Here is a 67,913-nt window from a genome sequence, read left to right as displayed (position 1 = left end):
TCGCTACTTCACGGGCGGCCTGCTGACCAACGCGCCCCTCCTCTTCGGCCCCGGGGTCCGCCTGCCGGACCTCATCATCTTCCTGCACACACTCAACAACGTGTTCGAGCCTCACGTAGCTGTGAGAGACGCGGCCAAGATGAACATCCCCACCGTGGGCATCGTGGACACCAACTGCAACCCCTGCCTCGTCACCTACCCTGTCCCCGGCAATGACGACTCGCCGCCGGCCGTCCACCTCTACTGCAGGCTCTTCCGGACGACCATCGCCCGGGCCAAGGAGAAGCGGCAGCAGGTCGAGGCCCTGTACCGCCTGCAGGGCCAGAAGGAGCCCGGAGCCCAGGGCCCAGCCCACCCTCCCGGGGCCGACGTGAGCCGCTCCCTGTGACGCCCACGCTCCTCCTCGCTAAGCAAACCGCGGCCCAGCCTGTCCGAGCTGAGTCCCCTTCCCCAGCCCTGGGTCAGCGGCATCCTTTGTCCTTCCTGTGACTTACTCAGCTGTCGTACGGTGCAGACCTCCACCGTTCCACCTCAGAACCGGTGGCTGAGCAGACCGACGTTGCCATCTGCCTTTGCTTTGTGGGGAACAGAGCCCAGAGGGTGAACGACGTGTGCCGGGCGGCCCCTTGGCTGCAGTTAGGACTGGAGCCTGACGCCTCGATGGCTGGTGCGGTCAGCCTGCTGGAAGACACGGCTGTCCCTGTGACCCGAGCAGCCCTCCCTCACCCTGACCCGTGACCTTTGTCGGGAAGGTGTGGTTTTTCTTCTTAGTGTAAACGCCTTTCAGGTGGGCTGCTTTCTTGGCCGCCTGGTTCCAGGGGGCTGTTTCAGAATGAGATGCTGCAGGCAAGCTCCCAGCTGGGTTGGTGGGACAGCCGGGCCAAACAGATGACCTATTTCCAGCAAAAATAAAACTCAGATTTGGGCAAAATGAGTCTTGGAGCTTGGGGTTCCGTCTGGAGTGGCACAGTTTCATCCGTGTGGTGTGGCTTCTCAGGCGCGCACTGGGGCCCCAGTGATGGGAGATGGGACGGGCGCTGTGTGTGAGGGGCATTAGTGAGGTCAGCGGAGGCGCCAGCTGCCACCGGAGGGTGCTGTCTTCCGCGGTGGAGCTGCCGACAAGCCCCCAGCCTGGCCAGCCTCATTCATCGGAGCAGGCTTGGTGTGGACCCAGCTTCAGGAAAGACAGACACTTGCTGACAGGGACGCTTAACACCCTCCCCCCCGCCCCGTAGGGACACAGCTGTGTTCCTGGGATTAGCCGCGGCCGCCTCTCTCAGCCCCATCCCCAGCTGCCTGGATGTAAGTTGTGCATGCACCTGACCACCCCAAGGAGCCATCTCTGGGCAGAGTTGGGCAGGGCCCTGTCAGGTCTGGCGCCCGGGGAGGGCGAGGCCTGCCCTGCAGGAGCAGCTCAGGGCAGTGGAGGCTGGGGTGCAGTGTCCTTCCCTGCTCCTTCAGGGTTAGGCTGGCGAGGGGTTCATGGTGGGGGTCCCCGGGGGTGTCACAGGTTTGTGATGTGGCAGGACAGGGAGCTGAGCTTCGGGTTGTTCTCTGGCCAGCATGGCTTTCATTTGCAAACCCAAAGTCTGGAGATGCAGGTGTGTAAAGGCAGGTGAAGTGACAGTCCCTCCAGGGCTCCCCAGAATCCCTCCAGGTGTGTAGGTGAAATTACCTGAGCTGGGCCTCCTGCCCCACAGAGCTGGCGAGTCAGCTTCGGGGAGCCACGCCCCTGGAGATGAGGCAGCAGTATGAAACACGGGCCACTGACGGGGTGGGGGGCTTCCAGGAGGTGCTCCCGGAGATGGGGCTGGGCCTCCCCAGGGGAGGCCTTTGTAGTGGGGATCCAGGTCAGCCCCTAGGAGCTGGCCTGGCAAGGCCCTTCCCCTGCAGAGCCATTAGGGAAGGGGTTGCAGGTAGCCCCAGGGGTTGGACCTCAGGAGACAGTGGGTACAAACGCAGGAGGGATGGGGGCAGTCTCTTTTCTGGTCTTTAATTTTGAGGCCGGATGGAGGGCAGCGGCCCAGGGAGTGCTGTGGCTAACCCTAAGAGCCTTGGAAGAGTGGTGGGGGTGGGCTGGCCCGGGCAGCCTCCCTGGGTCCCCATCAGTCCCACTTACCTTGCGCCTATGGCCTGTCTGGCTCCTGCTGGCCCCTGTAACAGGCACAGGCCGGCGAGGACCCACCAAGGAGCTGTGAGTGGGCGCTTGCTGAGTTCCAGGGTAGGAGGGGCCCTGGCCGAGGGGATGACCCAGTGGATAAGCGGGCACCAGTGACCATGAGGAGCAGGGAGGGACAGGCAGGGAGCAGGGCAGAGACCGTGGGGAACATGCTGGGACAGGCAGGGCGGGCCTGAAGGTGGCCTCCGAAATGGAGAGAGCCAGCTCCTGGGATTCAGAGGGGCTCTGGGTGAAACAAGGTTGAGGACTGAGGGGATGGGTCTCACCCCATTCTCGACTCTGCCAGGAGGGGCCCTCCCAGAAGAGGCCAAAGGTGATGGTGAGATTGCCTGAGGCTGAGGGGGTGGGCAGGGGAGCTGTCCCGGGTGTGGGGAGAGGGGCCCCCAGCCCTTTATTCCCATGGCCACGGTGCCTGCAGGCCCATTAGAGGTGGCCTTCTCAGGACCGAGGCAGGGCTGTGCCTGGACCAGCTGGTATCCCAGATGATGGGGAAGACCAGACGCAGCCACCAGAGGACAGGCCTGGTGGAGCCTGCTCAGGGCCAGGTGGGTGGGGAGAGCCAGGGAGCCCTTCCAGCCCTGCCGAGGCTGGGCCACTCCCACCACTGACATCTGGAGGATCCCCATTTGCCTGGAGGAGCTCAGGGCAGCCCCGCCATCAGCACAGGCCAGGCTTCCACTCTGATCCCTCACAATGCTCCCTGGGTGTGTTGGAGGGGACCATAGGGGAGGGTCTGCCCTGGGCAGGAGCAAGAGCCTGGGAGCCCATGAGGATCCAGGCCAGCTGGGTGGGACGGGAGATCTGGGTGATGTCCTCTGCTGACGTGGGCCCTAACCCTCGAAATGGATCTCATGTCATCCTGGCTGGAGGTCTGCGCAGACACGGCTCTTTGCCTGATCCGGGGAGCGGAAGGTCAGGTAGGCAGAAGCGACGAGGACCAGGCCCAGCTCTCATGTTCCTGGGTCTCTGTCTCTGCAGAGCTCCACGCAGGAGACTGGCCAGGAGTGGGCTGATGGGTGACCTCCACTCTCTCCCGAATGAGGGATGAGAGCTCCTTGCCACCACCAAGGGCCAGCGCTGGCTGTGGGTGCAAGGGTGCAGGGGAGGTCTCCACAGCCAGGGCCCCTGGGTGGCTGGGAAGGCCTCCTACCCAAACACCCCCAGGTGGCTCACAGCACCCTTCCAGGGCTCTGCCTCTCCAGAGGCCCCCAGTCCCAATCCCAGGACCCTAGGCCTCCTCCTGCCCTCATCCCACCACCATCCCCCCGCAGCTTGGCCAGGTGCAGAGTGACTTTTCACACTGGTACAGGAATAGCCAGGAAAATTCTTCTGGACTTCTCCGGTTCACATTATGGCAACGAGCGATTGGATTTTGTTCCTGTTCATGAGTTTGGGCCGTCCGTCCTCCCTTTGGCCCACCCCAGAGTGAAAGTGAGTCAGCCCTGTTCCTGGATGGGCCTGCAGAGTAGGAGCCCTCACACAGGCTCTGTGGAGAAGCCAGAGTGTCTCCTCGGGCAGGGCAGTGCCCCTTCTTCGTTCCCGCCTTCCTGTGCACCGTGGAAGGTTCACCCCCACCCCAGAGATGCTGGACCTGCTGTTCCACAGGCGGGCACATCCCTCTCCGCTGCGCGGGGCTCCTCCTCCCACACCTGCCGGCTGTGGCTCTTGGCAATGCCACCTCACCCCCTGAGTCTCGGCCGGTTTGTGTGGGAACTAGGAGCTAAGAGGACCCTGCGAGGTTGCTGTCAAGCCTGGGTGGGACGGGCCGTGGAAAGCGCTCTGCTCACGCCTGGCCCTGGGGAGTGGGCTGCCCTGGCTGTGGTGTTCTCATGTATGATTTTCTTCTTCCCTCTGTGGGGAAGATCTCTGCCCCAGGCCTCACTTGTATGTGTAAAGCAGTTTTCCCACTTGTAGAGAACGCTCCTGGTTCCATGTGGGAGGTTCCCATCCTGGGTATAGCAGAGCAGGGTCCTTTGGGGAGGGCTGAAGGGCCGAAGGGCCACTCAGGTGTCTGGAAAGGAGCTGATTGGGGCTCATTCGTTCAACACACATGAAGCCGCCCCCCTGGACTTCCCTGAACCCATGACTGTGTGTACGCAGCAATTAATACAGAAATAAGGAACAGAATGCGAAGAGGAGCAGAGGCGAATGCTCAGGGCAGCTTTTGTTCTATTTAAGGTGTTTAAAGCCATGATTTTCTTGAGAGAATTCCATGATTTAGCACAAGGACAATCTTACAGATGAGGACACTCATGTCCAGAAGGTAGACACCTGCTCTAGTCACAGCCAGCGTGGAACCTTGGCAGAGTTTGGATCTCTGAAAGCAGACAGGGATGCGGGGACAGTTGGCAACTGCAGATGATTGCAGAAGCCCTCGTGAGGACCCGGGAAGGTGAGCCTGGAGGTGGGAAGCCAGTGAGTGGCCTTGAGTGGACCCCACTCAGTCTCACAGGGGGCCCCTGTCCCGCCAGCTGGGCTCTGTCCCCATGGGTGGAGGGTTTCCCTGGGATACTACGCCCTTCCTCTGCTGGCCAGTGCAGTGTTTAGAGAGGAAGCCCCAGTGGTGCCCGGGAGAGTCCACAGGAAGGATGCATGCAGGTATTTCAGGGAATGCTGCAGCCTGATGGAGACCAGCTCCCCCCGCTTCAGGTGAACCCTGGTGGGCTGAGGAGATGTGTGAGGGTCAGCAGCAGCATGGCCACCCCAGCCAGGTGTGGTGGCGCACGCCTATGGTCCCAGCTACTCGGGAAGCTGAGACAGGAGAATGGCTTGAACCTGGGAGGTGGAGGTTGCAGTGAGCCGAGATCACGCCATTCCACTGCAGCCTGGGCAACAGAGTGAGACTCTGTCTCAAAAAAAAAAAAAAAAGAACAGTATACTCAGGAAAAGAAAACAGACACAAAAGTCCACATATGTATGATCCCACTTACATGAAGTGTTCAGAATACAGCAGTCTCTAGACATGGCAAGTGGGTTCGTGCGTCCAGGCTCGGGGCGGGCGATTGGAAATCGACTGCTCATGGGCATTAGGGGCCTTTCTGGGGTAATGGGAATGTTCTAAAGCCAGACTGTGCTGGTGGCTGCGCAGAGCTGCAGATGTCCTGAGAGACGTTGAATTGTACGAGGGATAAACATTATGACAGGTCAACAAAGCTGTTCAAAGGAAGTGATCAGAGGTGAGGCAGAAGCAATGCTGCCCCCAGCGGAGGCAGAGGAAGAAAACTTACAACTGTTCCCAGAGCAGGCCAGGGCGGTGGCTCATGCTTGTAGCACGTTGGGAGGCCGAGGCAGGTGGATCGCCTGAGCTCAGGAGTTCGAGACCAGCCTGGCCAAATGGTGAAACCCCATCTCTACTAAAAATACAAAATTAGCCAGGCGTGGTGGCGCATGCCTGTAATCCCAGCTACTCGGGAGGCTGAGGCAGGAGAACAGGCTTGAACCTGGGAGGTGAAGGTTGCAGTGGGCTGAGATCCCGCCATTGTACTCCAGCCTGAGCGACAGAGTGAGACTCCATCTCAAAAAAAAAAAAAGAGAGAGAGAGAAATGTTTCCAGAGCAAAAATAGCCGTTTTCTGAAGAATGGCCCAGTGATCGGTTCAAATCAAAGAGCCTCCCTGAGGAATAACAGCTTCGTCACCACCTAGTTCGGGAATAGTTTCTATAGTAACCTATGACATGACCCCCTTCCCAAAAACCAAAACAAAAAACAGACAATGAATCCCTGAGAACAGTGAGGAAGAGAAGGAACCATTGCTTCCTTTGGCCTATGGAAGGTGTGGCTGTTGAGCTGAGCCTTGGAAGTTTCTGAGTTTGCCGGGTTCCCTGTCTGGCAGTGCCAGGGGCTTCGAGCCAGCGACCTCACAGGACAGCCGAGCCAGGGAGGCCAGCGTGCACGCAGGTATTGAGGCTGGCTTTCCGCGGGTGCAGTGAGCCGCATGACTGATGCTCACTTCCTCACAGGACGGCCGAGCCGGGGAGGCCAGCGTGCACGCAGGTATTGAGGCTGGCTGTCTGCAGGTGCAGTGAGCCGCATAATGGTTTGGGGTGAGGACTTAAACATTTTGAGACAGGCACGGCTTGGCTCTGTGTTAAAGGTCAGCTGTTTCAAAGACACGTCCTGTTGCTTTGCCAAGGGGCCTCGTTCCCTGTGGCTGGAATCGGCAGCAGTGCTGCTCCGACCTGGGCAGTGGCCAGGATGGCAGTGGCCGTCCGAAGCCCCCACACCTCCCTGACCTCTCGCTGCCCAGCACCCCCCTCTCCAGGGATGCTCACACCAGCCGTCACTCCCCTACCCGGCGCCCACATCCCCCACCTTTCTGCTGTGCCCTGTCCACAGTGCCCTGTCCACAGCACAGCTGGCTCACACACATGGCGTCCACGCTGGCACCAGGCTTCACCTTGTGCTGCTGAGCCCACCTGGCCCTTCATGCCCAAGTGGAGTCCAGGCGTGGGGCAGGCTTCCATGACAGTGTCAAGGACTGAGCGCTTCCTGCCTCTCTCCTCAAGTCCCCAGGACTGGCTCATCCCAGCTGGGGCCCCTGCAGCGGGTCTCAGATGCCCTCTGTGTGTTTCTTCTCTGGGCTCCCCAGCCCATTCCAGAGCAATCACAGACCAGAGGGACGGGGCCCTGTTAGATCAGCCAGACGCACCCTGGAGCGGGGAGGGCGGTCACCGTCCATGATGGCAGTGTGTGGGGGGATGCTGGGTGTGGGGGGATGCTTGTGTATAGGGAGATGCTGGCGTGTGGGGGGATGCTGGCGTGTGGGGGGATCCTTGTGTGTGGGGGGATCCTTGTGTGTGGGGGGATGCCAGCATGTGGGGGGATGCCGGCGTGTGGGGGGATGCTGCTGTGTGGGGGGATGCTGGTGTGTGGGGGGATGCTGGGTGTGGGGGGATGCTGGTGTGTGGGGGGATGCTTGTGTGTGGGGGGATGCTGGGTGTGGGGGGATGCTTGTGTATGGGGGGATGCTGGTGTCTGGGGGGATGCTGATGTCTGGGGGGATTCTGCTGTGTGGGGGGATGCTGGCGTGTGGGGGGATGCTGGCGTGTGGGGGGATGCTGCTGTGTGGGGGGATGCTGATGTCTGGGGGGATTCTGCTGTGTGGGGGGATGCTGGCGTGTGGGGGGATGCTGGCGTGTGGGGGGATGCTGCTGTGTGGGGGGATGCTGCTGTGTGGGGGGATGCTGGCGTGTGGGGGGATGCTGCTGTGTGGGGGGATGCTGCTGTGTGGGGGGATGCTTGTGTGTGGGGGGATGCTGGGTGTGGGGGGATGCTTGTGTGTGGGGGGATGCTGGGTGTGGGGGGATGCTTGTGTATGGGGGGATGCTGATGTCTGGGGGGATTCTGCTGTGTGGGGGGATGCTGGCGTGTGGGGGGATGCTGGCGTGTGGGGGGATGCTGGTGTCTGGGGGGATGCTGATGTCTGGGGGGATTCTGCTGTGTGGGGGTATGCTGGCGTGTGGGGGGATGCTGGCGTGTGGGGGGATGCTGCTGTGTGGGGGGATGCTGCTGTGTGGGGGGATGCTGGCGTGTGGGGGGATGCTGCTGTGTGGGGGGATGCTGCTGTGTGGGGGGATGCTTGTGTGTGGGGGGATGCTGGGTGTGGGGGGATGCTTGTGTATGGGGGGATGCTGATGTCTGGGGGGATTCTGCTGTGTGGGGGGATGCTGGCGTGTGGGGGGATGCTGCTGTGTGGGGGGATGCTGGTGTGTGGGGGGATGCTTGTGTGTGGGGGGATGCTGGGTGTGGGGGGATGCTTGTGTATGGGGGGATGCTGATGTCTGGGGGGATTCTGCTGTGTGGGGGGATGCTGGCGTGTGGGGGGATGCTGGCGTGTGGGGGGATGCTGGTGTCTGGGGGGATGCTGATGTCTGGGGGGATTCTGCTGTGTGGGGGGATGCTGGCGTGTGGGGGGATGCTGGCGTGTGGGGGGATGCTGCTGTGTGGGGGGATGCTGCTGTGTGGGGGGATGCTGCTGTGTGGGGGGATGCTGGCGTGTGGGGGGATGCTGCTGTGTGGGGGGATGCTGGCGTGTGGGGGGATGCTGGGTGTGGGGGGATGCTTGTGTATGGGGGGATGCTGGCGTGTGGGGGGATGCTGCTGTCTGGGGGGATGCTGGCGTGTGGGGGGATGCTGGTGTGTGGGGGGATGCTGCTGTGTGGGGGGATGCTGGCGTGTGGGGGGATGCTGCTGTGTGGGGGGATGCTGCTGTGTGGGGGGATGCTGGTGTGTGGGGGGATGCTTGTGTGTGGGGGGATGCTGGGTGTGGGGGGATGCTTGTGTATGGGGGGATGCTGATGTCTGGGGGGATTCTGCTGTGTGGGGGGATGCTGCTGTGTGGGGGGATGCTGGCATGTGGGGGGATGCTGCTGTGTGGGGGGATGCTGGCGTGTGGGGGTATGCTGGCGTGTGGGGGGATGCTGGCGTGTGGGGGGATGCTGGCGTGTGGGGGGATGCTGCTGTGTGGGGGGATGCTGCTGTGTGGGGGTATGCTGGCGTGTGGGGGGATGCTGGCGTGTGGGGGGATGCTGGCGTGTGGGGGGATGCTGCTGTGTGGGGGGATGCTGCTGTGTGGGGGGATGCTGGTGTGTTAGGGATGCTGGTAGATTGGGGGAATGCCTTCCTCTCCCATGAAAGGGTCACAAGGGTAACAGCTCCCTTGTGGGAGTGTAAGACTGATACAGTCTTTAGCTACATCTCTGAGCCCTTTCACCAGAAAGGACTCACCGAACCAAACAGCTGCACAGAACATTAGCATCCACCCCCACCCCAGAGAGGGGCTTCCTGGTGCTCACCTGGGGGAGGGCGGGTGTGCAGGTGGGAGGACGGGGAACGTGGCCTCCCTCCATGTGGCTCCTAGTTTGAAAGCCCCCACCTTGGACATCTCCAGCCTCCAGCTGCCTAAGTGGTAGGTGGTGTCTGGGGCCAGGAGACCTGGTTCTGCCTGGCTGGGCCTATTTCCCAGGAGGTCACCTGGACAGGGTCATGCCACCCCCTCTCAGTGGCACCTGGCTTGGGACTCCCTCCCTCCCCCCTCCCCACTGCTCTTCCTTCTCCTTACTCCTGGAGTCTTCCAGGAAAGTGCCGATCCCAGAGTAGGATTTGGGGGGCAGTTCTCACATTGGCCTCAAGCCCCCTGCACACCCCTTCCCCAGCTGCAGAGTGAGGACATCGGGTCCTCCAGGAAGAAAAGCTGGGCTGGGAGCTTAGGGTGTTCCCTGAATCACAGGGCTCTTCCACCGGCTGGCTCATGGACCCCACGCTGGCTGCGCTGCGGAGGCCTGCTGGGCTTCCAGACATTGGCGACTCCACTCTCGGGACTAGCCCTCTAGAATTGGGGGTTTAGAGCCCATGAGGGGCTCCACAAATGGGGAAGCATGTGGGGACGACCATATCCACAGCATCACCTTGGCAGCTGATGGGCAAGATGACAGGTCCAGGCAGCCTCCAGGCACGTTCCTGTTTGTGTGACATTCACCGTGACGGGGGGCAGGCCGTGGCACAAAGGGTCCTGTGTTCAGATAAGCCAGGACATTGGAGGAACTCAGGCAGAAGAAAGAGCCGGAACACAAACTCAGTGCGACCTTTCCCAGGAAGCAGCCCCTCCACTAATGTGCCCTGGGCTCTCCTGCCATGCCCTGGGCCCCGCTGCCACTCCCTGAGCCCCTCTGCCATGCTCTAGCCCTCCTGTCACACCCTGGACCCCCTGCCATGCCCTAGCACCCCCTGCCACACCCTGGACCCCCTCCCACGCCCTGGGCCCCATGGCCAAAAGTGCAGATCCCCTCATTTCCACTACTCGCCACTCTGCTCAGGCTGGCTGAGCCCCAAGAGCCTCTGCTGAGCCCAGCCCAGAAGGGTGAGGGAGGCTGGGTGGCCAGAGGAGCTGAGACGCGTTGGGATGACTAGGCTTCTTCAGGACAGGCACCCACCTGTGACAGGCACCCTCTGCAGCTGCCCTGGCCCAAGACTCCCGGGAGGCCAGATGGTCAGGGCCCCTTCCTCCCCCAGGAGGTGGGACTGGGCTGGGCTTTGAAGGATGGCAGCGACCAGGTGGACACAGGCACGGACAGGGAAGGCCACACAGGCCTAAAACACACAGACTCAGGCAGGCACCATTCAAGGTCAAATTCCAGAGTCCTCAGAGCGGGGACTCAGGAAATCAGATGCTCAGTAGGGGGCAGAGTTTGGAGCCTCGGCCTTGGGGCAGGAGGTGCCATGTCCAGCAGAGGGGCTGCTGCCCACCACGGCTGCCTGCCCTTGGCGTTGGTGCTGGGGACGTGCGGGGTGCAAGCCAGACGCCTCAAAACCCCTGGGCGTCCTTCCCAAGGCTTCCTTCAGTTGCAGGCGGTGACGCGTCTGTGTCACTGGATCCACGTGAGATGCTCTGTTAGAAAAAAGAGGAAGGAAACGGTTCCAACTCAAGAGTGAGTCACGGGGGAGGTGGGATTGGAAGTGACCTTCTCCCTCTTCCAGCTTTCTAGGATTTAAAACTTGTGCATCCTTTAAACGCGTGTCAGGAAGCGACCTTACTAGGGCATGTGTCTGAGCAGGAAGAATCCCAGGATTCCCTGGTTTTCCTCATTTGCGCGCCAGCCTCCAGGTGACGGGGCGGGGGGCTGTTCATCTTCCATGACTGGGCAGCAGCTCTGCCTTTGTTTCATGGGTGGTCAGCGGGGTGGCTGAAAGGCTCACGTGTTCCTCTAGCCCAGGGGACCCGAGGAGCCTGACCGTCACCATCTCTCCGTAGCCCGGCCAGCGGCCCAGCAGTGGACAGAAGCCCTGCAAGCCACCGAGGAGGATGGAACCCCAGGCACGGAGGCGGAGCCGCGGTGAGGGGTCCAGGCGCTGCCCACAGCCCCACCCTCGGGGCACTCCCACCCCTGCACTCTCTGTGCTTGCCTTGGGCATCTGCTTTTCAAACTCCACGGAAAATATTGTGACAGTAACGTGGGAGCAGCAAGAACCCAAGTAAAAGAACGTGCCATTCCCGTGGCCTCCCTTTCTCGTGATCTGCAGGTCCCAGCACATCCGGGCACTTTCTCCATGGTACGCTGTCCTAATCCTGACTATTTCAGCGCCAGAGAACAAGCCGAGAATGAAAGCACCCATCGCCCATGCCCGGTGTCAGAAAATCTCAACGTGTGTATGTATTCAGATTACTTTCAAAGGAAATTAAACTCACACATATAGCCAGGGGTAGATGGATTTTGTGGGGCTAAAAATATAAGCAAAATTTAGGGGCTATTTTAAATAAATAATAATAGAAATTATGAATCCAAATTAGATATAAAAATATTTATTTGAAGTGATAAAAAAATCACAAAGCTCACACATGAAAAAGCTGATAGGTGCAATAAACATCATCAAATGGAAGAAAGAACATCAGCTCTGATTGGTTACTTCCTGGCATACCTCTAGAAAACTGATTATTCCTGTGTCTCTTGGCTGCTACCCCTTGATTATTGGTTCCTATGAAAATGATCTCCTATAAATAGAATAGAAAGGTAATACAGCCTTCCCTCCGACGTGGGGTTCAGATTCGTTTCTCATCATCGGTCGGGGGCTGCAGGACACACATAGTCGCCGTCGCGGATGTGCGTGTGATGACGCTTCCACGGGCGTCTGCCCCCTGAGCAGCAGCTCTGGTCAATTCTCCTTCGTGAGGTGACCGCCACGGTAGCGCAGAGCTGGCCGGGGCATTCGTGTGTGACCGAGTACTTTTCACACAGAGAGGACTTCGGTCCTGACGGATGTCAGTGAGAACTGATCCCAGGTTACAGGCGTGCACGTCAGGGGATGACAGACGTTGGTGAGGACTGATCCCAGGTTACAGGCAGGCACACTGTGGGTGAGGGACGTTGGTGAGGACTGATCCAGTTCACAGGCGTTCACGTCAGGGGCTGACCGTCACGGGTGAGGACTGAATCCCGGCTTACAGGCGTGTACATTGGGAGCTCAGAACAGCTGACCATGACTCGTTTCTGGCTTACCCCAGGATGAAACCCGCCTCTCCTTCCCAACCGGCCGACTCTCATTCATGTCCTGCTGTGACATGCAGTCCAGCATCCTTGGGTCATGACACCAGGTGCACTGGCACAGGGAACGGCGGGCATATTCCTGAAAATGAAGAGGACCCCGGGAGGCAGGAGCTTCTAAGCTAGAGTGACCATCAGCTTCAACAGGCCCTGCTGCATCTGAACCAGCCCGGGGCCTCCCAACACCATGGAAAGAGACAGCTGTGGCGAATTTTACAAAATCATGCCCAGGGGAGCTCCCCACTTGCACATCACCAGGACCAGGCAGGAGCATCTCAGTGTCTGCGGGAGGCAGCGGCACTGCGGAGGCCCGGGGCACGCTGTCTCCGGCCTCGCTAGCTGGGCCATTGCTCTACAGCGGGTGCTTCCTGTCACACCTGATCCTACCCACGTTACTGCCAGAGTGAGGAATGCACTCAGCCTCGGCCCTCGGATGCCCGTCTCCTTACTCAGCCCCTCTTCCCGTCCTTGCGGCGTCCGGGTCGCCTCTTCCCCCGACTGCCTTTTCCCATCCTCTGCCTGCTGTTCCCTGCAGCTGTCCGTCCTCCTCTCCATCACTGGCAGGAGTTCCTCGTGCGCCCTGCATGCTGAGACCGTGCAGCTGGACGCACACAGGTCTTCCCCTGTCTGGCTCGCCTCCTGCCTCTGTGAAAGACGTGACTCTTCCGCAGCTTTAGGACGTACCTCCTGGTCGCAGAGGGATTGTCCCGTTTCTTCCACAGGTTTTTAAAGTTTTGCTTTTCATATTAAGCCTTTTAATCTGCCTGGAATCAACTGTGTGCCGTGTGAGGTAGGGAGCTAAATATGTCCTTTTCGTACGGATAAAAGCTTCATTGATTCAATATTTTCCCCTCAAATGTGTTTGCTACGCCCCTAATTTTCTGATTCCATTTCCGGTCTGTGTCTGGGCTCCCATCCGTGCAGCCTCGTGTCAACACCACAGGCTTAATGACAGTGGCAAAGGACACCCAGCCCCGCCGGCCATGTGCCCCGCTCAGCTTCCCTCAGTCACGTGAGCTTCTCTTTGGCCTCCGTCGCAGTGTCTGTCACCTCGCCTTTCCTAACGGTGTTGAACTGCTGCTTTTCTCATTGCTTTCTTCAGCAGGCTTGCCGGAGGGCTACCCACTTTACTGCATTTTCCTCGACGAGCCAGTTTTGCGTTTCTGGGTGATCTCACTTTTTCTGTATTCTCCGGTCCACGGATTTCTCTTCTTTATTATTTCTGCCTTCTGATTTCTTTAGGTTATGTGTTATTGTTTTTTATTTCAATGCCTAACTTACTTTTTCATCGTATAACAGATGCACCTAAGGCTGTAGACTTGAACTTTTCTCTTTAGGTAACACTCTGCTCGTCGCCGATTCTAGTTTTATTGCCTCGTAGCTGCAAAGGGCAGGCTCTGCTGTGTTGGTTCTGTGAAATTCCCCATATTGCCTGGTATGTGGCCTAATTTTTCAATGATTCCATGTGTCCTTAATAAGAATTAACAATTAAGAATTGTTCACTGTAACAATCATAACAATGTAACTGTTTAGCTGTTGGGGCACTGTTTCTGTATGCTCTACAATTTTTGTTTCCAAATTTTCACGTTGGTATCAACTCTTAAAACTCTAGCTCTCTGTGTCGATGGGGAAGTTCTGGCGTCTCCTGTTCCGACTGTGGATTTGACCCCTTTGTTCTTCAGTCTGTTTGGCTTCTTGCATTTTTATGCAGTATGCCTTCAAATTCATGAGTATTCATCTCCTTGTGATTATACTTTTAATTGTTTGCATTTGGTCCCCTTTTCACCCACACTGATGAAAAATAAATCACGCTTTTGTCTGACAGCCTTCATTTGTTTTGAAAACTTCTCATGCCTGCCTGCCCCTTTCTACTTCCCTCTCACCGTAGCTCACTATTCTCCTGTGCTTCATGTGCGTCTTTTCGTTTGTGTGAACCCATGATATGGGCACAAGTGTGTTTTGTGTACACTTAGCACTCTAAATATCCAACACAACAGAACCTTCCCCCCCCCCCCCACCAAAGTCCACACCGCTCGTGTTGGCACAGCAGCAGGCAGTTTGCTTTGCTGACATCATTTATCCCCCGACCTCGGTCTGCTACGGACTTGCTAAAATTCTCCCTTTGAAACTTCCTGAGGCCAGTGAGTGGGAGACTCTCTCAGTTGTGGTTCTTTTTAAAAAATTTTTTTTAACTATTTTTTTTTTCTAGATGGAGTTTGCCCTGTTGCCCAGGCTAGAGTGCAGTGGCGTGATCTCGGCTCACTGCAACCTCCACCTCCTGGGCTCAAGCAGTTCTCCTGCCTCAGCCTCCTGAGTAGCTGGGAATACAGGCGCGCACCACCATGTCCAGCTAATTTTTGTAGTAGAGATGAAGTTTTACCATGTTGGCCAGGCTGGTCTTGAATTCCTGACCTCGTGATCCACCCACCTCAGCTTCCCAAAGTGCTGGGATTACAGGTGTGAGCCACCATCCTGGCCTCAGGTGTTTTTTAATGTCTGAGATGTCTTTATTTTGCCTTCAGCATTTTATGAAAGTTGCACTGAGGATAACACTCAAAGGCAAATGTTATTTTCCCTGGGTTTGTTAAAGACGCCACTCCATTGTCTTTCGGGAGGCAGCCTTGCTGTTGAGAAGTCTGCCGTCAGCTCACGTCTGTGTTTTTGGTAGGTTGTATGGCTCTTCTTTCTGGCCGTTTTGACTCTTTTCTCCTCTCCTGGATGATCTGCATTTCACTTTAATATTCTAGGAGTGGATTTCTCAATTTTGATCCTTCCTTGGTTTGTAAGTGAGATCTGGGATCTCATGTCTTTTCAATTCTGGAGAATCCTGAGCCATTATGGTTGCTTTGTTACCATTTTAAAAATGTTTTTCTTTGAGAACTCCTATTCCATTTATATTGGTGCTTCTTGATCTATTCTCCATGTGTGTTAACTTTGTGCATGTGTGTGTGCATATGTGTGTATGTGTGCATGTGTGTGTGCATGTGTGTATATATGTGTGTGCATGTGGGTGTGTGTATGTGTGCATGTGCATGTGGTTGTGAGTGTGTGTATATGTGTGTGTGTGCATGAGTGCATGTGTGAATGTATATGTGCATGTGTGTGCTTGTGTTTATGTGTGTGCATGCATGCATGTATGTGTGCACTTGTGTGTTATGTGCATGTATGTCTGCATGTGTATGTGGGTGTATGTGTATGTGCATGTGTGCTGTATGCATGTGCATGTGGTTGTGAGTGTGTGTATATGTGTGTATGTGCATGAGTGCATGCATATGTGCATGAATGTGTGCATGTGCATATGTGCACGTGTGTGCGTGTGTGTGTGTGTGAGTTGTGTTTTCGGAGCTGCTGCACTCCGGTTGGTTCCCTCCACTCATTTTGTTACTAGCTGCGGCTGGAGACTGACTCTGTCTGTAACACCTCAGTTCTCTTTCAGATTGTTCCGTCTTCGTTGATTTTGTTAGTATATGTTCCGCGACACTAAGTCTCTTCCACTATGTCAAGTCTGGAATCGATCCTGTCGAGTTTTTTATTCACTTTATTATTCATCTTCAAGATTTGTCATTCTTTCTATTTCATCTCTCGCGTTTCTTTGATTCTGGCCAGTTCTAATTTTATACTTTATATGTGTTTAAATCGCTAGGCATTTCAATCATACTCCTGCAGGTTTAAAGTGAGTGTCAGACTTTCCTTAGCTGGTGTAAGTTCCTGCACCAAGTGCTCATTTTTAGCCTGCCTTTCTCAGAGTGCTGTTTCCTTGAGTAATTTGCAACCTTGCCCTGCTAGCTCATCTCAAGGTGAGGATGTCGGGCCTCTGCATGCCTGCCTTTCTCTGCCATCTTGTCGGGCAGTGTTTCGTGGCCTCTGCCCCATCCCGGGTCCCAGGCTTCTGCTCTGCGGTGATGTGGAAGGTGTCGCAGATGAAGTCGCCCTTTCTGAGGACGGCTCGTCTCAGCTTCTGCTCTTGCGGCTGCGTCGCTGTCCTCTTGCCTTCCTGTGCCACAGAGTCCACTCAGTTATAAGAAGTTACAGCCCCGAATGTGTCAGGAAGGGTTTCCAGCCTCCTGCCTGGACTCAGGAAGGCCGCACCCATCACTCCCAGGAGCTGGACCCTGGCCTTCTCTGCCTGCCTTGGGGCTTGGAGCCAACAGGCCCACCTCAGCCCCATCACCAGCCTGAGCTTCTCCTCCATTCCTGGTTTTATGTGAGTGTGTGTGTGCGCGTGTGTGTGCATGTCTGTATGTACGCACGTGCATGTACACACTCACCTGCCTTGGTCTTCTGCCTGACTATTGCTGCCTGTGTATGGAGCAGAGGTATTGCACACCTTGCTGAGGAGTGTGGACACCCCCTTAAATGCACACGGTACCATGTTCACACAGGAGGGTCCCTCTTTTTCCAGGATGAATCTGAGGCCAAGTAACCTTTCCAGAGATGCAGGAAGTTCAGCTGAGCCCCAAGCCCATGGCCCTCGGACTCCAACCCAAAACCCCTTTGGCGGTGTGCACACCAGCGCATGTGGGATGGCTGGAGGGCGCCTGTTACTGCCACACACGTCCCCAGGAGGCCTGCACACCCTTCACTCCCTTCAGTTTCCTCCCAGGCAAAATCTGCAGACCCGCTCCTCTGCACGTGGCCCTGTCCAGATGATCCTGTGGGATTAACAAGCTGTTATTCACCAGCCTCCAACAATGGCACATTATCTGATCCATTGCAGAACTGGCCGTGTTTACATCCAGGAAGGGATTGGTCAGTCACCTGTGCCAGGTCCCCAGGGGACCCTGAATACCCAGCGGTATAAAGGGCAGGCATGGGAGAAGCAGCACAGCCTCTCCCAGTGCCAGCAAGCCACCTGTCAGGCTGCCGTGAACTCAGACCCCGGAGGATGAAGGCCCTGCTCCTGGCTGTCAGCCTCAGCCTCATTGCTGCCCTGCAGGCCCACCACCTCCTGGCCTCGGACGAGGAGATTCAGGATGTGAGGCTCGGATGGGAAGGGTGGGCTGGAGCGGGTGTGGGGCAAAGCTGAGACTGCTGGATGGAGACCCCATCCCTCCCCCATCCAAGGAGACCCTCATTTTCGGGTTGGACGTTAAAGCCCTGTCCTGAGGGAATGGTGAGATGGGGCAGCAGGAGTCTGGGCTGGGGAGGTGGGGGTACAGAGGGGCAAGGCTGGGAGGGTGGGGGTCTGGCTGACTTCACTTCTCCCCTGGGGGTGAGGGCTCCTGTGGTCCTGGCTGAATTGCAGGGACTGGAGCCACTTTCGGGTGGGCCTGGCAAGGCGCTGGGTGTTTTCTGAGTTGGTCAGATTGGGGAATGCACCTCGTCTCCAGCCCTTGGGGTGGGGTAGAGTCTGAGGGCTGCAGGCCAGGGAAGCGGGGAGAGGCTCTGGAGCAGTCAGCCTGAGCCAGATATAGAGGAATCTTCTCCAGGCATCAGGGATGTGGTATCTAAAGGCCATGACGGTGGACAGGGAGCTTCCTGAGATGAATCTGGAATCAGTGACACCCATGACCCTCACGACCCTGGAAGGGGGCAACCTGGAAGCCAAGGTCACCATGCTGTGAGTGTTGCCAGCTGGCCAGGCAGCCTGCAACCTGGTCTATGGCCTTCGTTTCCCCACCCAGGAGAGCTCTGCATGCTGGGGAGGTGGGCAGACCTGCTGGGAGGACCCTCTCAGCCCCTCCTGTAGTGCTTGAGGGCAAACTGTGCCACTGAGGTGCCTCGGCTGGAGGGGGCCTGGGGACAGAGGCCCCGGATCAGACCCTGTGGGCTACCAGGGGCGGTGCTGGGTACTGCTCACTTCATTCGCCCACTGGGGAATGTCTGGTGCTGTGCAGGACCCTTTGGGAAAAGGTATTTACCTTAGACCAGAGTCAGGCCCGCAGGCAGGGCCCATGGACTGTGGACTCGTAGTCCTGGCAGTAAATTTCCGCTTTGGAGAAGCGCGGGGATGAGGCTTGCAGAATGACCAAGAGGGGACGTAGGACATCATGGAGAAGACCCCTTTGAAGTCCCTGTGTAGTGCTCACCTGTGCCACTTCCACTCACGTGGCTTACATCTGTGACTTCCCACCTGTGTGGCCCCCATCTGTGCCACTTCCCACCTGTGTGATTTTACCCACATGGCTCCCACCTGCACATCTTCCCACCCGTGTGATTTCACCCACATAGCTCCCACCTGTGCACCTTCCCCCTGTGTGATTTCACCTGTGTGGCTCCCACCTGTGCCACTTCCCACCTGTGTGATTTCACCTGTGTGGCTCCCACCTGTGCCACTTCCCACCTGTGTGATTTCACCCATGTGGCTCCCACCTGCACATCGTCCCACCTGTGTGATTTCACCCACGTGGCATCCCCCTGAGTGGCATACAGGGCCTGTGCTCTGGTCCTCGGGACCAGCCCTTAGGAAGTCACTGACCCTGGCAATGACCCTGATGTTTGTCTGTTTGTTTTCCCGAAAGCCCCTAACTCAACCTTTCCCTCTCTGGGCCAGATGATGGTGGACATGGGGCTTGTCCCTGAATATCTCCAAAAGGAAGCAAGCAGCTGGTGGGATGAGGGCTCAGCCCCACGCCACAGACACTGCCTGCAAATCAGGCAGCCCAGGTCCCTCTAGCAGCAAACATGGCGGGGGGCGTTAGGAAGGCAGCCACCAGGAGTGGTGCAGAGCTCCTGGCCACCTCGGGAGACCGCAGGAACTCCAGTGTGGCCTGGAGGGGCCGCTGGCGTCTGGTCTGAGATGCAGAGAAGCACCCTCCTCCATGGGTGTGTGGCAGACCTGGGGCCGCCTTTGCAGGGCATTGCGGCGTGGCTGCTCCCGGGCCGGGGGAGGCACAGGCCAGGGCCGCTTTGCCAGGGAGCTTCTGTTTTCCAGGATAAGTGGCCAGTGCCAGGAGATGAAGGTCATCCTGGAGAAAACTGACGAGCCGGGAAAATACACGGCTGGTGAGTCCTGGAGCCCGAACCGGAGCCTGAGCTCGAACACACGTTGAAAGGAGGGGGGAAGCCAGTGCCTTTTTGAGGTGGCCTTTTGGCCTAGGAAGACTTCTGCTGCCTTCTGACCCTACTAAAGACCCACTCCCCGCTTCACTGGCCAATTTGCATTAGAGACATGAACCCCTGACCACAAACACCAGGAGTGGCTGGTTTGTCCCGGGATGGACCCTCTGGGCTTTCCCTGTAGCTCTGGCGGAGGCCCAGGCGGGGCCAGGAGCAGAGTTGTACCTGGCTGCCGGGGCTGCACCTCAACTCCCACCTCCGCACTCAGACCCTCCCGTGCCTCACTGGTCTGGGATGTGGCCGCCTCTCGGGTGCATCAAGTTCCTGGGAAGTGGGGGTCCTGTGGCCTGGGGCTCAGGCCTGGTGGGTAACCTGGGTCGGGAGCTCTAGAGGCTGGGTCTTGTTGGGCCCAGGGCCGCACGCTGTCCCGGGATCTGCTCTGAAGGCTCCAGTGGCTAATTCAGAACTGTGCTGCTGTCCTTCCGCAGATGGAGGCAAGCACGTGGCGTACATCATCAGGTCACACGTGAAGGACCACTACATCCTTTACTGTGAGGGCGAGCTGCACGGGAAGCCGATCCGAGGGGCAAAGCTCATGGGTGGGTCCCGCACCCCCGCCCCGCGGCCCGAGCCGCTCTCCTGCCCTCCCTCCTCCCTCAGTCTCCTGCACCCTCTTTCCATCGGAGAAGCCACTGGGACCCAGGAACCTACTGCAGTTTCCTTAGGATGGGTTTTCCTAACAAAAGCCCCAATTCCAACCCCTGGAGTTCAGGATTTAGGATGCCCCAGCCTAGGTCTCTGCGGTGGAGGCAGGAAGGAGCCGCGGCTGTCGGCACAGGAGCTGAAAGGTCACACGTGTCACCAGGTGGACCAGGCCCTCCCCCGGGGCGGCTCCCTGCAGCGTCATCCTTGGGCGCGTTCCTGCGGGGCGTCCAGCAGGGGAGAGGAGCGGGGATGTGAACAGGAGTCTGCATGGAAAGGACGTTCCAACTCCTGGGGCTTAATTCTGGACGAGGCGGCGCCTGCAGACAGTGGCGCGTCAGTGCCGTCCCTGCCTGAGGACGAGGCTGGTGAAGGCTCCTGAGTTCTCCCTGGAGCCGGCGGTGTGCAAATCACAGAGGAGAGGGACAGGCGGTGCCCTCCTGCCCCAGAGGGGAGAGGCGCTTCCTTCAGGGCGGGCCCATCCTGCCATCCACCATCCTCACTCTGGGAGATGCTCCGGCACAGACGGAGAGCCCTTCCCACTTCTCCCAGTTCTGCTGCCGCGGGAGCCTCCCGAGCCGTCCACGGTGCCCTGGTCCCACTTTGCCAGGCTGAGGGCCTCTGGGTTCAAGTCCCCCCTTGGTGGGTGAGGTCCCCTCCCCAGCCCAGCTCAGGCCTCCAGGCTGGGACAGGGGTGCCGGCGACTGCCCAGTGCTGCCGGGAGCACCCACATCTCATCCTGGCACCCACAGGGAGAGATCCCGAGAACAACCCGGAAGCCTTGGAGGACTTTATGAAGGCTGCAGGAGCCCGTGGGCTCGGCACAGAGAGCATCCTCATCCCCAGGCAGAGGGGTAGGAAGCATGGCCCTGTGGAGTCCCCATGTCCCTGCATGGGGACGTCAGCAGAGCCGCATTGCTCGGGCGCATAGTTGCGCTGCGTGTAATTCTGGCTTTGTCCTTCCTGGGGTGGTGGAGCTGGTGGCCGATGAGGGCCCCAGTCCTGGCTGCATTCCTGGGGTCTCCTGACTCACCTGTGCTTCCTTTTCCTGCAGAAACCTGCTCTCCAGGGAGCGATTAGGGTGAGTGAACAGCTTTAGAGGAAGCTTGAGAAAATCCAGCCCTGGGGCTCAGTGGCGCTTCAAGAGGCCGAGGGGTCTCTCCCACCCACCCCACTCCTACCTGGGTGGGAGACGCCCCGCGTGGGCCAGGCAGGTGTGAGCTCTGCTCCTGAGCTGCCTGCACTCGGGCACTGGCCTCTGCTCTTGCCCTGGGCGTGACTCCTGGGCAGCTGGGAACCCCGCAGTGCCAAGCCCACCTTTGCTGGTTGCTGGCGGAGACAGTGTCTACCCCGCAGCCCCGTGCATGGGAGTAGGCGGGAGATTCAGGTTCCTCCTTGGCACCCCTCACCCTCAGCCCTCCTTGTGACCCCGCTTCCCTGATGAATTGCTGAAAGATTCAGCAAAGTGGCAGGCGTGCCTGTGCTCACTGCATCAGATGGGCCCCTCGCTGGCTGCACGAGGGAACCAGAGGTTCAGAGACTCACCTGAGGTCACCTGCCCAGGTGTGGGCGGAGCCAGAATCCGGACCGCATCGCTGTCCTTCCCGAGCCCTCCCCTTGGTCTGCAGCCACCCAATGCCTCTTCACTCGGCAGGGAGCTCTGTGGGCAGCCTGAGGGGGGTCCCTGCCCCATCTGCTCCAATCCGGAGGCTGAAGCCTCCACCTGCAGCCCATGAAAGCCCAGTGTGTGCCCCCCACACCATAGCTCCTGAGGGCTCAGCTTGTGACCCCCACCATAGCCCCCGAGAGCCCTGTATGAGCCCCCATACCCTGGTCCGTGAGAACGTGCATGTGCCCCCCACACAGCAGCCCCTGAGAGCCCACATGTGCCTCCACCCTGTAGTCCGCTAGAGCCCACATGTGCACCCCACACCATAGCTCCTGAGGGCTCGGCTTGTGACCCCCACCATAGCCCCCGAGAGCCCTGTATGAGCCCCCACACCCTAGTCCGTGAGAACGTGCATGTGCCCCCCACACAACAGCCCCTGAGAGCCCACATGTGCCTCCACCCTGTAGTCCGCTAGAGCCCACATGTGCCCCCCACACCATAGCCCCTGAGAGCTCACACGCACCCACACTGCAGCACCCAAGAGCCCGCATGCGCCCCCACGAAGCATCCCTCTCCCACCCTCCCTGTCGTGGTCTCACTCACCCTCCCCCCCTTTCTAGGGCAGAGGGCACCTTGGCTCCTCAGCAGCCCAAGGACGGCACCACCCAGCACCTCCGTCGTTCACAGGGACATGGAGAAAGCCCCCTCGCCCCTGCAGAACCCAGGCGGCTGCACCCCTTCCTACCAGCCCCCACCTTCCTCCCGCTCTGTGTCCCCCTCCTGGTTCTCGATAAAGAGCTTCAGCAGTTACTGGTGACTCCGCCTATCTGTGGGGTCCTTTGGGGTGGGGGCTGGCTGGGTGCACCCTTGGGTGCAGGGAGAGGGTGGGGAGTGGGAGGAAGGACAGGGGGCCAGCCTCGGCCCAGTTCTCCGTGGTGGGTGCTGCAGGTCAACGGTGTGAGGGGCCTGGTGGGTGGGCGGGTGCTGGGGGCTGGGCCTGAGGGTCCCAAGGTGCTTCCTGTAGGTCTGCCGCCCACAGAGCTCAGGCTCTGGTGGTGGGCAGGGTGGGGCAGGGCTCTGCTCCTCGGTCCCGCACAAGTAAGACCCGAAGGCCTGGGACCCAGCGCAGCTGCTGCCCCAGAGGGGGACTGGGCAGGGCCACCTGGGCGCTCGGCACGGACCCTGAGTTTGGATGTGCGGGGAGGGGACAGCAGCTCCAGGCTGGATCTCACCAGCCCTGTCCTCAGGTGAACCTCACCAGCTCTGTCCCCCAGGGCCTGGCCCAACGCTGTCCCCCTCTGTGCATGGGCAGGTTTGGGACAGCAAGTTCCCGGCTTGGGGACAGCCACCACAGCTGCCACCTCACGCAGGCGCCTTTCCCGAGCCTGGCGGTCTGTAGGATTTAAAGTTTCCTTAGACGGCGCAGCACCACAGACGTGCTGGGAGTGAGGAGAGGCAGACGCTTAGTGACTCGCTGCTCCGCGGAAGAGGGCGGCTGCCGGGCAGGGCCGCAGGGCTTGGCTTGTGCCCCGGACAGGACAGTAGCCGCTGGAGCTCAGGGGCAGCCTATGTAGAGGGAGCGGCCGCCCATGGCCGGCTAACAGGAGTCATTTCTCTGCTCCAGGGCATAGGGGCCGTCCCTGATTGTCTGGTACCTGGCCTTAGGGCAATGAGGGCTGGTGGGGAGTGGCTCCTGAGTGGGGCCGTCTGATTAGGGCAGAGCTGCCCTGTGGAACAATCAGCTGCTCAGGAAGTGGGGGGGTGGCCTTAGCCGGGCCCTGAACACTGCTTCAAGACTGCATTTTCAAAAAAGTCGATTCTGGTCAGGCATGGTGGCTCGTGCCTGTGTTCCCAGCACTTTGGGAGGATGAGGTGAGAGAGAATCACTTGAAGGCGGGAGTTGGAGACCAGCCTGGGCAACAGAGTGAGCCCCCATCTCTACCCCCACCCAAAAATTAGCTGGGCTTAATGGCACACACCTGTCGTCCCAGCTACTTGGGAGGCTGAGGTGGGAGGATTGTTTGAGCCCAGGAGATGAAGGCTGCAGTGAGCTATGAACATGTCACAGCATTCCAGCCTGGGTGACAGAGTGACACACACTGTCTCAAAAAATAAGATAAAAAATAAAAGTAACCTGATTCCGCTTGGGCTCCACTTTCTGTATCTCAAGATGAAGCCCGATTCTTACAAGGGGTCTGAGGTTCTCACTCGTAGCTGATGCCACCCAAGCCCAGCTCCATGTCCCATCTGCCAGGCTCCAGGGGTGACATGGCTGCAGCGGGTGTCACCTGCAGAGGGTGGACGTGACCACGCGGGCCGGCACGCCCATCTCAGGCGCACAAGTCTTCAGACATCGCGCCGATGAGTGCCAAGAGCCGGTGCACGCACGTGTAGCTCAGAAAGTGCTGCGTGCCCCATATGACCTCCACGGGGAAGCCAGCACCCGCCTCTCCCATAGGGCCAGTGCCAGAGCCAAGGCCGGGCGGCAGTCTGGGTGACTGTGCAGAGAGGAGAGGGTGAAGGGGCAGCAATGACGGAAGAAGACAGACGCCCCACCTGGGGGGCACCCCAGAAGGGAGCAGCCCTCGCTACGTGCGGAGATTCGGAGAACTCTCACATGGACCAGAGCGTGACTGCGCCGGAGCTGGAGAGGGAGCTCGGGGCCGAATCGACGCCTCAATCAGTCCCTTCCAAAGGGAGTCTGGGAGGCGCTGGACCGGAATGGATGCCTCAGGGAGGCGCAGGGTCTGGTGCGGAGGGGCCGTCTGGAGAGGAGGTGTCCCTGGAGGACTGGTGGGGAGGAAAGTGGCCGTGACAAAAGTGGTGAAGAAGGAGGACCGGGCGGGGTGGGGCGGCGCCTTGGAAGATGTGGCGGTAGGTCTGGGGGCCACCCATCAGCCCCAATGGCTCCGTTCATCCCAATTTTATCTCAAGCATGTGTTGAGTTTTTCCTCATCCCTCTCAGAATTATTTTAAAAGTGGCTGCTCTAGGGGTGATGGTGACATCCTTAATTCACAGTGGACTTGGAAGGGGCACTGTGACTTAAAACGTGACGACCTTGTGGCCGCACAGGTGTGTCCTCCCCACTCTGCCTGGTGCCATTGCGACGTGTCACATCTATCTGCACACGCTGTGACTTAAAACGTGACGACCTTGTGGCCGCACAGGTGCGTCCTCCCCGCTCTGCCTGGTGCCATTGCGACGTGTCACGTCTATCTGCACACGCTGTGACTTAAAACGTGACGACCTTGTGACCGCACAGGTGCGTCCTCCCCGTCTGCCTGGTGCCATTGCGACGTGTCACATCTATCTGCACACGCTGGAGACGCTGTGACACCGCACTGCAGCGCTTGCTTGAAGCAGTCCCTCGTGTGACAAAGGAGCGGAGAGGTGTTTCCTCTTTACCCGCAGACCCTCCACGCCGGGTGCTCCTTCATCCTGCGTGTCCTGTCTCCCTGCTGGTCACATCCCTCCAGCCTGAAGAACGGCTTTTATTAGGTTGGTGCAAAAATAATGGCGGTTTTTGCCATTAAAAGTAATGACATAAACCGCAATTACTTTTGCACCAACACAACCTAATAGCATTGTTTATACTGCTGGCTGCTGCCACAAATTGACTCCATTTTCTTTTATCTGCATGTGTTTCACTTTGCTTTCACTTTTGAAGGATATTTTCAGCAGATACAGAATTCTCTTTGGGGCGTGATGGCTCACGCCTGTAATCCCAGCAGTTTGGGAGGCCAAGGCGGGAGATCACCTGAGGTCAGGAATTCGAGACCAGCCCGGCCAACATGGTGAAACCCCATCTCTACTAAAAATACTAAAATTAGCCAGGCGCGGTGGTGCATACTTGTAATCTCAGCTACTTGGGAGGTGGAAGCAGGAGAATCACTTGAACCCGGGAGGCGGAGGTTGCAGTGAGCTGAGACCGCACCGCTGCACTCCAGCCTGATCAGATCCGGAAATGATCAAATTATGTCTAAAGAAAGTAGAAAAAAGGAAATAAAGAAACTGACAATGGGGGAGGCAGATGGGGTGGGCGAGTGTGCACCCCACATTCGGAATCCCTGGCCGTTTGGGTTCTATGCCAGCTGTGGGTTGATTGCCCTCGGTTTCTAATTGTGCTTGATTCTCCTGTGTGCGCCTGGAGTGGGCCCTGCAGACGCTTCTCCTTCGTAGCTGGTGCTCTGTGGGGTCTTGGTAGCCGAGGGCACTGGGGGGCGCTGGAAGAAGGGGCTTCCCTTTACATTCAGGGGTCTTCTTCTTCCTTCTCTGTCCTGAGGGGCTTGGCTGGCAAGCGGGATGCCAGGTGAAGCTCAGCCCCAGTGAAGTCAGCAGCAGCCCCATGGGTGGCATTTGGTGAGTTCTTGGGTTCCCAAAGTCAGCGAACTTCTCTGCGATCCCAGGGGCCACAGACACACCCTCTCCAGGGAGGCCTGAGCGCCTTCCAGGTTGTCCCTACCCCGGGTGCTCGGCCTCAGCCCTGGGGTAGAGCTGGCTCCGCTTCTGTTATTTCTGTGGTTTTAGAGTCCTCTTTACCGGTGGCAGCCCCTTTTCTTTCACCAGCTGGGAGTTCTTTACAGTAAGCTTTGCCTTTCAAATGACGGCACCACCTGTCTCTGACACCCTCCCCCTGTGTGAACCATGGGCTTTACTTTCTGAATTTGGACGCACCGGCATCTGGGGCCTTCCCCGCCCTGGAGGAAGTGCTTCTCCTGGAGCTGGCTAATTTCTAGAAATAGTAGATGGCTTGTCTGTAAGGGTGCAAACCAGCCAGTCCAGAGCCCACACCCTCGCCAGGGCAGGTACCAGACACTAGGGACAGCCAGTCCCCACACCCCAGGACCGGGGACATCACGGAAACCAGCCCGCCCTGAGCCTGTTCACCCTGCTTCCTCCATCCCTTCCCGTGGAAACGTGGGAACCGCAGTGCAGGCTCTGCCCACGCTGTCCTCCTGCCCACCCCCTCCCCGTGCCTCCACACAGGCCCTGGTGCTTCCTCGAGCCCCGGCCCTCCTGTTTCTAGGGGCCTGAGTATCATCCCCATTGGCTGTGTCTTCCCCTCCCGGCCTAAAGCAAATCCTGGGAACCCTTCAAATGCCTGCAGCCCAGTCCTTTCTCCGTGTTATGTGGAGCCATCCCAGCGTCCCAGCCCCTGTGAAGGAGGCCGCGACCCCAGCTCAGCCAGTCCTGGAGCCATGGTTAGAGCTGCTCTCCCGCTAAGCCAATGCGTGAATACGGCATTTTGGATTCATCGTCAACCGTGAGCCACACTGGACGCTAGTTACAGTGCTGAGGGCAGCTTTTATTCAGCAGCTTCTGAGAGCCAGGGACAGGGTTCCATGCCACTTTGTGCAGGGGTGAAGGGGCGCTGTGAAGGGAGAGTGGGGGGTGCAGAAGAGAGTGGGGGCTCCAGTGAAAAGTCACAGAGGGCTGGTCAGGGTGAGTGCAGTGGGGTCAGCTGTGTGGCAGTTATGGAAGGCAGGACTCTTCGCCAACAGAGTCTGGGAGATGGAAGCCGATTCTTCTCGAAGATCACATTTCTAAGGAATGGCTCGCAGGTCCTTGAGAATAACATTTTTTTTTTTTTTTGGAGGAAGAGTCTTGCTCTGTCATCTGGGCTGGGTGCAGTGGTGCTATCTTGGCTCACTGCAACCTCCTCCACCTCCCAGGTTCAAGCAATTCTCCTGTCCCAGCCTCCTGAGTAGCTGGGATTATAGGCACCTGCCACCACACCTGGCTAATTTTTGTATTTTTAGTAGAGACAGGGTTTCACCTTGTTGGCCAGGATGATCTCAAACTCCTGACCTCAAGTGATCTACTCACCTTAGCCTCCCAAAGTGCTGGGATTACAGACGTGAGCCACCGCGCCCAGCCTGAGAGACACTTCTGCATTGTAGGAGAAACATGGGCTTCTCAAGGGGCAGAGGAAGGAGGCGCAGGTGTAAGCCCTTTTTAGCAAACGCTCTAAGAAGGGGCGGCTGAGTGCTGGCCAGGACACACAGCAAATTCTCCTGCAGTGCTGAGCTCTTAGGCAGGCATTCAGGGGGCTGGAGCCTCCCCAGGGATGTGTCTCATGCTGCTGCGAGCCGAGAGAGCTTGGTCATCTCCTGTCTTCTGGTGCAGGGGCTTGAGTGGAGCCGTCCCGTGCCGAGAGATCTGCCGTGCTCAGTACACACACACTGACACTCTGAGCTTGGGTCCACATTCGAGGGCGGTTCTTTTTGCATAAAGCCCATAGAATCCGTCCCCACACAACTGCCTCGGGGGAAGATGTCTGAGAATGGGGAGTCTGGTCTCCTCACGCAATGGAGGAGGGGGTGATTCTGCCCAGGCAGGTTCAGGGGGATTGGGGAGGGGATCGAGATTCTTGCTTTCATCTGAGCTCATGTAAATGTCCCAGTTCTGTGTCGTGGTCCCACTCCTTAATTGGTGACCCAACTTTCATATAAAGAACTTGGCGACTTTTGAACCCAACTCACCGTGCAACCCACACTATTAAATGTGGATCTGATTTTCAGCCATTTCTGCTCCGTGGCCGCAAGAATGAAATATGATTCTAAGGCCAGGACAGAACGTCTCCAGTGTTTTGACCGTGACTCAAGCTCAGATCTTGACGTTTCCTTTCTGAAAGCCCAGAACAGTCAGGGCAGCCCCGCCCCATGCTCCTTGCAGTCGTCATCACCACGGTTGTGACCGAGCACAGCAGCTCCCAGAGCTCTGCTTCCAGCCGGTGCCATGTCCCAGCGAGCAACCTCAGCAAACAGTTTAGGGGATTGTGGTGTCACTTCATGCCGTGGCTGTGACTATCCCATTTTCCATTGACGAGATGCCCTCCCTGCATCTGTGCGCACCCCGCAAACCGCACACGTGCCCGCAGACGGGAAAGCCCTGTGGTTGGCAAGGGCGGGAAGCATGACTTCAAAGTTCCATTGAGTGAGGGGAGAAGTAACATAATTCCAAATGCGCTCCCTCCTCGAGCTGGAGGAGAAAGCCGTGAGGAAACGCATTCTCTGGTCGTGGGGCTGGGGCTGGGAACAGATATTCGCACCCGGCTCGGCCGATGGTGCATGGGGTCTTAGGATGCTTTCATTTGTTGGTCAAAAACCCACAACCACAGCTGAGAGCGCCGATTTTGCAGAGACAGCTTCAGACACTTCATTCCAGCTCTGCATTCCAGTGTGTTTCGTGGGGCTAAAACCAAGGCTGGTTCCTTCTGGAGGCTCATGGTGGGGAATCTGTCCCTGCCTTTTCCAGCTTCCAGAGGCCTCCACATTCCTTGGCTCGCGGCCCCTCCTCCACCTTCAAGGCCAGCAGGCAGCCTCTCCTGCTTCTGTCGTAAATATTCTCTCCCCCTGCCTCCCTCCCTCGCACCCCAGTCTCTCTCCTATAAGGACCCCTGTGATAACAGTGAGCACACCCAGATAATCCAGGGTAATTGCTCGTCTCAGATCCTAACTGAATTATATCTGCAAAGTCCCTTTTACCATACACACGTCCGCAGGTGCAGGGATGAGGATGTGGACATCTTTAGGGGACCATTGTTCAGTCTACGCATGGGGGAAACTGACCATCGATGGGGTTGCGAGTGAGTGAACAGGGCGTCTCTGGGAAGCGATGTGTCCAAATGGAGCACAGCTCAGGGAAGGGACAGAGAGAGGAGGGCCGCACCTTTCCATCCTGTAGCCCAGAGAGGCTTCTCTGGAGAGGTGGTTTTTAAAATTTTAATTGATATATTTTTCACATGCCATCATACTCACCCTTTAAAAATGCCCAATTCATGAATTAATAGCTTTAATTTTCCGGGGCTTAAAATAAATAAATAAATAATAAAAATACCCAGTTCAACGGGTTTTAATAAATTCACAAGACGGTGAAACCATCACCACTACCTAATTCCAGGAGATGGCCATCATCTTACAAAGGTCCCCATGCCTGTCAGCTCTCACCCCTGTCCTTCCCTCCCCGCCCCGGAACCTCCGTCCACTTCCCGACTCCATGGACTTGCCTGTCCGGGCGTTCCGTGGAAATGGAATCATACACATGGGTTTCTTGTGACTGCGTCTCTCCCTTAGCATACTGTTTCCTGGTTTGCCCATGTGGTAGCATGTGTTGGCATTTTATTTCTTTTTATGACACAATAATATTTCATTGTGTGGACAAGTCCACCTTTTATTATCTGTTAATCCAAAGGGAGACACTTGAGTTGTTCCTACTTCTTGGGTTTTATGATGCAGCTAGGGACATTTGCGTATAAATGTTTTCATTTCTCCTGGGAGTAGAATTGCTGGGTCATATGGTATTAAAGAATTCTTTTTTTTTTTTTTTTGAGACGGAGTTTCGCTCTTGTTACCCAGACTGGAGTGCAATAGCGCGATCTCGGCTCACCGCAACCTCCGCCTCCTGGGTTCAAGCAATTCTCCTACCTCAGCCTCCCGAGTAGCTGGGACTACAGGCGCGCGCCACCATGCCCAGCTAATTTTTGTATTTTTAGTAGAGACGGGTTTCACCTTGTTGACCAGGATGGTCTCGATCTCTTGACCTCGTGATCCACCCGCCTCGGCCTCCCAAAGTGCTGGGATTACAGGCGTGAGCCACCGTGCCCGGCCGGTATTAAATAATTCCAAGCGTAACTGTTGGATAAACTGCCAAGCTGTGCCGTTTTACGTTCCCACCGGCAGTGCGTGAGGGTTCTAGTTGCTCCGCATCCTGGCCAACCCTTGTTGTTCTCTGGCTTTGCGATTCTAGCCATCCTAATGAGTATGAAGCGCTATTTCACTGTAGTTTTGATTTGCACTTCCCTAATGACGAGGGACATTGAGCATATTTTCATGTGCTTATTGGCCATTTTTATATCTTCCCTGAAGAAAGTCATTCAAGCCATCTCCCTTTTTAAAATTGGGCTATTTGCGTTTTTGTGTTGAGTTATTAGTGTATTTTATATATTGTTGATACCAGACTCTTATCAGATACGTGATTTGCGAGTCTTTTCTCACGTTCTGTATTTTGTCTTTTCATTTCCTTGATAGTGTCCACTGAGGTACCAAAGTTTCTAATTTTGATGAAGTCCAATTTGTCTGTTCCTTTGGTTGCAGGCTCTTTGGGTGTATAGAGAAGAATTCATTGTCAAAGCCAAGGTCACAGATTTGCACATTTTCTAAGAGTCACACAGTTTTAGCTCGTGCATTTAGCTCTTTGATCCATGTTGGGTAACACCTTGTGTGTGGCGTGAGGACCCACTTTATTCTTTGCACGTGGACATCCGATGTCCCAGAGCCGTTTGTTGAAGACCCTTCTTTCCCCATTGTGTTGTCTTGGCGTCTCAATCATTCTTGCACCTGTGTTTGTGGGGTGTTGATCTTCTCCAGTTTCTTGGAATCCTTCTCTGGCCCTGCGGAGTTCCACCCTCTTCCTGCGTGGACCAGTATTTAGCTGTGCTCTTGAGGACCCCCCTGCACGTTTCTGGAGCTCTTCCTCTGTGGAGTGCCCTCCTGTCTGCTTCCTTGTCTCCCACATTCTAGTCGTCTGCGATGCCCAGAGTCCAATCTGTGTCCCGTCCACACCACGTGACCCCTGGCTCTGTCAGGTTCCCCTCTCCGCAGTGGGTTGAAATTCCCTCCAGGCTTAAAGCTGCCATGATCCAGCTGAGCTCGTTAGCTCCCCCCTCAGGGATCACAGCGTGCGTTGCCTGCGTCCCGTGTCTAAACACAAGCGTTTCACACCTGGGGGCCAGTTTCCCTGTTTGTGGCGGGACAGCGAAGTCCATACCCTGTTCTCTTGGAGTCCCAGGTAGAAACGAGTGCACCATCCTGAGTGATTGCCGCGTCTTCCTAACCGGTTTCTCTGCTTCTGTATTTGCTCCCGAAATCTGTTCTCAGTGCAGCAACTGGAGCGACCCTTTAAATACGTAAGTCACAGCTTGCCTTTGTCACAGCAGAAGCTGCAGTCCTCGTGGTGGTCCTCAAGCCCTACGTGGAGGTTCCGCCCTCTCCCCAGCCTCACGTGTGGCCAGCGTCCCTGGATCGTTTGCTGCGGCTGCTCTGTGGTGTGTTCCGGGAAAGTGCCAGCGTTCTCCCACCGCCAGGCCGGCACTGGATGCTCCTGCCACCTGGACGCCTCTTCCAGCTGACAAGCTCATGGCTCGCTTCCTTCGTGTCTTAAATTTGGTGTTTGAATGCCACCTTGGTGAGGCTGTTCCTCATCTTTTCATTTAAAGGACAAATAACCCCTTGTCCCGACACTCCCTGCCAACTTGTCCACTTTGCTTTTTCCATAGCATGATCACCGTTTAAAATAATATATAATTATATGAACCAGTGACCCATCAGGATCCAGAGATGACAGATGGAACAGGGATTGCTTACACTGTGAACAAGAGGTTTAAAGACAACCACAAAGAATGGCTCAGGATTGCAGGAGAGCAGCTAAGGAAGAAATAAACAGGGCGGGGGCCTTTCCACAGGCTGGGTTCAGACCTCGCGGATCAGAAGCTGCGTTCAGCTCCCCATGCGGCCGAGGGATGCTGGAGAAGCTTGCTGGGTTGCCCCGGCCAGAGCTGGTCCGTGGTCAGGGCAGAGGCCAGCAGGTAGGGAAATGCAGGCTGGGCCTGGCAGGCAGGAAGCCTCTCTTCCCTTCCAGAGGCAGGAGAGCTTGGCTGGGAAGCCTACAAGAGTCACTGGGAACCCACACATTCAGGTGCCACTGAATCTCAGTAGGAAGCCATCCGGGGAAGGGTCCCCTGAATTCAATGTGGTGAGTGCCCCCAGATGTCCCTGACTTGTGCCATGCCATTTGTACAGTAAGGGAAAGAAAAAGAAAGAAATGGAAGCATCCTGGACCCAGGCATCCTGGACCCAGGCTGGGAGGCATTTCCCCCTACGCCTCTACCACCAAAGCTTAGCATCACGCCAGGCGCACAGGAGAAGCGCCTGCTGGTTCCAGCTCCATTGCCTCGGAACTGGCCATGGAGGGTACACGTGGAGCTGGAGGCGAGACATTGACAGCTGGCACCGCAATTCACTTAATTTATTTTGTTCATTTTATGTCCCCTGCACCTAGAATGTCAGCCTCATGAGAGCAGGACATTTGTCTGTTTTATCCATTGCTGTAATCCTTGTGCCCCAAAGAATGAGCGACGTATCAAAAGTGTGCAAAGATCAAACATAAAAATGAACCTTCCTTCAGTCATTGTTATTCTGATGGACACCTGAGGCGTTTCCAAGGTCTGTAAGTAACGACTGAACCTGTCTACTGGGTCATATGGGGGAATGTAGCTGTTCAAATGCTGCTTCTGAGTGGAGTTGCTGAGTCTTTGGCTCTAGGTATTTAAAAAAAAATTTGTGACCAGGCGTGGTGGCTCACGCCTGTACTCCCAGCACTTTGGGAGGCTGAGGTGGGCAGATCACCTGAGCTCAGGAGTTTGAGACCAGCCTGGCCAACATGGCAAAATCCCGTCTCTACTAAAAATATATTTTAAAATTAGCTGAGTATGGTGGCCTGCACCTGTAATCCCGGCTACTTGGAAGGCTGAGGCATGAGAATCCCTTTAACCCAGGAGGCGGAGGTTGTGATGAGCAGAAATTGCACCACCGCATTGCAGCCTGAGTGACAGATTGAGACTCTTTCTCAAATAGTAATAATAATAATAAAGCATTTATGTTCATTTTGGTTTTTAAATTAAACTTTTAATCTTGAGACATTGTAGATTCCCACGGAGTTGTAAGAAGCCGCACAGAGTGGTCATGTGTATCTTTACCTGGCTTGCCCCAGCCTCAACCCCAGCAATGACAGACCTGTTCTCCACTACCATGATCTGCTCATTTCAAGAATGCAATCTACTGCAATCATAAAATCGTGGGATTGGCTTTTTTCCCATGCGGCATCATTCTCTGGAGATTCATCCCATTGTTGCATTTATCAATAGCTTATTCCGTTATACTTCTGAGTAGTGTTCCGTGCTATGGGCGTACCACAGTCTGTTTAACTGTTCAGCTGTTGGAGGACATCTGTGTTTGTGGATCTGGGTTATGACACGCTATGGATGTACCACAGTCTGTTGAACTGTTCACCTGTTGGAGGACGTCTGTGTTTGTGGATCTGGGTTATGACACGCTGTGGGTGTACCACAGTCTGTTTAACCTTCACCTGTTGGAGGACGTCTGTGTTTGTGGATCTGGGTTATGACACGCTATGGCTGTACCACAGTCTGTTGAACTGTTCACCTGTCGGAGGACGTCTGTGTTTGCAGATCTGGGTTATGACACGCTGTGGGTGTACCACAGTCTGTTGAACTGTTCACCTGTTGGAGGACGTCTGTGTTTGTGGATCTGGGTTATGATACGCTGTGGGTGTACCACAGTCTGTTTAACCTTCACCTGTTGGAGGACGTCTGTGTTTGTGGATCTGGGTTATGACACGCTATGGATGTACCACAGTCTGTTTAACCGTTCACCTGTTGGAGGACGTCTGTGTTTGTGGATCTGGGTTATGACACGCTGTGGGTGTACCACAGTCTGCTTAACCGTTCACATGTTGGAGGACGTCTGTGTTTGTGGATCTGGGTTATGACACGCTGTGGATGTACCATAGTCTGCTTAACCGTTCACCTGTTGGAGGACGTCTGTGTTTGTGGATCTGGGTTATGACACGCTGTGGGTGTACCATAGTCTGTTTAACCGTTCACCTGTCGGAGGACGTCTGTGTTTGTGGATCTGGGTTATGACACGCTGTGGGTGTACCACAGTCTGTTTAACCGTTCACCTGTCGGAGGACGTCTGTGCTTGTGGATCTGGGTTATGACACGCTGTGGGTGTACCACAGTCTGTTTAACCGTTCACCTGTCGGAGGACGTCTGTGTTTGTGGATCTGGGTTATGACACGCTATGGCTGTACCACAGTCTGTTTAACCGTTCACCTGTTGGAGGACGTCTGTGTTTGTGGATCTGGGTTATGACACGCTGTGGGTGTACCATAGTCTGTTTAACCGTTCACCTGTCGGAGGACGTCTGTGTTTGTGGATCTGGGTTATGACACGCTGTGGGTGTACCATAGTCTGTTTAACCGTTCACCTGTCGGAGGACGTCTGTGTTTGTGGATCTGGGTTATGACACGCTGTGGGTGTACCACAGTCTGTTTAACCGTTCACCTGTTGGAGGACGTCTGTGCTTGTGGATCTGGGTTATGACACGCTGTGGGTGTACCACAGTCTGTTTAACCGTTCACCTGTTGGAGGACGTCTGTGTTTGTGGATCTGGGTTATGACACGCTGTGGGTGTACCACAGTCTGTTTAACCGTTCACCTGTTGGAGGACGTCTGTGCTTGTGGATCTGGGTTATGACACGCTGTGGGTGTACCACAGTCTGTTTAACCGTTCACCTGTTGGAGGACGTCTGTGTTTGTGGATCTGGGTTATGACACGCTATGGCTGTACCACAGTCTGTTTAACCGTTCACCTGTTGGAGGACGTCTGTGTTTGTGGATCTGGGTTATGACACGCTGTGGGTGTACCACAGTCTGTTTAACCTTCACCTGTTGGAGGACGTCTGTGTTTGTGGATCTGGGTTATGACACGCTGTGGCTGTACCACAGTCTGTTGAACTGTTCACCTGTTGGAGGACGTCTGTGTTTGTGGATCTGGGTTATGACACACTGTGGCTGTACCACAGTCTGTTGAACTGTTCACCTGTTGGAGGACGTCTGTGTTTGCAGATCTGGGTTATGACACGCTGTGGGTGTACCACAGTCTGCTTAACCGTTCACCTGTCGGAGGACGTCTGTGTTTGCAGATCTGGGTTATGACACGCTGTGGGTGTACCATAGTCTGTTTAACCGTTCACCTGTTGGAGGACGTCTGTGTTTGTGGATCTGGGTTATGACACGCGTACAGGTTTTTGCAGGGACATCACTTTTCATTTCTCTGGGACAAAGGCCCAGGGGTTCTATGGCAGGGTTCTATGCTTGTTGCAGGTTCAGTTGTTTTTTTAAACCTGTCAAGCCATTTTCCAGAAGCCGTCCCGTTTCCATGCATCCTCACCAGGCTTCAGTGTGATCGCTGTGATCTTATCTCAGCCACCTTGATAGGTGTGTACTGATACGCCACGGCTTTTATCTGCATTTCGCTGACGACTAACGACGTTGAAAACCTTTTCATGTGTTTCTTTGCCGTCTGTATATTCTCTCTGGTCAAGTGCACCCTCAGGTCTTTTGTTTACATTCTATTTTTGAAACTGTTAGGTTTTGAAAAATTCTTTATAAAGTATAGAAACGAATCTTTGTTGAATATGTACTTTGTAATGTTTTCTTTCAGTCTTTAGCTTGTCTTTCTATTCTCTTAACAGCGTCTCTTATGCAGCAAAAGTTTTTATTTTGATGAAGTCTATTTTAACAATTTTTCCTTTTAAGGATCATATTTTTGGTGACAAATCTAAACTTCCTGACCCAGCTCCATATCCCAAAGATTTTCTTTTTTTGTTTTCTAAGAGTTTTATAGTTTTAAGTTTAAGTCTATGATCCATTTTGAGTTAATTTTCATAAAGGGTGTGAGACCCAGCTTGTGGTTCTTTTTGCTTGGCGGTTTTGTCTGTGGACGTCCAGTTGCTCCAGCCCATTTGCTACAAAATCTGTCTTTCCTCCACTGAATTGCTTTTGCATCTTTGTAAAAGCATAATTGGTTGTATTTGTGCAGGTCTGTTTCAGGATTCTTTATTGTTTGTCTCATTAATCTAGGCATTTGTCTATATGCTAGCAATATAATAAGTCTTGAAAGAATAGCCTGTAGCTGGGTGTGGTGGTGAGCACCTACAATCCCAGCTACTCAGGAGGCAGAGGCAGGAGAATCACTTGAACCTGGGAGGCGGAGGTTGCAGTGAGTAAAGATCATGCCACTGCACTCCAGCCTGGGCAACAGAGTGAGACTCCATCTCAAAAAAAAAAAAAAAAAAAAAATGGTAGCCTGATTCCTCCCACTTTATTAAAAAAAAAATTTAGTTATTCTAGTTCCTTTCTCTTTCCATATAAATTTTAAAATAATCTTGTCTATATCTACCAGAATTCCTTCTGGAATTTTGATAGAAATTGTGTTTAAATCTTTATATTATTTGAGAGAAATGACATTTTTACTCTGTTGAGTCTCCTAATCCATGGATAGAGCTTGTTTAGGTCTTCTTTATTTTATAATCGTTGCAGTGTTTTCAGCATACAGATCCAGCATATGGGTCGTTAGACTTATGCCTAGGTATCTCATTTTTTTAGCCATTACAGATAATATTGTGGTTTTATGGTTAGGGTCCATTAGTTGTATGCAGACACACAATCATCTTTGTATATTTATCTTGTGTCCTGCAACCTTGCTGCACTTGCTTATTAGTTCTAGGACATACACTGTTTTGTTTTGTTTTTCAATTTCTTGTGATTTTCCAAAGAGAAAGTCATGTCATCTGCAGAGGCAGACAGTTTTTCTTCCTTCCTTTCCAATTTGTATATCTTTTATTTCCTTTTTAAGAAACCGTTACTGCTCTGACTAGAACTTTCTGTACTATGTTGAACACAAGTGGTGAGAGTGGACGTCCTTGCCTTGTCCCTGGTAGTAAGGAGAAAGCGTTTGTAACCGAGTATCCCAGCCTCAAAATGTCCTTTAAAACCTTTTTTCCTTTCTTGCTTTCAGCCTTGAAACATACTCTGTTTCTCTCTTTCCCACCAGGCACTTCTGTAAGCAGTGGTCACTTATCTAATTACGTGCTGACTTAGAAATTCCCGGGGCCAATTTTGAAACAAACCAGGCAGAGAGACCCAGCTGTAGAATCCTCCCACTTAGGGGGAGTTACAGGTAGCCCACCACTTCCAGGCTGAAGTCAGGATGACGCAAAGCAGACCTCGGGACAGGCAAGGGATGACTCAGGAGAACCGTCAGAACAGGACGCAGATCGACACCCCCCGACCCCGCTCCCGCCTACTCCCCAAACCTCTTCCTCCTTGAACCCTTCACTCAGCCCAAAAAGTTGGAATGGGCTTTTAAAGGCATGGGCCTGGCCATTCCTCAACTGCTAGCATTTGAATAAAGCTGCTTTCCTTCCACCACACCTCGCTGCTCATGCTCTGACCTCTGAGCAGCGAGCAGCTGGACTTGAGCCAGTTACACATCAGTCTTTCACCGTTAGGAATAATGTGGCCAGGCGCGGTGGCTCACGCCTGTAATCCCAGCACTTTGGGAGGCCAAGGCGGGCAGATCACGAGGTCAGGAGTTCGAGACCAGCCTGGCCAACGTAGTGAAACTCCATCTCTACTAAAAAATACAAAACTTACCCGGGTGTGGTAGTGCACGCCTATAATCCCAGCTACTCGGGAGGCTGAGGCAGGAGAATCACTTGAACACAAGAAGCAGAGGTTGCAGTGAGCCGAGATCGTACCACTGCACTCCAGCTGGGGCAACAGACCGAGACTCCATCTCAAAAAATAAATAAATAATAAAAATACAAAAATTAGCCGGGCGTGGTGGGACACACCTATAATCCCAGCTACTAAGGAGGCTGAGGCAGGAGAATCACTTGAACACAAGAAGCAGAGGTTGCAGCGAGCCGAGATTGTACCACTGCACTCCAGCCTGGGCGACAGAGCAAGACTCCATCTCAATAAAGAAGGGAGGGAGGGAGTCATAGGTTTTTTTGTAGATGTTCTTTGTCAAGTTAAGGAAGTTCTCTTCTGTTCCTGTTTTTTGAGCGTTGTTTTCCTGAATGGGTGTTGAATTTTGTTAAATAACAGCCCAACAGGCATCACCATCAGAAGGAACACAGCCATCCAGAGAAACACACCAGGTCACAAAGTACTGGGGACCAGGGATCGTGCCCCTCCCATCTGCCATGGGCTGACCCCCAGCCTCCAGCCCTACCATCTGCTGACGGCGTCTGCACCACTGGAACCCAACCAGTATCTAAAAGAACACAGTTGGCAGATAAGACTGGGACACAGGGCGAGATGGGTGGACGATGGGAGGCTCCTCGGGAGCAGCCGTCGCACTGAGCGTGAAACCCGCGGGGGAGCCCCGTTCTCTGAAGCATCTGTGATGTTGTTCCAGCATTTTCTTCAAGGATTGAGCCAGCAGCGCCAGTGTGTAAGGTGCTTAGTGTAAGGCTGGCTGCGTCGCGGAGAGCTCAGGCACACCCCTTCCCCTCGCGGGGAGTTCGGACACGGCTCCTCCCCCCCTCCCCCGGGAACCCAGGAAAAAAGCCCCATCAGGACCTACCTGATACCATTTTGTCCCATCCAGGCCCCACTCCCTACCTACCATTTTGTCCTATCTGGGCCCCACTCCCCTCCATTTTGTCCCACTTACCTTGGGCACAGCCAATCAAACGCCTCTACTCCCTATAAAACCCCGTGCCTGAGAGGAGTCCGCGTGACTTCTCTGGCCCGTCCTGTTGGACCGCAGAACCTCACCCGGGAGCCTGAATAAATTCCCTTGCATTGGATTATTTTCGTGCTGGCCTCAGTTTCTTCGTTTTATCCTCGGCAAGAACAGACCTTACACTTAGATGATTCATAACCAACCATTGAAATACGAGGTGCCTGGGGTACCGTCAACAAAAACAGGAAACAGAGACATCTTCCTGCTGATGTGGAGACTCCAGCCTGTCTGCTCCTCTCTGGTCCTGAAGAGCCCAGCCCCACCCTTTCCTGCCCGGGGGCATGACGGGGGGAGTTTCTGCTCGGCAGCACTTGCCAGGGGAGGGGTGAGGGACTGGGTGACGCCAGCCCCTCGTTACAGCCCCCCGGGGTTATTAGAGTGTGCATTAGTATTATTTAGCAAGTACTCGAGAGTGTCTGATCTTGGACCACTGAGGCACACAGATGCCAGCATGCGGGCCCAGCACTTGCCTGCAGAGCGTGGCTCAGCCGTGGGTCCCAGGGCAGATGACGCAGGCCCAGGAACTACAGGGTCCAGGAGGAGAAGGCACAGTTCTTCCTCAGGTTGTCTGGGGATGAGGCCAGCAGAGCCAGGTGCCCAAGGGAGCTCAGCACTCACGAACGCTGAGCACAGGCTGGCAGGTGGCTCTTGGTGCCTCATGCCACCCATTTATCTAAAGGGATGAGATTCAAGGCCTGTCCTGCGGGCTGGGGCCGTCAAAGCTGATGAGAGAGGGCAACGTAAATTCTAACGGGGAGATGGCCGATGAACACGTGCAGGAAGAAATGGACAGAACCATCCAGAGAGAGTGCGTGCTCTGAGGACAGCAGGGCCTGGCTCGGGTGTGGAGTGAAGCAGGGCCGGGGAGGCAGCGTGGTCCTCGTATGGCCCGAGGAGGCCGTGTATAAACCGACCCTGAGCCACACAGTGGTGCCCTCCTCTGCCCCTAGGAAGCTCTAGTGCAGGGTCCGGGGTAGGGAAGATCGGTGCAGCGTGGGTCCCAGAGTGCGCGGAAGCTTGGGCTGTAGGGCGTGCGGGACTCAGCGGGCAGCAGCCCCATGTCTCTGTGGTTCTAAAGCCTATCCCTTTCTCCTCAGCAGGGGAGATGCCCAGTTCCCCGGAGAACTTGCACAGGGTCCCAGCCGCGGCGCTGGGAGGGCTCAGGGGTGGAGGAGGGACGTCCCGAGGCCGTGGGTTCTCCCTCTGTGGCTCGGGGTGCGGACGCACGCCACCCTGCCCCGTCCTGGCGAGTCCTCCGGGCTGGTCTGAGTGGGCGCGTTTGGGTGGTGCAAACCCTGGGCACATCATGTGTCTTTTCTTCTCTGGCTGGCACTGAATTGCTGCTCACCCGATGCCAGCAATGATGACACTCCCCCTCCTGGATGCAGGACTGGCTGCCACCGCGGGGAGGGGTGACCCGTGCCACGTGCTCCCAGGACACCGCCTAGGGGGCTATAAAGAACGCCTTGAGAGAAGCCGGCACAGACTTGTTCAGATTCCCGGTGGCCCGCCGAGGTTGTGAGCATAGAGCTCTGGAGATGAAGACCCTGCTCCTGGGTGTCACGCTCGGCCTGGCCGCTGCCCTGTCCTTCGCCCTGAAGGAGGAGGATGTGAGCTGGGCTGGTGCGGGTGGTGGAGGAGCCAGGCTGACTCCTGGGCGGGGGGCAGCGCCAGGGGCCCTGCTTTAGGAGGTATCGCTCAGGGCTGGGTTCTGACCCCGTGCTCCCAGCCTGGGGTCAGGGGGAGGGGTCCTGTTGTTCCAACAGCAGACACGGCCCCTCCCGGGTCCCAGAGCCGGAGCAGGCTCAGCTCAGGGGGTCCTGCTGCACTGACACCTGATCCCTGAAGTTCTCGTGGGGTTGGGCCCTGGGGAGGGAGGGCTCACCTGGTGCTGGGGCCTGGGGCCCATGGGGTGCAGACACGCTCTCTCTCCACTGGAAGGTGGGAGCCCTGAGCCGGGGGTAGGAGTGGGGAGGGTGGCAGCTGGGCAGCATGGCTGTCTGATTACAGCTGAGGCCTGAGTGCCGCTGTCAGGGTAGACTCTGGGCCAGCCCATCGTGGGCTCACGGCCTCGGCCTGCTCCAGATCACAGGGACCTGGTATGTGAAGGCCGTGGTGACCAATAAGGACCTTCCGGAGGAGAAGAGGCCCAGGAAGGTGTCCCCAATGACGGTGACAATTCTGGACCATGGGGACTTGGAAGCCACATTCACCTTCTTGTGAGTGTCGCCCACTGCGGGGCCCTCAGGCCGCTTTCTTTCCCCTCCCCAGACCCACCTGGTGCCCATCCGCCATCCATGTTTCGGGTGTTGTTAAGAATCACCCCCTGCCTTGGAGGGAAAGAGCCTGGGAATCCTAAAGCTTGGTGGGGGGTGTGGGGGGGCAGTGGAATTTTCAGGTCACTGGGTCAGGACCATGCACCAGGTGAGCTGAGGACGCCCCAGGTGTGTCCTGGGAGCCGCTGCCCGCGTGTCTCCTGTTTTCTAGGAGGAATGATTGGTGCTTCCAGAAGAAAATCCTGATGCAGAAAATGGAGGAGCCTGGCAAATTCAGCTCCTGTGAGCCTCCCCCAGCCCCAGTGCAGGTGGAGAGCACCCGGGCTACCCTTCTACCAGGGTCCCAGCTCTGCCCACCTCGAGGAGGGACCGGCTTCTCCTTCCTCAGGGGCTGGTGGCCCTGACATCAGACACCAGGTATGACAGGCTTGTCCACAGTGGAGATGGACCAGATCACGCCTTCCCTCTGGGAGGCCCTAGCCATTGACATATTGAGGAAGCCAAGGGTTAGGGATCAAGGACGCTGAGGGTGAGGGATGGGGAGGCCAAGAGTGAGGGACGGGGAGGCCGAGGGTGAGGGACGGGGAGGCAGAGCGTGAGGGACGGGGAGGCCAAGGGTGAGGGACGGGGAGGCCGAGGGTGAGGGACGGGGAGGCAGAGCGTGAGGGACGGGGAGGCCGAGCGTGAGGGACGGGGAGGCCGAGGGTGAGGGACGGGGAGGCCGAGGGTGAGGGACGGGGAGGCAGAGCGTGAGGGACGGGGAGGCCGAGGGTGAGGGACGGGGAGGCCGAGGGTGAGGGACGGGAGGCCGAGGGTGAGGGACGGGGAGGCCGAGCGTGAGGGACGGGGAGGCAGAGCGTGACGGACGGGGAGGCCGAGCGTGAGGGACGGGGAGGCAGAGCGTGAGGGACGGGGAGGCAGAGCGTGAGGGACGGGGAGGCCGAGGGTGAGGGACGGGGAGGCCGAGGGTGAGGGACGGGGAGGCCGAGGGTGGAGGACGGGGAGGCCGAGGGTTGGGATGTGAAGCAGGGCAGGGGCAGCTGCTGGGGCTGGGAACGTGGAACTCTAGTCCTGGACGTGCTGTGGCCTCTGTGGCTCCATTGCTTGGGTTGGGACCTTCCTCGGAGGAAGCTCCTGCCTCAGTGTCGGGGTACACGCTGTGCAGAGCAGCCAGGCCCAGCTCAGGCTGTCCAGGGCACCTGGGTGACCACTGAAACGTTCCCGAGTGTTCCTTCATCTGGGAATGAGGGCACTGAAGACCCACCTTCTCTGTCATCTACAGATGGGGGCAGGAAGCTCATATACCTGCGGGAGCTGCCCGGGAGGGACCACTACGTCTTTCACTGCAAAGACCAGCGCCATGGGGGTCTGTTCCGCATGGGAGAGCTCGTGGGTGAGGGCCCGCTGGGGCCTGCGTGTCCTGCCCCACGGTCTCTGCCTCCAGAAGCCAGTGGAACCGGCATCACCACGCCCTGGCATGGGGGAAAGGGGAAGCCCCCTGCACTGGCCTTCATGTGCCAGGCCCTGAGCGCTGCCCTCGGCGGCTGGTCCAAGTTCCTGAAGTGGGAATGGGGTGGGCCAGGAAGGGACAGACATGGCCCTTGGTGACATGAACCTGCCAAGGGCCACTTCTGGGGTCTCGGGTATAGAGGTGTCATCTTAGGGGGGAGGTAGTGTCCTGACAGAGCCCTTCATGGGGCAGGGACCCTCCAGGGCGGGAGGGCATCCAGTCCCTCTGGGACACAAGGTCCCTCCAGGTGAGGGCTGTGACCCTACAGGGTGGCTTTGGGAGCTGCCCAGGTCCCCTGGGGTGCTCAGTGGCTTGGATAGTCCCCGCCACTGTCCCCCTTCCTGGGGACCTTTCAGCTGGGCCATGGCTGTCTCCTCTGTCCCCAGCCCCACCCTCAAACTCTGGTCCCCTCTCGGTCCTCCCCTCCCCACGTCCCAGTGATGGGCCGTGGCCATCTCCTTTCTGCATCTGCTGCCTGCAGGGCCAGGCCGCTGTCCCCACCTCGGCTCATCTGGCCACCTCACCTGCAGGTCGGAATCCCGACACCAACCTGGAGGCCCTGGAAGAATTTAAGAAACCCGTGCAGCACAAGGGACTCTCGGAGGGGAACATTTTCATGCCCCTGCAGATGGGTGAGAGGACGGCTGTGCCCCGTCCCCCGTGTGACCCCATGTGTCTCCCTGTGACCTCCAGTGTCCCATGACCCCTGTGTCCCTGTGTGCCCCGAGTCTCCTCACAGGGGCTCCTGCTTAGGGTCCTCGTTGTGGGAGGGTCTGAGCTTGGGCTGTGACGGAGTCTGGGCCCTGGGCCCTAGGCGTCTTCTCATCACTGGGTTTTTCTTGGTCTCTGCAGGAAGCTGTGTTCCTGAACACTAGGGTGAGTGGGGCTTGCTCCCAGGGTTCGAGGGTCCGTCTGCTCTGGCCCCTGCCATCCCACACAGGCGGGGAGACCCCCCGGCCCAGGCAGGAGGTCGGCACCTCGGAGTCTGCCCACCTGCAATTCCCGGGACTTTCAGGAAGTCCTTTCTTTCACCTGCCCCTGGGCCTGCCAGCCTGAGTGAGGGTCCTCCTCAGCCCGTCCACAGCGAGGCCACCCTCGGGCTCCTCAGGTGTCAGCTCGGCCCATTGCCCCCTGCACCTGTCCCCACTCGGTCCACTCCCCCTCCCCCCACCCACTGAGGATGCTCAGAGGCCTGCCCGGGTGTTGAAGGAGCTGAGGTCGCTCTGAAGACCCGAGGCTGCCCAGCAATGGCCGACGTGGGGGCTGTGGAGCCTGGAGAGGGAGCTCTGGGCCTGGCCTCTGCCTCACCCTGCAGCCTCCCTGGCCTCTACCCTGCAGCCTCCCTGGCCGCTACCCTGCAGCCTCCCTGACCTCTACCCTGCAGCCTCCCCGGCCTCTACCCTGAAGCCTCCCCGGCCTCTACCCTGCAGCCTCCCTGACCTCTGCTCCTCTTCCCAGCACAGCGGCCCCCGGGTCTGTACCTCCAGAGTCCACCCTGCCACCAGACACAGAGCCCGGGCCGCCTGGACCTACCCTCCAGCCATGAACCTTTCCTGCCCCCACCCACCTGACTCCAAATAAAGAGCTTGTGCCCCAGCTCTGGGTGGCCTATCTGTGGGGATGGAGGGGCTTGTGCCGGCTCCCTGGGAGGCCTGCTGCGGGGGGGAGCCACCAGGGAAGCTGGGGAGATGTTGGCAGCCACAAGAGGCATGACGTCCCACAGGCCTGTGGGGCCGCGCGGTGTCCTAGAGGGGCCTCCTGCAGAGCTGCCCTCGGGTCTCAGGTTCAGCTTGGGATGGGCAGGGCCCTGGGCAGGAGTGTTTGGGATGCCAGTGGGGAGGGCGGGAGTGGGGACACAGCATCAGGGCTGCAGCCGTGGGGCCACCACAGGGCTCCCGCCCTAGGATGATCTCAGTGGGATCCTCCGAGCCGCCCCCTTTAGCAGCCTGGGCTCAGTGGCAGCGCTGGAGAGAGGGCACTGGCGCCTCCATCATCACCCCCAGAGCAAGGCAGAGCCGGCCCAGGCCTCCAAGATCTTCGACCCACCCTGGCCTTCTTGTGTTTTGTCCAGAGCGAGGGTCTGCACGGACACTGGGGCTGTGGGGATTCGGGGAGGCTGGTCACAGTGAGGGAGGAGAGGCCACCGCACCGGGGTGATAAACACGCCCCAGGAGCCACAAACCCAAGCGGAACGGGCCTCCTGGGGGATGAGCCTGCAAAGTGACAGCCTCTCTCTAGGGCCACTGGCTGTGTACCAAGTGACCACTGCCTGCTCCCGCTGTGACCAGCATCCTCACCTCCCCATTTCCTGCCCAGACGTGGTTCAGGCAGAGGCTGCAGGGTGGCCCTGAAATGGACCAAGACAGCAGGGCCCAGGTGAGCCGAGGCGGAGCCAGACTGGGTGCCCACAGGCCACATGTGGGGAGCAGGGCAAACCCCAAAGACGGGTGGTGAGGCATCTCCCTCACCCCGTGCCACCACGCAGGTTCCAGAAGGGTTAGGGCCTCTGCTGGTCGCTTCTCCGGTGGGATAGCACCAACCTTCGCCCCTGGGGTTCTGAGCCCCCGGGTGTGCACCTCGCAGGTCTGTGGCGCTGCTGTGCCAATTCACAGGCCTAGAAGCACCAGAGGGTGCCCACAGAACCCCTTAGTTCTGGACATCCACTCCCTGCTCCACTCATGGGACCGGGCACCTGTTGCTTGGTGACGGGAGGACTCACTCATCCGCCAGTTGGTTGGCAAGACTATCATACCGTTCATACAAAAGAGACACGGGCAGAAGTTTAAAAAGTTCTAATTTTGCCAACAAAAGTAAAGGCATCATCTGGGTTGCTCCTAGACCTGGGGAACGCTGAACACCTGCCTAGAGGATGCCAGCGACGATGGGGCTGGAGCTGCCCGTCTCACCTGGCATTGCCAAAGGCTGGGTGGGCAGACACCCACAACCGTCTGAAGATCAGGCCCCAGCAGGAAAGTTCCACAAGGCCCAGGTGAGAATCTGGCGGAAGGCATGGGGTCCCGGCCACCTGTTGGACACCGTGGTGCCTGGAGGTCTGGGAAGCCCTTCCCCCTTCCTGGTGTTTGTCTATGACGCGGCGAGCACTGGAGTCCAGCGTGCCAGGATTTAGCTCCCGCGTTTCCACGGACCCACCTTAATGGCTGACCCTTAGAGCTGTCTCTAGCCGTTCAAACTCCTTCTTCCGTTCCCGCCTCACTGGCTTCCTCTCCGACCTCCTCTCCAGTCTGTGGCTGTGCTGCCCTGAGCTGAGCGGGGTGCTTTCCTGTGTCATTCGCTTCACACCGGGGATATGGTGAGAGGCTAGGGGGCTGCAGCTCACAAAGGGATGCTCCCGTGTGGCACACATGGGTTTCATCTTCGGAGCTGCAGTGTGAGAGGCTGGCTCCACTGCTCAGCCAGAGCGGCTGTGGCTTTCACCTGCGTGCACCGGCACGCTGGCACCACCCGAGTGTCCCCGCAACGTGCGTCCACGCTGCATGCAGCTCCCAGCACCGCCCTAGATGCCCGACAGCACGTGTGCAAGCTGTGCTCCAACTTCCGCGGTTTCCCACACACCCCTGTGATCAGTGTGAGATCCGCGACCACGTACGCAGCCCAGGGGCGTCGGCTCCTCTGCGTGTCCCGTTTAATGTGCCTGGCGTCGTTGCGTCCCCGGCTCCTCCGATGATCCTTGGTAACCAGTGAGCTCTCAGTCAGTATTTGCTGAGAGAAATCACAAGTTCGTGAACTGGTAAATATCTCTTTAGAGCCACAGTCTCAGACACTATTGGCCACGTGACTCTCTGGGGATGACTAAAGCTGCCAAGAAGCCCAGGCTGTGTGTTGCAAGAAACGTTTCACAGGGAGGCCTCCTCGAGGCTGAGAAGTGGGCAGGGCGCTCCTGCAGGAAGAACGGATGGCATCGAGACGGCCTGGAAGGAGGCAGCAAGGCACCTGGGGTTTAAAGAGAAGCCACCCTATAAAATTCTTACATTAAGGATTTTTTTTGTTTGTTTGTTTTTAGACAGAGTCTCGCTCTGTCACCAGGCTAGAGTGCAGTGGTTCGATCTCAGCTCACTGCAATCTCTGCCTCTGGATTCAAGTGATTCTCCTGCCTCAGCCTCCCAATAGCTGGGACTACAGGCACCCACCACCATCACCACCATGCCTGGCTGATTTTTTTTTCTTTTTTTTTGCATTTTAGATTTTGGGGTACATGTGAAAAACATGCAAGATTGTTACATAGGTCCATATGTGGCAGTGTGATTTGCTGCCTTCCTCTCCATCACCTATATCTGGCATTTCTCCCCATGTTATCCCTCCCCAACTCCCCACCTCCCACTGTCCCTCCCCTATTTCCCCCCAACAGACCCCAGTGTGTGATGCTCCCCTCCCTGCGCCCATGTGTTCTTGTTGTTCAACACCCGCCTATGAGTGAGAACATGCGGTGTTTGATTTTCTGTTCTTGTGTCAGTTTGCTGAGAATGATGGTTTCCAGTTTCATCCATGTCCCTACAAAGGATGCGAACTCATCGTTTTTGATGGCTGCATAATATTCCGTGGTGTATATGTGCCACATTTTTCCTGTCCAGTCTATCATCGATGGGCATTTGGGTTGGTTCCAGGTCTTTGCTATTGTAAACTGTGCTGCAATGAACATTCATGTGCATGTGTCCTTATAGTAGAACGATTTATAATCCTTTGGATATATGCCCAGTAATGGGATTGCTGGGTCAAATGGAATTTCTATTTCTAGTTCCCTGAGGAATCACCACACTGTCTTCCACAATGGTTGAACTAATTTACACTCCCACCAACAGTGTAAAAGTGTTCCTATTTCTCCACATCCTTTCCAGCATCTGTTGTCTCCAGATTTTTTAATGATCGCCATTTTAACTGGCGTGAGATGGTATCTCAATGTAGTTTTGATTTGCATTTCTTTAATGACCAGTGTATTTTTAGTAGAGATAGGGTTTCACCATGTTGGCCTGGCTGGTCTCAAACTCCTGACCTCAGGTGATCTCCCGCCTCAGCCTCCCAAAGTGCTGGGATCACAGGCGTGAGCCACTGCGCCCGGCCTACATTAAGAATTTAGGCGATCGTACGGTAGCGTTGATTTCTCCTTTGGCACAGTTCTATAAATTTCAAGACATGCATAAATTTGTGTTAACACCGCCATAGTCAAGATGCAGAACAGCTTTACCCCCCAGATACCTCCCCATGCTCTCCCTTTATAGACACCCCACCCACCTTCCGGCAGCTACAGAGGTGTCTGTCACTCCAGCTGTCTTCCTGGGAATGTCAGGTCAGCAGAGCTGCACCGCGTGGCCTCAGGGACCGGCTGCTTCTGCGCAGCATACGCCCCCCCAGATGCTGTGTCTGTAATCTCCAGTGGGGAAGCCACACCTACCTGATGTCCGCTGACTGTGGCGCTGAAGGCCCCTCCCTGCACCGGATGGCCCAGGTCTGAGGCTGCTCAGGCTGTGCCGGTGAGGAGCCAGGCTTCTGGGGGAGGCGATGTCAGTGCCGCGTCTGCCTCCTGAGCCTGGCTGATAGGATGTGGCGGTGACACCCACGCCGACTGCCCCCTGTCTCCGTGTAGGACCATCATGTCCTGTTCATCATCTCTGTGACTCCCTGGTCCTGGGGCCGGCTCCCCTCCTCATACACGCCTCCTCGTCTTTGTACATAGCAGGTGCAGCAGCCCGCCTGGAGGCAGAGTGAGCCAAGGGGATTCGGGGCCCTGGACCACAGGCCCAGCCTGGACCGCTCCATCCCGGGAGCTCTTGGGTTGCATCTCCCATGTCCTGCCAAGGCAGTTCTGGCCTCTCTGCTTCACTCACACAGGGCTTCACGGTCTTCTAAGCCTCTGGGAGCCAGGCAGTCCAGCACAGCAGGCTCCATGGTACCACTGCTCCATGGCAGTGGGCACCGTCCAGGGCATGGGGGAAGGATCCCCTGTCGGCAGACGCCCCCCACACAAGTCTTTACCTCCAGGGCCCAGCAGCCCAGGGACCTGTGTGTGCTCCTGGGTCCCACAGTGCGTGTCAGCCCATCCTGCAGCTGCTTCAGGGAAGCCCCCTGCCCGGAACAGCGTACCCCCAGATAGGACATCACAGGCTGGCTGCGGTCGGCCATTAGCGCCGTGGCCTCGAGCCGGGCAGGCATCTTCTCGCCAAGCTTTGCCCTCTGTGTGGTCTTTGAGAGTTGGGGGGGGTGTTCTACTCTAACAGGTGTGAGGACCCTTCCCCAGGAGTTCAGGAGGGTGTGGTTCTAAGGTTCTCAAAAGCGTCTCCCTGGACACCCCAGTCCCAAGCCTTGGGGTCTCACTCCTCCTGGCCCGGGGTTCTCACTGGCATAGGAGATTTGTGAGGTGGCACATTCAGCCTTCTCCGAAATTCTCCCGCTTCTTCAATGAGTTCCTGGTTTTTTGTTCTGCCTACTTTCTGGCCAAAGGACATGAGGGTCTATTTAAAACGTTACTTAGGAGACTCAGTCCACGTAGACTACTATAACAAAATGCCATCGACCGGGTGGCTTAGAATCCAGGGAAATTCGTGGGAAATGTATTTCTCTTTAATGCTGATGATGCCAATCCATCCGCCCTCCTTGGCTGAGTCGCCCTTCCGGTGCTCCAGCTGAGAATTCTTTGCCTCACCCCAGGTCATGACGATCTCTCTCTGTTTTCTTCTGAATGTGTTGTGGACTGACATTGCATGGACACCTGTGACCGCATAGGAGCTGGTTTTGTGTGAGGCGGGTGTGTCACTCGTGTCAAGGACCATCAATCTGCCTGTGGACCCGCAGCTGTTCCAACCCCAGTGGGTGAAAAGATTGACCTTTCTCCATAGAATCAAGCCGGGTTCCGTTAATAAATGACCCCTGTCTGTGCAGCTCTGTTTCTGAATGCTCTATCCCGTTCCATCATGCGTGGATCGGATGCTTCTAACACACATGCTCACACCCCTATAGACACACACGTGGAGGAAACAATTTCTTAGCCGCCCGTCTGGCTGCTGCCCACACCCCTGTCCTGGGCTGTGGACAGACACTGCCTCTAGAGCCCCACAGGTGTCCCTGAGTGTCCAGGCTCCTGCTGAGAAGGGGGCAGCCGTGGAGTCTCCTTCAGGGACTGGATGGTCAAGGAGCCTCACAGAACACCCTGTCCTCTCTGAGATCCGGTAGTGGGCAGGAATCCTGCCAGTCACCAGGAGGAGGTCACCGTGGACAGGGAACACTGGAGCCTTTCTCTGTGGCCCTTGGGGGCTGGGACCTGCCCACTTGTCTTTGGCCCGAAAGGGCACTGGCCCTGCCTCTCCCCACCCCCAGGATGGCAGGACACCACCCAGCAGTCCTCCCTGCAGGTAATTACTGGGTCGAGCTTACACCTACGGTGCCACCCCTGGGGTAATTGGGAGTGGGCGGGGGAGGCAGCACCAGGGCCTGGGAGTCCAAGGGTGCCATCGTGAGCCTGCATCACCTGCAGCCCTGGTCTCCTGCTGGGGTCAGCCCTGGGTCACAGGATAGATGCTTCAAGCTCAGGAGCTTCCCCAGACCCAGGAAAGAACCCAGGAATCCTGGCTCAGAGAGCAGCAGGGGCTCAGGTCAACAGGGCGCCCTTTTGAGCCCAACCACTGCGTCCAGCCTCTGTCTCTGTGCCTCTCACCTTGCCTGTGTGTGACATGGTGACAGCTGGAAGATGCTGGAAGGCCTGAGGTCAGGCAGACAGGGAGGCTGGAGTCGCCGGAGCAATGACCAAGCCCCTCTCAGAGGCCAGCTCCTCCCACCTCCGCCCTGCCTGCATCCAGCTCGGAGTGGCCTCCCACCTTCTCCGCCCCAGATGCCTCTGATTGTCCTCAGGGAGCTGGTCCAGGGACCTGACCTGCCCTCAGCAGCAGCGGTGACGTCCCTTAGGCTCCCCCTGAAGGCCCAATGTCTCTGTTCCCTGCTGGAAAATTCTCCATCAGCAAATAGTTCTTCTACCTCTCAAATCCTACCAGATGAATTTTGTTCTTAGTAATTTATTGAAGGAAAATTCACGTAAGATCAACATTTTAATGTGAGCAGTTCAGGGACAGTTAGGGCCTCCTTGGTGCTATGCAGCCACCTCCTCCATCTAGCCCAGGACACTCAGCTCTCCAGAGCAAATCCCTGACCCTGCCGACCACGGGTCCGCACCTGCCCAGGGGGCTGAGCTCTCAGGTTTGGGGAGGAGGATTTTGCACGATGTTTGCAATCGCTGTGCACTTCACGTCCCCATTCATTGCTTGTGACCATGTTGGGAGCTTTGATGGGAAAGCCGTGAGGTCCACACGCCCCCAGAAGTCACGGCAGCAGAGTGGGAGGAGAGGGAAGGGGCTTTGTGAGATTGAAACAACACTTTTATTTTGTTTTAGCAAAGATGTTTCAGAGTCCCAGGCCAGGGCCTCGGTGTCCCCGGATAGGACTGACTGAGGCAGGGGCCAGGCTGACAATACAAGCTGGGGGCACTTCCCAAGCTCAGCTGGGGCAGGACAGCGCTGGGAGAAGAATGGGCGGGCGGGTGGGGCGCTCACGGGTTGAGAAGCGCCAGCTCACCCCTTGGAGCCTTGGTGCACTTCTGTCACCAAAATGAACTCCAAGGCTGCTGTGTCCTCCAGGAAGCTACATGGGTGCGACTATTTAAACGGCCCTTCGAGGAGCCATATTCACCAGGAAACTACCAAACAGGTAAGTGGCCTCCAGCAACCTGCCATGTGACCACACAAACTGCGAATGTGGCTGTTTTCCATGTGACAGACTGTAATCCTGCTCTCACCTGCAAACCTCAATTTCCACGCTGGTATTGAAGGGACCGTTTTTGACTTCTAGGGCCAAGTCCCACCGGTCATCCTGGCTGGTCCCAGACACAGCCTCAGAGCCTCGAGTCCTTCAGATGCTCTGAGTCCAAGATCCAGCTCTCCTGGGGCCCGCAGATGAAGCCCTGGGGGCCACAGATGACGACTGACTGTGGAGAAGGGTGCGCTTCCCCAAGAGCAGAGGAGTAGGCAGCACCCAGGCACAGGCAGGGGACGAGGAAGGGCAGGCTCCAGCTGGAGCCTGAGGGGGCTGGGTTGAGCCCATGGGCTGGGTCTTGTGCCAATAGGAGCTATGCCAGGGTGTGGACAAGTCCCTTAGTGCCAGGGGCTGGAAGGCACCTTTGTGCCCAGCCTTTTCCAGCTGTTGGTGCATGGCCCGGGATGGGGGACACCCAAGTCCCTCATGAAGCCCTGGGGGCCACAGATGGCCACTGACTGTGGAGAAGGGTGCGCTTTTCCGAGAGCAGAGGAGCCCCAGCACCCGGGCACAGACGGAGGACGAGGAAGAGCAGGCGCACGTGGGGTGAGGGACCCTGGCTGTGGCTCCTGGGGACACAGGGGAAGGCAGGGGGCATGGGCAAGGGTAACAGGGGCTGGGCCAGGTGAGATGTGGTCTTATGGAGTAAACAGGAGACAGGCTTGAGTGACCTTTCCGGACAGAAAGTCAAGTTGGGGCTGCACAGCCCGGTAGCTCCCCAAGCCCCTGTTGTCCGGCCCGTGTTGCTGCCAGGGCGTCACTGCTGTGGGAGCAGGGCAGTCTCAAGCCCCTGGAGGGTCCTCTCTCATAGTCCGGAGGGGCAGGCGGGAAGGACGGAGCCGGCTCGGTTGCTCTGTGAGCTGTTCTCATAGCGTGCGCCTGTGGTATCCTGTGGACCTTGTTGGGGAAGGTGGGTGCAAATAATGTTTGGACCTTTGGTTCCAGCAGTAATGACGAGATCTCCTCCTCTGTGGCAGCCTGTGAGCCATTGTGAAGCCAGGTGCCTCCTGCCGGGGGCGGGCCCTGGGCCAACACCCAGGCAGGCGAGGCAGGGCAGCAAGCAGCCCGCTGGGGATGCACGTTCACTCCGAGCCCAGGGGCGGAGCTGTCTCTGCTCTGCCAGGAGCCGGCTTCCTCTGCTTCCTAGCTCCAGGCTGCAGGGAGCAAGTGTGTTTAAGACACTCTAGGAGCTGGTCCAAACACACCCCAGCCTGCGGGAGGTAGGGCCTGAGCCCAGTACTGAAGGGGACCTGTCGGGGCAGCGGGTCTGGTCCTTCCTGCCCACGGTGCGGTGACGGGCGCAGAGGGAACAGGCCCCCCCATCACGGGCGGTGTCCTGTCCATCTCGAGTGCAGGCTGCGTTCAAGGCCCTCTCACCTCTGGTTCTCTGCCGTGTAAGTGCCGTGAACCTTGGCAGGAGCTGTTGTAAGTTCTGCTTGGTGCTCCATGAGTTTCTTGGGTGTCTGTCTTTATAGTTTTCATCAAATGTGGGTGGTTTGGGCAATGATTTCCTTACTACATGTCTGCCCTTGCCGTTTCTCTTTCCTGCTGGGGCTCTGTGTAGGTCGGACCCCTCGAGGTACCCCATGGGTCCCAGGCCCCGTCCCTTTCAGCCCTTTCCTCACCGCTCCCTCGTGAGTGGCTCTGCTGCTGGGCCCCACGCCCGCCCTGCTTCCCTCGGTCCATCTGCTGTGAGCCCACCGGTGCCCTCATCACGTCAAATTCCATGCCTTCCGTCCCCAGGACTTCCATCTGGCTATGTATTCCCCTTTAAAACTTCACTGAAGCGAAATTCACAGAATGTCAAATAACCATTTTGAAGGGCACAATTCTGTAGCAATGAGTCCACACAGCCAGGCGCCTGTCCATGACCTCTGTGTAGTTCCAAAACCTTCCCGTCACCCCCAAAGGAAGCCCCGTCCCCCCACAAAGGAAGCCCCGTCCCCAGCAGCATGCACCCCCCACTTTCTGTCTCTAAGGGTTTACCTGTTCTGGGCATTTCCTATCAATGGAATCACACGCCATGTGACTTTATGCGACTGACTCCTTTCACCTCGCTGTTTTCAAGGCTCTTCTATGTTGTAACCTGTATCAACGCCCTGTTTGTTTTATAGCTGAATAATATTCTACTGCATGAATAGAACCTATTTTTTTTTTAAGATGGGGTCTCACCCTGTCACCCAGGCTGGAGTGCAGTGGCACAATCTCAGCTCACTGCAACCTCCCCCTCCCAGCTCAAGCAATTCTCCTACCTCAGCTTCCCTAGTAGCTGGGATTACTGGTGCATGCCACCATGCAAGGCTAATTTTTGTATTTTTAGTAGAGATGGGGTTTCACCATGTTGGCCAGACTGGTCTCGAACCCCTAACCTCCAGTGATCCGCCTGCCTCAGCCTCACAAAGTGCTGGGATAACAGCCTGAGCCCTGTGTGCAGCTGACCCCATGCCTTTAACCCACTCATTGTTTGATGGACACTTGAGGTGTTTACATCTTTTGGTTCTTCTGAACAGTCCAGCCACAGATATGCACATGCAAATATTTGTCTGAATTCCTGTCCTCAATTCAAGCAAAGTTTCTGGGCCATAGGATAACGAGGTGTTTAACTTTCTGAGAAACTGCCCACCGTTTTCCACAGGGGAAGCACCGTTTTATGTCCTGGGTCTTTTCCATGCCTGGCACCTTGCTTCTCATCCTGCTCTTGCTTTCTGGACCCTCTTGAGCACGTGGAGATATTTATACCAGGTCTTTAACAGCCTGATCCGCCAAGTCCATCATCGCTGTCATTTCTGGGTCTGTTTCTGTCACTTGATTTTTCTCCTGGTTACGGCTGATATTTTCTTGCTTCATTGCCTGCCTGGTAATTGTTAACTGGATGTCATATTTACTTTGTGGATTTCGCTTTGTTGCTTTGTTGAGTTGGCACCTGGCCTCCAGGATGACTTCCCTTGTGTGACACCTTCCACTGAGTGTGGGCTGGACCAAGTGACCCACTTCTAATAGAAATGACAAGGAGGAAGGGATGGCGCATGAATCAGACGCAGAGTGTGACGTCAGCCCCACTGGTCCTCATTCCACTTGCTGTGGGAAACCGTGTCACCAGCAGCCCCAGGGAGAGGCTCACGTGGCAGGAATCTGAAGCTCCCAGCAGCCATCTGGTCCACCAGTTCCAAGACATTCTCCAGAGCCCAAAGTCCCGGCCCAGAACATGGCCACAGCCTCGTTGCAGACCCTGGGCCAGAGCCATCCAGCTGGGCCCCTCTCCCATTCCTGAGCCCCAGAAATTGTGGTTTTCAGCAGCTGTGTTTGGAGCCAATTTCTTACGCAGCAAGAAATAACACACTCCGTTTTGTTTTTCTTTGAATCATGTCAGACTGTGTGGTGAGACTTTTGCCTGCATGCTGTGTGTGTGGGATTGCAAATACCGCATTTCCAGTTTCGGCCTCTGTGGACTCCTTGACACTGTACAGCATCGTGGTAGATTTTTGTGTGATTGACCTTGCCAGCCTCACTCGGCTCGAGGAGGGTGTTTGTAGATTTCCTGCCATTTTGTAGCTGGGTAATGGTGTTCTATGCGAACAGGGTCAGGCGTCCTTCCCCTTCCCACCTGCGTGCCTTTCTTCACCCTTCCTGCCTCGTTGCCCTGGCCAGAACGACCCGCCCTGATGGGAGGGGGAACAGGAGCGGACACCCATGTCTTGCCTCAGCACTCACTTGCTCTCCAGCGAGTGGGACACAGGCTCATGTGTAAGTTACAAAGTGACGCTTCCCTGTGGGAAAAAGGGCTTACAATATGGACGTAGGACAAAGTCTGGAAGTTGACTGACGCCTGACAGCGTCCTCCACTTCCAGCCCATCTTGCCTGTGAGTCAGAGAGGAACAGTGCTCGCAGGCAGTGAGCCCCTGTCCAGAGGCTGGCGTGTGAGGGGCACAGCTGTGCACACCTGGGCATGGCTGAGCGGAAGGTGCAGGTCAGGATTCGGACCATGCAGACAGCCGCCCACTGGCACGACGTCTGTGGCATCACAGGGCTGCCATGGGGCTCTCGGGCCCTCTGCCTGCCCCACAGGCCATACGCCTGCCCCGGGCACAGCTGTCCTCACTGCTGGCCTCTGACCCGACATTGTCCAGGAGCCCCAATCCAGGAGGTGCTCCCGCCACTGCCTGCCCGCCTGGACCTGATCCAGGCCCTGCCCACCTGAGGCCCTGCCAGGAACTGTCCGGCTGGACACAGAGGAGATTCCTTCATGGATGCAGGGAAGAGCCTCCCATTGTCCCAGTGGAGGAAGCTGCCCGTGGCTGAGGATGAGGCATGGGGGAGGCTGTGGGTGGGGCTCTCGTCTGCCCTCCTCCTAAATAAGGCCCCCGAGCCCACACTGCCTCGGCCTCCCTCTCACTCCAGAGCTCAGAGCCACCCACAGCCGCAGCAATGCAGTGCCTCCTGCTCACCCTGGGCACAGTCCTGGTCTGTAGCATCCATGCCAGTGACATCCCCCAGACCGAGCAGGACCTGGAGATCTCAAAGGTTTGAGGCGGGGGAAGGGGGCACGTTACTGTGGGAGGCCTTGGGCGGGTGGGAGCTGCAGGCAGGTGGGAAGCCCAGGATCTCAGAAACCTACAGGAAACACAGAATGGACGCCATGATGTCAGGAACCCCTCAGCCCTGCTCTCCATCTTTAGGGTGGTCTTTCTGGTTGCCCAGCATCCCAGGTGACTCCCTCAATATTTGGACTTTGGAACGCTCATGAGTTAGCACACACTGGTGGTTTTAAGTACAGGAAATTCCCTAGCCCAGCATCTGATAGCAGATGGCCATCCAGTGCTCACTGCACCCATCCCAGTTAGACTCAGCCCTGCCTGCACACGGGGCAAGGAGAGCCACAGTGGGGTGGGGGCCCCCCTGCAGCTGAGGGCCCCCTCAGTTGGCAGGGACCTGGCACTCCATGGCCATGGCAGCCAGCGACTCCACCCTCCTGGAGGCCAGGGATGCCCCTCTGAGGATCTACATCAGCTCCCTGATGCCCACCGCCAAGGGCAACCTGGTGATCATTCTGCACAGATGGTGGGTTCCTCGTCACTGGGACTGGGGCTGGCGGAGGACTCAGTATTCCCCCGTAGGGGTCCAGGACTGGGTGGCGTGGGCAGAGCTGGGCTCTGCCCTGGGCATTTTCTGACAGCCAGGAGCTTCACCCCTTCCCCATCCCACCCCGTCCCCTTCCCACCCCTTCCCCATCCCACCCCATCCCCTTCCCGCCCCATCCCCATCCCACCCCATCCCCTTCCCGCCCCATCCCCATCCCACCCCATCCCCTTCCCACCCCATCCCCGTCCCACCCCATCCCCTTCCTACCACGTTCGCATCCCACCCCATCCCTGTCCCACCCCTTCCCCATCCCACCCGTCCCCTTTCCCATCCCACCCCATCCCCTTCCCACCCCTTCACCATCCCACCCCTTCCCCATCCCGCCCCGTCCCCTTCCCACTCTGTCCCCTTCCCACCCCATCCCCGTCCCACCTCGTCCCCTTCCCACCTGGTCCCCTTCCTACCCTGTCCCTCTCGTCCTGGGTCTCCTCCCCCCATGTGACAGGCTTGGCTGGGTGGATCCCTTCCCAGCTCTCCACTAGATGTCTACACAGTAGAAATTGTACTGAGGCTTTCTTATGAGTGGGGGGAGTACTGCAATCTTTTAGTATTTGTTTTATTTTATTTTATTTATTTTGAGATGGAGTCTTCCTCTGTCACCCAGGCTGGAGTGCAGTGGTGCGATCCTCACCTCACTGCAACCTCTGCCTCCTGGGTTCAAACAATTCTCCTGCCTCAGCACCCACCCAGCAGCTGGGATGACAGGTGCCCACCACTACGTCCAGCTAATTTTTTTATTTTTGGTAGAGATTTTTAGATTTTGTTTTTTGAGACGGAGTCTCCCTCACGGGAGTGCAGTGGAGTGATCTCCCCTCCCTGCAGCCTCTGCCTCCCAGGTTCAAGTGATTCTCCTGCCTCAGCCTTCCGAGTAGTTGGGCTACAGGCTTGCACCACCATGTGTGGCTAATTTCTGTATTTTTAATGGAGTCGGGGTTTTGCAATGTTGGCCAGGATGGTCTTGAACTCCTGACCTCCGGTGACTAGCCCGCCTCAGCCTCCCAAAGTGCTGGGATTACAGGTGTGAGCTACCATGCCCAACCATCTTAAATAAACATACAAATCATGCGAGAGAATTCATAAAACGGGATATTCCATTTAAGGGAGGCAAAGTTAACCCGTGTGGACCCTGCCTCCTCAGCCGAGGGCTCATCAACCCCACTGCGCCGCCCAAGCCACTCCCCACGTGGAGACCACGCCCTGAATTCTCCTAGTTCTCTGCCTTTCTTCCTGGCTTTCCCGCATTCAACGCTCTCCGTAAACAGCTCTCCTCTTACTGACTTTTCTATACATGAAAGGGCACCATCTGTCTTCTTTCAGATTCTTTTTCTCTTTTAATTTTTAAAATGACTTTTAGGTGGGATGTAGTGGAACACCTATAATCCTGACTCTTTGGAGGCTGAGGTGAGCTGACCACTTGAGCCCAGAGTTTAAGACCAGCCTGGGCAACACAGCAAGACCCCCATCTGTACAAAACATGCAAAACTTAGCCAGGCGTGGTGGTGTGCACCCCTAGTCCCAGCTACTCAGGAGGCTGAAGCAGGAGATTCACTTGAACTCGGAAGGTCAAGGATGCAATGAGCTGTGATTGTGCCACTGTACTCCAGCTTGGGCGACAGAGTGAGACTGAGTCTCTGAAAAGAAAAAAAATAAATAAATAAAAGACTCTTAAATTGGTAGTTCACTCCTAAGGTTCAAAAACCAAAGCTCAAAAGCGCAAGTCAGAGGACCTGAGTGGTGTCGCCGGCTGCCCGGGCTCTCCCTGCAGCCTCCTTGCGGGGGGCTCCCGGCTCCGGCTCCGCCCAGAGTCCGTCCATTCGAATCACACATGGACAGGACGGGTGAGGCCGAGAGGGCGCCCAGCATTCCCTGCGCTCTGTACCTGGGTTTATTTTGTTCTTTTCATTTCACAAGCCGGTTAGTCTTTCATCTCTCATGGGTTTAAAAAAGGAGGGGGCTGGGCGCGGTGTCTCACGCCTGTAATCCCAGCACTTTGGGAGGCCGAGGCGGGTGGATCACGAGGTCAAGAGATCGAGACCATCCTGGTCAACATGGTGAAACCCTGTCTCTACTAAAAATACAAAAAAATTTAGCTGGGCACGGTGGCGCGTGCCTGTAATCCCAGCTACTCGGGAGGCTGAGGCAGGAGAATTGCCTGAACCCAGGAGGCGGAGGTTGTGGTGAGCCGAGATCGCGCCATTGCACTCCAGCCTGGGTAATGAGAGCGAAACTCCGTCTCAAAAAAAAAAAAAAAAAGAAAAAAAAGGAAAAGAAAAACCCTCAGGCCTTCCAGAAGGGTTTGAGACAATATTCTACAACTTTCTCTAACATATTTTCCCACCGTTCTGACTGAACCCCCACACTTCTCCATAAAGTGCAGACGGCAGAAGGAACAACTTTGTGAGCTCCCGGTGAGGCTCAAAGGCCAGCAGTAACGGGCGCTGCCACTGCGACCGGAGCCTGAATCCCGTGACACTCTGACACCAGGCGCGTGGGTTTCCATCACCGAGCAATCCGTCCTCCAGTTCTCTGCGGATGCCAGCTGGGTGTCCAGCCATTTACCTGGTTCTGAACCTAACTGCCCGGGGCCGGCTCACACCCCCCAGGTGAAGGGCTCAGTCCCACAGACTCACCCCCTTCAGCCGCCAATCGCCAGTAGCAGGTCCCCACGTTTCCTGGATTTCTGTCCAGTGTGGCTACAAATCGGGGGTTCCGTCATTTGCTAAAGGTTTGATCATTTGCTAGGGTGGTTCACAGAACTCCGGGAAACACTTATACTTACTCTCACCGAAGGGCCTGAGGCCGGGCGCAGTGGCTCACACCTGTAATCCCAGCACTCTGGAAGGCCGAGGTGGGCGGATCACCTGAGATCGGGAGTTCAAAACCAGCCTCATCAACATGGTGAAACCCCGTCTCTACTAAAACTTCAAAATTAGCCAGGAGGCATGGTGGTGCACGCCTGTAATCCCAGCTACTCGGGAGGCTGAGGCAGGAGAATCCCTTGAACCCAGGAGGTGGAAGTTGCAGTGAGCCGATATCACGCCACTGCACTTCAGCCTGGGTGACAGAGTGAAACAAACACACAGCAAAGGACCTGATAATAAAGAACACGAACGAAGGGGTGCACGGAGCGAGGGCTGGAGGGTCCAGAGCACGGGAGTGGAGTCGGGGTACACCTCCCAGCACACCAACGCGTTCAACAATGCTTTCTCGATGTTGTCATTCAGGGATTTTTTTAATAGTGGTCCCATTACATAAAGGCACGATTGATTCAGTCACTGGCTACTGGTGACTAGCTGAATCTCCAGCTCCCTCCCCAGAAGTCCAAGGGTGGGGCTGAGAGTCCCAGCCCTCCAGTCATGCCTTGGTCTTTCTGGCCACCAGTCCCTGTCTTGAAGCCGTCTAGGGCCTCAGCCCCCGGTCATCTCATCAGCATGCAAAACACACTCACTCCTCTGGAGGTTCCAAAGTTCTTGGACGTTCTTGTGTCAGGAGCCCAGGACAAAGACCACCTCTGTATGACTTATTACATGGCGACATCACAGTCACGCGTGCTGAGGTTCAGGAAGCGCCGGCTCTGCTCTCACCGCCCTAGTGCTACCGCTTGTATGTCATGACCACAAGTGTTATTGAGCCAAGCCTCGGCGTCCCCAGACTTCAGGGCCAGCCCTGGGAAGTGTGTGTGACAGCCACACTTCCTACCGGGTCCCTCCTGCCACCACCACCCTTGTTATCTGAAAGCAGCAGGAGCGAACTCTGCGGAGCGGGGCAGGGAGAGCGTTCACTAACAGGCCGTGGCTGCCGGCCTCCCGCTCTGGACGAGAGGGTGTAGCTCCCCTCTCCCTCTTCAATAAGCCCTGAAATATCACCAAGGGCAGTAGAAGGGGAAGGCTGAAAGGTGGTAAGAGGAGGGTAGACTGGTGTGGGGCTTCAGGGTTAGATCCACGCAGGGTACACAGGGTATCTGGTGTCCCCCTCCCACCCGAAGCGGAAGGCAGCCCAGGCCTGGCGAGTCTCCCACCCCAAGCTCAGCAGGAGAAAGGAGCACAGGTAGTTTCGTTCTTCTCCTGGACCAGCGGGAGCCCCTCCAACTATGAGGCCAAGGAATCCGCTCTCCCTTTGACAAATCAGACGCCAAAATTTTGTCTGACAAGAGTGTTAAAGCAGCCATCATAAAAACGTTTCTGCACACCTGTAGTCCCAGCTACCTGGGAGGCTGAGGCCGGAGAATCGCTTTAACCTGGGAGGCGGAGGTTGAGGTGAGCCAAGATCGCACCACTGCACTCCAGCCTGGGCGACAGAGCAAGACTCCGTCTCAAAAAAAAAAAGTTTCTGCAAGCAACTACTAAATCACTTTGTATTTATTTATTTATTACATTTATTTATTTATTTTTGAGACGGAGCCTCGCTCTGTCACCTGAGCTGGAGTGCATCTTGGCTGGCACCATCTTGGCTCACTGCAACCTCTGCCTCCCGGGTTTGAGCAATTCTCCTGCCTTAGCCTCTCGAGTAGCTGGGATTACAGGTGTGTGCCACCACGCTAATTTTTTGTATTTTTAGTAGAGACAGGATTTTGCCATGTGGGCCAGGCTGGTCTTGAACTCATGTCCTCAAGCGATCCGCCAGCCTCAGCCTCCTAAAGTGCTGGGATGACAGACGTGAGCCACCGTGCCCGGCCTGCTGCTGTTGTTTTTGAAGGCAGTTACCGTTCCGGATTCTGACTTTCTTTTCCTAACGTTTTCCTTTTCAAATCCCCGGCTTCCTCAGCAGAATCACTTGCCCTGAGGGATGCAGCCTGCGGATGCATCTAACCCTGCAGCCCGCCTCATGCTGTGCCACGCTGCCTGCGGATGCATCTAACCCTGCAGCCCGCCTCATGCTGTGCCACGCTGCCTGCGGATGCATCTAACCCTGCAGCCCGCCTCATGCTGTGCCACGCTGCCTGCGGATGCATCTAACCCTGCAGCCCGCCTCATGCTGTGCCACGCAGCCTGCGGATGCATCTAACCCTGCAGCCCGCCTCATGCTGTGCCACGCTGCCTGCGGATGCATCTAACCCTGCAGCCCGCCTCATGCTGTGCCACGCTGCCTGCGGATGCATCTAACCCTGCAGCCCGCCTCATGCTGTGCCACACTGCGCTGTGTTTCTAACCAGCCATTGCTGTCGAACTTGAGCCCACGTATTTTCTGATTCTATGGAGATGGTCAAACAGTTTTTCTTCTTTAACCTATTAATGTAAGTTTCGGCTGAGTGCGGGGGCTCTCACCAGTAATCCCAGCACTTTGGGAGGCTGAGGTGGGTGGCTCTACTGAGTCCCAGACTTCAGGGCCAGCCTGGGCAGCATGGGGAAAACCCATCTCTACCAAAAATACAAAAATTAGCTGGGTGTGGTGGCATACACCGGTAGTCCGAGCTACTTGGGAGGCTGAGGTGGGAGGATTGCTTGAGCCGGGGAAGTCGAGGCTGCAGCAAACCGTGAGTGCATCACTGCACTCCAGCCTGGGTGACAGAGCGAGACCCTGCCTTAAAATGAAAAAGAATAAAATAAACTAATAAAATACCAAGTTAATCATGATGGAGTCTCCCCACCCACTGCCGGACGTGGCTTCCTGTGATTTTGAGTTTCTGCTGGTGAGGCGGCAGGGCCTGTAGCTCCCTTCCTTGAACGGTTCTGCGTTGCTGCTGCATAAAGCTTAAAATGACCTCGTAGGATAAATTAGGAATAACCCACCCCTCTCCTGTCCCCCGGAAGCATTTGCACAATATCAAACCACCTGGTTCTTCAAATGTGGCAGAACTCACCCCTAAAACGTAACCCTCTGGGCTAATGATTTTCATGTGAGAACATTTTGAATCACTGACTTAATATTTTCCATTTTTATAAAATTACCTACCCCTTCATTTTTTCTGGGAATTTGTTCATTTGGTCTCAATTTTAAAATTTATTCACATCAAGTTGTTGCTCAAAGTAATCTCTCTCTCTCTCCTATTTCTACTGTATCTGGAGTCTCATTATTTTTTTCTTTTGGAAAAAAAAAGACTAGTAAACTCGATAAGCCATTAGCAAGACTGACAACAATAAAAAGAACGGACACAAATCACCCACATTCGGGATGAACTTAGGGGCGTGCCCCGGTCCTGCCGTCATGAAAAGGTACTGAGTGGATACCGTGAGTGCCTTGACAGTCATAAACCTGGCGACGTGTGAAACTCGGCGAACCCTCTCCTCCCCAAAGAACAGGTTAAACCTGGACGAGAGCGCCCCGGCCCTGACGACACCCGTTGCTTCGTCGTCACTTCCTCTGCTAGCTTGGGCTCCTGTTCTTTCTTTTTTTTTTTATTAAATGGAGTCTTGCTCTCTAGCCCAGGCTGGAGTGCACTGGCGTGACCTCGGCTCACTGCAACCTCCGCCTCCTGGTGTAAGCTTTGTTCTTGGGTTCTTGCCGAGTTTAAAAAGAAAGAAACTGAGGCCAACACAAGAAGATCCAATATGAAGGAATTTATTCAGGCGCCCGGGCGAGGTTCTGCGTTCCGACAGGAGGGGCCGGAGAAGTCGCACGGACTCCTCTCAGACATGGGGTTTTATAGGGAGTGAAGGAGCTCGATTGGTTGTGGGAGAGCCGGACTACTGTTGGGTAAGGTCACAAGCCTTCGTTTGCATACAGGACTCGGCTGCTGTTGGCTAGAAAGACTCGGCTGCTATTGGCTAGAATCACAAGACCCCGCTTGCATACTGGGTTCTTTAAGGGCAAGCCAGGCTGTGCAAGAAAGGGAAAAGGGAACAACCCGAGCATGTCCGGAAAAAAGGCAGGGGGTTGTGCGTCCGAGCTCCCAGCGAGGCAACCGGCCTTACACCTGGGTCCCGGTTGAAGCAATTCTCCTACCTCAGCCTCCCAAGTAGCTGGGATTACAGGCATGAGCCACCACGCCCAGCTAATTTTTGAACTTTTTAGTAGAGATGGGGTTTTACCATGATGGCCAGTCTGGTCTTGAACTCCCGAACTTGTGATCCACTTGCCTAGGCCTCCCAAAGTGCTGGGATTACAGGTGTGAGCCACCATGCCCAGCTGATTCTTTTTTTTTTTTTTTTTTCTGAGACAGGGTCGAGCTCAGTGGCCCAGGCTGGCAGTGGTGCAATCACGGCTCACTGTAACCTCAACCTCCCAAGCTCAAGCCATCCTCCCACCTCAGCTTCCCAAGTAGCTGGGACTCCAGGTGTATGCCACCACATCTGGCTATTTTTTAATTTTTTGCAGAGATGGTGTCTTGCTATGTTGTCCAGGCTGGTCTCAAACTCCTGGGCTCAAGCAATCCTCCCACCTCTGCCTCCCAAAGTGCTCTCATTCATTTGAGTTCTGCTGGCGGAGGTGGGCTGTGGGTGAGGGCCAGGCCCTGGCCCCTCCCCGCTAAGGCTCAGCCCCACCTACCCAAGGCTGTCTCCTCCTGCTTCCTCGCCCTGGGCTCCCCGCCCCGGCTGGTTTTGCTTCGGGGATTTTTCTTTTCTTCCCCGTCGGGAGGTGGGGGAGGGCGTCCTGGGACATTTCAGCAGTTCTGGTGAGCGCAGCGATACTTCCGCTGGGTTTTGTTTTGTTTTGTTAAGTTTATATTTAACAATTTTATTGGTTGGTGCTACTATTAATGGTGTTCGGTGTTTTCTCATTTTTCTTGGGATTTTCTTCATAGTCAATCATACTGTCTGCCAGTGGAGACAACTTTATTTATTCCCTTCAACTCTCTGTGCTTTCACTTTAAGTTCTCCAATCCCCCTGCCCCTGCTATCCCTTCCCAGCCCCGCCACCCTCTGACAGGCCCGCTGTGTGATGTTCTCCTCCCTGTGTCCACGTGTTCTCACTGTTCAGCACCCACATCGAGTGAGAACACACGGAACCGATGTGCTTTTTTTTTTTTTTTTTTTTTTGAGATGGAGTTTCGCTCTTGTTACCCAGGCTGGAGTGCAATGGCGCAATCTCGGCTCACCGCAATCTCCGCCTCCTGGGTTCAGGCAATTTTCCTGCCTCAGCTTCCTGAGTAGCTGGGATTACAGGCACGCGCCACCGTGCCCAGCTAATTTTTTGTAGTTTTAGTAGAGACGGGGTTTCACCATGTTGACCAGGATGGTCTCGATCTCTTGACCTCGTGATCCACCCGCCTCGGCCTCCCAAAGTGCTGGGATTACAGGCGTGAGCCACCGCGCCCGGCCCGATGTACTTTTTAATCCAAACACAGGACTGCCAGGCTTGCCCCTTTGTTCTGAAAGTGCCCCTCTCCCTCCAAAAGTGCCGGCTCCTAGGCTTGCTGGGGGCTGGGAGGCGCCCCTCCTCCTGCAAAGACCTGTCTGACTGTGGAGCTCATTTGGTCTGGGGCCGAGTGCTCCCCACCCTGGCCAGGGACGGCCTCACAGTGTCACCTGCCCCAGAGGCCTCCCCCGAGGGCAGTGAGATGGCATCGCCTTTGACCCGGTGAAGGGGTGTCCACGCTGTTGAGTCTTGGGGTGGCTGGACCGCAGCACCTGCTAAGGACTCTCTGAACACCCCTTCCCTGACTTCCGGGCGCCCCAGGCCCCCACTCCTGCCAGGAGTCACTGCCTTCCTCCAGGTCGGCAGCTCGGGTCAGACCCAAGGCCAGATGCCTTCTGCCTTCCCTTTGGCCTCTGGAGACCGATCCTCCGGTTTCACTCATGGCTCCGTGCGTCTGTGCCCGGACTCCTGGGGTGGATGCCCTGAGCGCTTCCTGGCTGGGACAGCGGCTGCCCGGGCCGCCAGGGTCTGTGTCAGACGCACCCCGAGGGCCTGCACCTGGCTGCGGTTCTTTAGCCCCGTTGCTTCCAAACGTTGACGAAGAAACCTCCTGCAGGGGGAGCTGCCGCCCTTTAGGGCTGCCCCGGCCTAGGCTGTTCTCCGGAGACCCCCAGGAGGCCAGCTGTGCTCTCGGGAAGGCGCACCTTCCCGATTCCATAACTAACCTCCCCGAAGAACAGCAGTGAGTGACTCGCAAAGGCGCTACTTCCCATCACGGGCACTGGGCTGAACTGAACCCACGCACCAGGCATTTGCCCTTCGTCCTTGCGTACGCACCACGCCTCCTCTGCGGTGTCTGCCGGGTGGAATCTGCCCTTGGATGCAGTGCCTGCCTACGTGGCGTGCCCATCACGGCGGGGGGACGCATCAGTGCCGGTTATGACAGGGCTGCAAGGAAGAGCGTGACGTGGAGAGGGGACAGAACAGACAGGGGGTGACATTCCACGTGGACAAGCCCAGACTCCAACAGAGCGAGGGGCACAGCGGGATGATATCTGTTGGAAGAATGTTCTAGATCGAGGCAGCAGGCCAGCCTGCACCAGCGTGTTTGCAGAAGAGCAGGGCCGCAGTGGCGGCAGTGGAGGAGGCCAGGGATGAGAGCTCTCGGGGATTCCAGAATCCACCTCCCAGGGCAGGAGCTCAGGGCAGAATGGCCGGGGGAAGGCCTCATGGCAGGGAGGAGGGAGCGTGTGTGCGAGAGAGAGGGGCTGGCTGTGTTTCCATTGTGGTGACGTAGGCATGACATGAATTCCCCGATGTGCAGGGGCGCTATTCAGCGGCATTAGGCACATTCACAGTGTCATACAACCATCACCACCTGCCATTTCCAGAACTTTCCATCATCCCAAACTGAACTCTGTCTCCATGCAATACTCACTCCCAGTCCCCTCCCCAGCCCGGCACCCACCTCTCTACGTCCTGTCTCTGTGGACCTGACGACTCTGGGCCGCCTATGGGTGGAACCATGGGATGTGTCCTTTCCTGACTGGCTCATTTCACTCTGCATGACGCCCCCCGGGCTCACGCGCGTTGCAGCGAGGGTCAGAATGTCCTTCCTCGTCAAGGCTGAGTAGTATTCCACTGTCTGCACGTACCACAGATGGTGGCCACTGTCCATCCGTAGGCACATGGGTGGCCTCTGCCCTCGGCGGTCGTGGGTGACACCGCCGCAAATACGCCGTGAAGACCCTGCCTCCGGTCTCCGCCTGTAAACCTAGGCGTGGAGCTGCTGGGCCCGCTGCCATTTTAAGTTTTGGAGGAACTGCCATACTTTCTTCCACAGCTGCAGGATTTTGCTCCCCCCCTTTTTTTTTAAGACAGAGTCTTACTCTGTCACCAGGTTGGAGTGCAGTGGGGCCATCTCAGCTCACTGCAACCTCCCACTCCTGGGTTCAAGTGATTCTCCTGCCTCAGCCTCCCGAGTAGCTGGGATTACAGGTGCACCACCACACCCAGCTAATTTTTTTGTATTTTTAGTAGAGATGGGGTTTCACCGTGTTAGCCAGGATGGTCTCGATCTCCTGACCTCGTGATCCACCAGCCTCGGCCTCCCAAAGTGCTGGGATTACAGGTGGGAGCCACTGCGCCCGGCCAAGTATTTTGGTGTTTAGGAGACATTGTGTTTGGTGCCACATTTGGAGATATGTTGGCATGTTCTATTCTACCTGCTAGGATAACAGCGTTGGTGATGAGGGTGATGCCCCTCTAGGGACAGGTAACCCCCGAGTGTGCGTGCTTGGGGCCCCGGCGGGACTAGCGAAGCTCAAACTCACACTCACGAGTCCATGCTGCCCACCCCGTGGCTGGTGCCGCTGCAGGAGAGGGATCCCGGGGAGCACAGGACCACGACGGAATTATGCTGGAGAAGGAGGGTTGTCCATCACAGCCGCATCTAAGCCCCTTGACCCTTCCTGGCTCCAGGATTTCATCCTAAGAAAAGGAGTTTCAGCTGGGCGCTGTGGCTCACACCTGGAATCCCAACCACTTGGGAGGCAGAGGCAGAGGCAGGGGAATCGCTTGAATACGGGAGGCAGAGGTTGCAATGAGCTGAGATCACGCCACTACACTCCAGCCTGGTGACAGAGCGAGACTCCATCTCAAAAAAAAAAAGAAAGAAAGAAAAGAAAAGCAGTTTCAGCCGGGCACAGAGGCTCACACCTGTAATCCCAGCACTTTGAGAGGCCAGGGTGGTCAGATCACCTGAGGTCAGGAGTTCAAGACCAGCCTGGCCAACATCCTCGCCTCTACTAAAAATACAAAAATTACCTGGGCATGGTGGCAGGCGCCTGTAATCCCAGCAACTTGGGAGGCTGAGGCACGGTAATCACTTGAAGCCAGGAGGCAGAGATTGCAGTGAGCCGAGATTGCACCACTGCACTCCAGCCTGGGTGACAGAGCAAGACCCTGTCTCAAGAAGAAAAAAAAAGAAAAGAAAAGAAAATCAGTGTCCTGCTT

General features: G+C 56.4%; 3 protein-coding genes across 4 annotated transcripts in view; all 3 read left to right on the top strand.

Moving 5' to 3' along the window:
* Window positions 1–934, top strand: part of MRPS2 (mitochondrial ribosomal protein S2) — a 4,062-nt gene extending 3,128 nt beyond the window's left edge. Inside the window, exon 4 of the mRNA XM_064366032.1 lies at window positions 1–934. This exon is cut by the window's left edge and continues 204 nt beyond it. Within this exon, the coding sequence (XP_064222102.1) occupies window positions 1–388 (388 nt within the window). The 3' untranslated portion in view covers window positions 389–934.
* Window positions 935–17,101: 16,167 nt separating this feature from the next.
* Window positions 17,102–22,201, top strand: LCN1 (lipocalin 1). The gene is made up of 7 exons (XM_021671393.2): window positions 17,102–17,191; window positions 17,646–17,776; window positions 19,091–19,161; window positions 19,704–19,814; window positions 20,670–20,771; window positions 20,972–20,998; window positions 22,147–22,201. Exons 1-6 carry the CDS (start codon window positions 17,102–17,104, stop codon window positions 20,995–20,997), a joined length of 531 nt encoding a protein of 176 aa, XP_021527068.2. The 3' UTR covers window position 20,998; window positions 22,147–22,201.
* Window positions 22,202–40,427: 18,226 nt separating this feature from the next.
* On the top strand, window positions 40,428–44,258 carry OBP2A (odorant binding protein 2A). 2 transcript variants are annotated; one of them, XM_064366030.1, is made up of 7 exons: window positions 40,428–40,536; window positions 41,012–41,145; window positions 41,414–41,484; window positions 42,485–42,595; window positions 43,151–43,344; window positions 43,565–43,592; window positions 44,176–44,258. In XM_064366030.1, the coding sequence occupies exons 1-7, from the start codon at window positions 40,465–40,467 to the stop codon at window positions 44,256–44,258; spliced, it is 693 nt and encodes a 230-aa protein (XP_064222100.1). In that variant the 5' UTR covers window positions 40,428–40,464. The 2 variants fall into 2 exon arrangements, with proteins under 2 accessions (XP_064222100.1, XP_012300558.2); XM_012445135.2 differs by lacking the exon at window positions 44,176–44,258 and having other exon boundaries at window positions 43,243–43,344; window positions 43,565–43,668.
* The last annotated feature ends 23,655 nt before the right edge of the window (window positions 44,259–67,913 follow it).

Source organism: Aotus nancymaae, unplaced genomic scaffold (genome assembly GCF_030222135.1).
Source record: "Aotus nancymaae isolate 86718 unplaced genomic scaffold, 86718_ANA_hifiasm-v0.15.2.pri h1tg000063l, whole genome shotgun sequence".
Lineage (NCBI taxonomy): Eukaryota > Metazoa > Chordata > Mammalia > Primates > Aotidae > Aotus > Aotus nancymaae.
This window is presented reverse-complemented; position numbering and strand designations above follow the sequence as displayed.

What these genes read in the sequence shown, in the direction of transcription:
- LCN1 (XM_021671393.2), top strand. Translation starts at nt 17,102, where the DNA reads ATGAAGGCCCTGCTCCTGGCTGTCAGCCTCAGCCTCATTGCTGCCCTG. An exon ending in GAAGCCAAGGTCACCATGCT is followed by an intron (nt 17,777 to 19,090) that starts GTGAGTGTTGCC and finishes TCTGTTTTCCAG; the next exon opens with GATAAGTGGCCAGTGCCAGG. An exon ending in CCTCATCCCCAGGCAGAGGG is followed by an intron (nt 20,772 to 20,971) that starts GTAGGAAGCATG and finishes CTTTTCCTGCAG; the next exon opens with AAACCTGCTCTCCAGGGAGC.
- OBP2A (XM_064366030.1), top strand. Translation starts at nt 40,465, where the DNA reads ATGAAGACCCTGCTCCTGGGTGTCACGCTCGGCCTGGCCGCTGCCCTG. An exon ending in TCGCCCTGAAGGAGGAGGAT is followed by an intron (nt 40,537 to 41,011) that starts GTGAGCTGGGCT and finishes GGCCTGCTCCAG; the next exon opens with ATCACAGGGACCTGGTATGT. An exon ending in GTTCCTGAACACTAGGGTGA is followed by an intron (nt 43,593 to 44,175) that starts GTGGGGCTTGCT and finishes TTCCCAGCACAG; the next exon opens with CGGCCCCCGGGTCTGTACCT.